Consider the following 72089-nt stretch of genomic DNA (forward strand, 5'->3'; position numbering starts at 1 on the left):
ACCAGTGTGTCTGTTCATGTAGATTGTACTAACAGCCCTAGGGAGCATCATTCCTACCAAATGAACTGGGAATGACGCCCTCTTGAGCTTCACAGTAGACAACCTATCCAACTATACACAGTGCCCCTGGTATTAGCCATCTCTTTCTTTTAGTCTGCTCACCTTTGATAAAGCAAAGATTTTTTTAAAGTCCATTCCCCAGGGGTCCCTGCTGACATGAGGTCAGGTTTTCTGACTTTCCCTCATCTGCTGTTTGCTGAATCCGCAGGCTAGCTCCCGCAGGCTCAGGATCTATGACCCAGAGGATTATAGGGGCCAGATGGTAGAGATCACTGAAGACTGCTCCTGTCTTCACGACCGCTTTCACCTCAGTGAGATCCACTCCTTCAATGTACTGAAGGGCTCCTGGGTCCTCTACTAGCTGCCCAACTACCGGGTGGGCAGCAGTACCTGCTGAGGTCGGGGGACTATAGGCAGTACCTCGACTGGGGGGCCACAGATGCCAGAGTGGGCTCCCTGAGGAGAGCTGTCTGCGGAGCTCTACTGAAATGTTTTTACTCTATCCTTTGCTCCATCTGGAAACTAATAAAATATTTCCTGTCTGTTCCATGCAGTAATGTGTCCTCTGTTCCTTTCAGCCTCCTTGGAAGGGCTCAGCAAAAATCATGCTGGGAATCATGTGGATTTTCTTGCATGTATCAGTGGAAAGGGGCTGTGAGGCAGCAGCTGAGAGCACAGCCTCTGGGGCCAGAATGCCGGGACCCAACTCCACTTACTAGTGATTGCCGCGGGGCAAGTTACTTAGCATCTCTGACCATCAGTTTCCTAATATGTAAAAATGAGGGAAATAATACTCTTCCTCTCATAAGGTTGTGACGAAATTAAACCTTATTAATGAGGTTAAATGGATTACATGAGTTAACACTTTTAAATCACTTCCTATAGCCTTGCATATGCTAATTTCTAGGAAATTGCTCTGTAAGCTTGATTGTGAAACATCTGGTCTCCTCCTTGGTACTCTTTTCTTAGTAGAAAGCCCTTTAGGCAATTGCATTAAGTAGGTTGGCTAAGTGAAATTGCATCAGAGGGAGATAGGGATAGAGATAAATTTGTTAAGATAACTATGTCTGGCCGGGCGCGGTGGCTCAAGCCTGTAATCCCAGCACTTTGGGAGGCCGAGACGGGTGGATCACGAGGTCAGGAGATCGAGACCATCCTGGCTAACACGGTGAAACCCCGTCTCCACTAAAAACATACAAAAAAAAAAAAACTAGCCGGGCGAGGTGGCAGGCGCCTGTAGTCCCAGCTACTCGGGAGGCTGAGCCAGGAGAATGGCGTGAACCCGGGAGGCGGAGCTTGCAGTGAGCTGAGATCCGGCCACTGCACTCCAGCCCGGGTGGCAGAGCGAGACTCCCTCTCAAAAAAAAAAAAAAAAAGATAACTATGTCTGACACATCTGAGTTCTAAAAATATGTGATTGGCTGAATAGATTTATTAATATTTATGTGTCCAGAGCACAAATAAAGAAACAAAGTGCCATCTTAATAAACAGCCTTAAGGAGCTCTTCAAAACATAGTTCCCATTAAGGGAGCTACAGAACACTTAGGCACTGTGCAGTGGTAAAAACAAGCACACAGTACACTAGTAGAGGCAGAAGGTACATGACCAGGAAAATAAAATTCAATAATGAAAAACTCATCATTGGCTGTGAAGATTTGTCCTCAAACTTAAATAAATCTTTATGACATTTAGTTTATGAATCAGCATTTGATAATCATAACAATAAGAAAGAAAAAAGGAAATTTATGGGGACTAATTTCGTAATGGACTTCAATATCTCCGCATTAAGATAGAGTTCATCAAACAAAATCTATTTCAGTATTCTATCATAACAAAAGGTTTTCTTTAAGTCCAAATACTAAATTTTACATGCTTATATGTAATCAAGAAAAATCAAATTTCTTCTCAGCTTAAGAGTTTGCCGTAACTGTGCAAATGGCAACCTCTTCTTGAAATAAGTTTATGATGAATTAAATGGCCATGATTAAGATGGAACCACTAGAAACTATTTTCTACTTGAGTAAAAATATTAATCAGCTAGTAAATACGTTACTTCCGAAACTCCGAACATTAAATGGATAAAGTAGCTAAATTATTTAGGTCTAACATTTTACTTACCTAACACATACGCATGCTCCAAGATATTTGCAGATGCTCTAAGAGCATTTAGAACAGCTCTTCTAGCCACATGTAGCACTGAACGCTAGAAATGGGCCTAGTCCAAATGAAAATGTGTTATAAATGTAAAATACTCACTAGATTGCAAAGACTTTGTATGAAAAAGAGTGCACATATCTTCTTATTATCATAGAATTTAATGTTGAAATAAATTTTGGAATATATTAAGTAAAATTAAATATATTGTTAAAGTTAATTTTACTTGTGCTTTTAATTTTTTTTTTTTTTTTTTTTTTTTGAGGCGGAGTTTCACTCTTGTTGTCCAGGCTGGAGTACAATGGCTCAATCTCTGCTCACTGCAATCTCCACCTCCTGGGTTCAAGAGATTCTCCTGCCTCAGTCTCCCACGTAGCTGGGATTACAGGCACCTGCCACCATGTCTGGCTAATTTTTTGTATTCTTAGTAGAGACGGGGTTTTGCTGTATTGGCCAGGCTGGTCTTGAACTCCTGACCTCAGGTGATCCACCCGCCTCAGCCTCCCAAAGTGCTGGGATTACAGGCGTGAGCCACCGCTCCCAGCCACTTTTAACTTTTTAAATGTAGCTGCCAAGAAACTGAAAATTACATACATGACTCTCTATTTCTATTGGGTAGTGCTGACCAAGATACCTAGATGAGAAAAGTATACCTGGAATTTATATTCAGATATAGCTCAGCCTTCAGCATTTTGGTTCAAGATGTTTTATCTTGAAAATTAAGTTACATAAAATCCTGAAAATTAAAAGATAGTAGATAACATGGTTAAGTTTTATACAGTTATCTACCCTCCTAGGCGATGTTCAATTAAATTATAATTTTCACCTGTCACTGATTGAGGCTATGGGAAAGGAGTGAGGTCAAGCCTTGTCTTATTATGTGGTTGTTCCGTTCGCTACAACAAATTAAAATTTCAACAATACACATGAGTTCTTCAGGCACCAGTCACTTCTTAGCGAATTCTACCCACTCTCCCTCTCACTATCCATTGATGACCCTTCAATTATGAAATGTTTATTCTGGAGACAAACACATTTGCTTCCCGTACTAAATTCTAAACTTCTACAAATAAGGACAATGGTATCTTCTCAAGATGTAGCAGAGTGTGCCTGGCACAAAGCAATCCCAATGGTGTTGAATGAATGCACTCATAAAAGGAGGAATCATTCATGAATCAATGGTTCTGGAGGATTTAGGATAAGATAGTTTCATATAAAACATTAGATTCTGGAAAAAGAGTGCCTTGAACTAACTGGGGCAGGAAGGGGAAACCTAAATGCTTTCAGTGGCCAAAAAGGTAATGGGAATGTGAGGAGTTACTGGTAAGAAATGGTGGGGGGGTCTGTAACTAACTTGAAAGCACATGTTATAACTAAAGGCATTGTGACTTAACAATTTTAAAACACACGAAAAATGTGATTTAGCTGAGCCTAAGGGCTTCTCTTTTGCTATCTCTGAGCAGATAAAATTTCCCCTAAAAATGAACACCTCAGGCAAACAAAAACAAAAGCAAATAAACAAAACAACAAACAAGCAGGTTTATGAGGTTTTCATAAAAGACAATCATTGGGAATCAGTCTTTTATATCCATCACAGCCTGGTGGCTATGGAATGTCCCTTATTATGGATGATTTCTCACATGCCCAGCTCATTATTCATAGAGATGTTATATCAGCACATTCTTCAAGGTGAAAGCAAAACATCTTTTACTAAGCGCTATAGGCAGGCAGGCAGGAAGTGGCTACTTATCAAAGAGTAGCTGGGCCACTATTCTGCCTCAATTACTTACCTGGCCTTGTTCGCCTACAATTTACATCCACACCTGAGGGGAGCAGATACTTCAGATATCTTTTCTGTAAGCACCTTCTGTTTTGTCTCCATCCCATTCTCCTCCTAATCCTTCCTATTTATTCACTTTACCTTTTCAACTATTGAAAAGAGTCAGAAAAGATAGAATCCAGTTTGATAGACCCTGAAACTTGAAGGAGGCATATATGGTCGATAGGATAATTGAACAAGAGAAGCCCCAGATGCTTCCTGACCTATCAGTGGCCCTGATGCATCCATAGGTCTTTATTAGGTCCAAAGAATGGATTTAAATACGAGGTGATGAGACAAAATCGTGCATGTCAGTTACAGAGGAATTAAAAGGGAGCGATTTGTCCTTCAAGATGCAAGCCCTGATATTTCACCGCAACATTTGAAAATATCAAATGGTTGAGTGAGAGTAGCTTTTTACTACATTTGAAAACAAAACCTGGAGAACTGGGAACATGTATGAACTGTGTATTAACAGGTCCAGCAGAAAATCTGAATATTGTATGTTGCTCTTAGTGAACAAAATGCTCATAGACCAAAGGCAAAAAAAAGGCACCTCCAATAAGGGAACATTCTTTTTCTTGTTTCAATCAGGTGCTGGTTTTCAAAACTCAGTTGAAGTAGTTTCTTTAACAAGATGATCCCTGTGGAAAGTTTCCAGGATGCTTGTTCTAAACATGCAATTATTTTTACCCTGACACATTGTAGCCATAGAGATATTTGTTGTCAGGCTTAGTGTCTGAGGGAATTCTCCACAGTCAAGAACCTTTGCAGTGACCTGGATGAGAATGGAGACTATTCTAAGTGAAGTTACTCAGGAATGGAAAACCAAACACTGCATGTTCTCATTGATATGTGGGAGCTAAGCTATGAGGACACAGAGGCATAAAAATAATACAATGGACTTTGGGGACTTCGGGGGAAGGGTGGGAGGGGTTGAGGGATAAAAGACTACAAATAGGGTGCAGTGTATATTGCTCGGGTGATGGGTGCACCAAAATCTCACAAATCACCACTAAATAACTTACTCCACTAAAGAACTTACTCATGTAACCAAACACCACCTGTACCCCAATAACCTATGGAAAAGAAAAAAAAAGAAACCTAGAATTCTTGAATTTTGGTAAGAGACTCTGAAGTAATAAATTGTTTACAGCACTTGAGAGGTAAAAATGTTACTGGATTATAGCTACAGATCTGTTTTATGAAAAACCCTTTGCCCTGGTCAGAAGAGCTGAATGTCTTATTAATGAAATGGAATGAGACCACTGACATACTTGATTTATAAGAAATATACATGCATAGCTCAACCCTACAAATAATGTGCATTTCACACAAGAGGACCCTGTGTGATACATATATATTATGTTCAATCACAAGTTTATGTCAGATATTAGCCAAACAAATTAGAGAAAAAAGTGAAGAATGCAGAAAGCAGAATTTGTCTGCAGGATTACAGTTTATTTACTACCTTGTAGTTTATATGTCTATTTTGTGAAAATGAAAGCAGTGGAGCATTTTCTAAACTGCTTCCTTAGAAACTCAGACTGCACACTGCCCTTGGAACACCCAGTAGAAAAGGATGTCACATGTTCCTCAGTCTATATAAAAAGACATGCCTTCCCCATGTCCTTGTCTTTAATTGGGTTTATGTACTTTGTATTTTTGCAAAATGATATTCTCAATTAGTAATAGCTTAGGTTCTATATATATACCTACCTGATAGTCCAAGCTGTTGCATGGTATGGTAAAGTGAGAATGGTCTTTGTAGTCAGAAGCATCTGTCTTTGGCTTCTTGCTTCTTGGTGCACAGACATGCAAGTATGGCCATACTACCAAACCTCTCAATGTCTTGCTTTCTCTGTGGGTATAATTGGGAGGGTTAGGTATTGCATGTATTTGCCTGGTACAGAGACAGGTAAAGACTGGGCATTAAATAACTGTGGGTGTCTTTTATTTTTCTCACTAAAATTGTTTGCCCTATTTACCTGGTGATTCATGGTAGAACACTTTACTATGCATGGAGGAAACCAAGACCAAGGAAATTGCAGACAAGCTGGAATCCTATTTCACTATGCTTGGAAACTGTACTCTCTAAACTTCCTATTATCTTTAGAGGTTATTATCTTAACATCTATCTGTAGATGTTAATATCTAAGATGATAACCTCTAAAGATGATAGGAAGATAAATAACAAGATAATAACAAAGAAGATAAATAACAAGATAATAAATAAGATATTTAGTGTTGACTAAATATCTTTAGATGTTAAGCTGATTTGAGGTTCAGTTTCTATTACATGTAGCCAAAAGCATTGAAACTGACATAGATAAAGTCTGATTCTATGTCCAGCTTCTGAGAGTGATCTCATGAGCTTAATCCAATCACATTTTTTCAAACCTCAGATACCAGGTGGTTCAGGTTTGGTCACATGATTGGGTCTGACTTGCCATCGCTGAAGAGCTTCAAATCTATATATTGACATTTTTAGGGAACTGAACTTTCTTTTGAGTTCCCACTTGATATAAATGAAGATGCACATAGCTCTGGAGTCTACACTAAACCAATGATTCCCCTTTTCCTCATGCCATTCTGGGTTGAACTTTCTGTTCCTTGTAACTAAAAGCTTATTACATGAGATTTGTCTCTAAAAAAATACTAGTTTGATTATATTTCTGGTTTAATTTTAAATTTTTTGTGTCTGTAATCAACATTCTAATGACTCTAGTTATAGGCAAAATGATTTTCAGGATTTGAAAAGGCCAGAAACCCACCCATTAAAAAAATAATAAATCTACAACCAGGAAATTAAACTAATGTGAAGATAATCCCTCTTAAAGTTTACAGTCCATGGACAATCTGTCTTAGAGTCCCTTTCTTACAAAATTAATGCATAGAGAATATCAGATTGGTCAGCTGCCTACCGAGTTTTCCAAGAGACCACAGGAGACAAGCTACAGAAGTAAGAGATTATCTTAATCACAGCTGCTATCATGTGTTTTTACTTGTCTCAGGGCCAGAAATATACAGTTCATATTAAACATTAGAAAACTAACCAAAGTTACTGCCTGCAAAACTTTTATTTGTATAGTATTATGACTCATATTTTAAACAAATAATTAAACACTAAAATTTGTGTGAGTTTTTTTCAAAGTAATTGTGCTAGGAGGTTATTTGCATTTTTACTGAGATGCTTTTATTGTTTAAAAAAAGTTTTTTATTATTCTCTTTTTAAAATCCCCTAAAGCATTTGACATATTCTTTTCATAATTTATCCATGATGGTAAATTTCCTATGGAATGTAAAACTGGCTTTTTCATCAAAACTAATGATTGGGGGATTAATTAGGTGAGTTGTCAAATTGAGCCTCAGTTTTTAATAAAAAAAAAAAAAGGTAAGCTATGGAAAAACTATGTATGCAAGCCAATTTTGAATATTTTTTTTCTTTTTCTTCTTGGGACTATGAAGAATACCTGCTACCATCTTCGGAAAAAATGTTCAACAAACCAACAAAAATTTCCCTAGAAGAATGCTAACATAGTATGAGAAATGCATTCTCTCGGTTATGAAAGCTTTTTCTTCTTTTATAATGTTATGTAAATATTTCTGAGAGGGTTGAGGAGTAACTTGATAAATGAATACCTGATTAAAAGTACCTGGTGAAGAACATGGGAACTGGAAGAGATAATATCAGACAGGTGACTGTTAAAAGGGAGAGGCTGTATCTAACCCATTCCTCCACCTCCCAAAAATATGAATCTAATCTAAAGTCTTGTCTAGGCCTTACCTACAGTGTAGGAGAAGAATGGATACTACATGATACCGCCACACAACAAAAGGCTCTGGCAGGTAATGGGGAGAGATGCAGCCCTAGGTCACTGTAAATGATGGAAATTACTGTAACTTTCATTAACTCAAAAATTCATTCTATTCTTTACCTTCTTTCATCTAGAAAGACTTTATGACTTCCTTTTTGTTGGTGAAGACAATTGTACCTTTACAATTTGATATACCATATGTAGCCTTAGGCTTTATTCCCAGAGAGACTGATCATTTTCTATCGCATGAAAAGATTAAAAAGTAAATTTTTTGGTAGATAAAAATTTGTAAGTTGTTGGTGAATACAATTGTACCTTTACAATTTGATATACCACATGTAGCCTTAGACTTTATTCCCAGAGACACTGATCATTTTCTATGACATGAAGAGATTAAAAAGTAAATTTTCTGGTAGATAAAAATTTGTCAGTACCATTTTCACATTTTTCCTGTATTTGTTTCCCCAAAGATTTGTTATTCCTGTTTCTGAAAGAAACTGGGATGACACAGAGATTAAAATATATGGAAAAAGAGACAATTTACATAGACAATAAACCAAATCTCATTTGAAACTAACAAAATGCCCTGTAGTTGAATAATTTAAAGCTCTTTGGGGCAGTAAATTAATCATCTCCAAGTTCTCTGGCATCTGCTGAAAATGATGCATAGTTTTTATTTTCTGACAATGTAAAGTGGGTTCATTCATTTCTGGAAAAAAATTTTGCTTAGTCTGAATCCCCAGCTTAAATTTACCATGGAGACCTTTTTTACAAATCAAGGAACTTGTGCTTTAGAATGGATAGCCAAGAGAAGGCTTGCTGGGAACAAGTGGATACTTTGTATAATCAGGTAAAATCAGCCCTGTGCCAGAAGTTATAGGACTTGGAAGCTTGGGAAAAATCAAAGTAACTGTCACAACTCAAAAGTAAAATGGCAAATAACTGAATTTAAATCTGAATGGATATTTCTCCAAATAAGATATACAAATGGCCAATAAAGACATTACAAAATGCTCAACATCATTCATCATTAGGGAAATGTAAACCCAATATGTCATGTGATACCACTTCACACCTACCAGAATGCCTACAGTTAAAAAAAAAAGATAGATAGATAATATCTCTATTGGTTGGAGAGAATGTGCTCTATTGGTTGGAGAGAATGTGCTGAGGGTATAAAATGGTACAGCCACTTTGAAAAACAGTCTGGCAGTTCTTCACATATTTAAACAAATTTACACATTATCTAGAAATTCCACTGCTGGGTATTTGCCCAAGAAAAATTAACACATATATTCACACAAAAGCTTGCAAACCAATGTTCACAGTGGCATTATTCATAATAGCTGAAGGTGGAAACAACCCAAATGTATGACAACTAATGGATGAATAGACAATAAATATTAATAGAATGGAATATTATTCAATGATAAAAAGAAGTAGGTACATGCTAAAGCATGTGTGAACTTTGAAAACATTATGCCATGTAAAATAAGTCAATCACAAGGGACTATATATTGTATTACTTTGTCAGAGGCATTTGAACCAGAGCAACTTCATCTTGAATAGGGGCTGGGTAAAATGAAGCTGAGACCTACTGGTCTGCATTTCCAAACATTTAAGGCATTCTAAGTCACAGGATGAGACAGGAGGTTGGTACAAGATACAGGTCATAAAGACCTCGCTGATAAAACAGGTTGCAGTAAGGAAGTTGGCCAAATCCCACCAAAACCAAGATGGCGATGAGAGTGACCGCTGGTCATCCTCACTGCTTCACTCCCACCAGCACCATGACAGTTTACAAATGCCCTGGCAACATCAGGAAGTTACCCTATACAGTCTAAAAAGGGGAGGCATGAATAATCCACCCCTTGTTTAACATATAATCAAGAAATAACCATAAAAAAATGGGCAACCAGCAGCTCTCGGGGCTGCTCTATGGAGTAGCCATTCTTTTATTCCTTTACTTTCTTAATAAGTTTGCTTTCACTTTACTCTATGAACTCTCCCTGATTTTTTTCTTGCATGAGAACTCTCTCTTGGGGTCTGGATGGGCACCCCTTTCCTGTAACAATTCTAATATGAAATGTCCAAAAGGCAAATCTACAGAGACAGAACATAGATTGTAGTTGCCTAGGGCTAGGGTGTATGGAGAGACTGTGTAATATGTGTGTTATATCTTGACAAGGCTATTAAACAAAAACACAGAGGAAGGCTTTGGGATCTATGGCTCACAGTTCTAATTAAATAAAATAATTTTAAAATTTTCCAAATCAATTTTTTTTCTTTTCTTACTAGTAATTTTCCTTAATTTCATGCTCGACAACAGGTTCTTATATTTGATTCTTTAGCAGTGAAGTTGTTTAAAAAATGATTTTTCTGAACAAATGGATGTGCAGAATTTCTACCAAGTCCTACACGGTCAGTAACAGACATGCAAACAGAAGCCTGGTTTTCTCATTTTTAACCTAGAACTTGATCTCTTAGCAACCTAAAGCAGTGGAATTGGTGTTAAAAAGCAAGGGAATGTAGTAGTAGCGATGCACTATTAGGATTTTTTAAAAGTATTAAATTTTGTCCAAAATTGTTGGAGAATGCAGTACAAACATGTCAGAGTTCATTCAATTCAGAGTTAAATGGAATCACTTCTCACCTCAAACTGTGATTTTTAAAAGGCTTCTTTCAGGTTCTTCATTGTAAAAGTGATTTCTTAGGGAGAAGACACAATCTGTTGGTTGAATCCATTTTTTTCCCTAATCTTGTGTGGCAGGCCAGGTTTCACACAGGCCTCCATAACAACTGTCTCAGTACTGACTAAGTAGTTAAGTTAAATATTAAAAGCTGAAAGCCAGTGCCCTTATGCAAAGGCTGGAATGTAACAAAAGCCCACCAAGCATTTTGCCTAGGCCTTTCCTGGGCCTTAAAGCATGACAAAATAATGAATTAATTCTTAACAGGACCCATCTGGGAGTAAACAAGTTTTATTAGGGATCTGAAGAAACTCCCCAGGCCTCCGTGATTTAGCAGGAGACAAGAGAAAGGTAATCACTCCAGCACCTGAACCCATTAAGTAAATTTACTGAGGCTCCAGAGGAAGGTCTTCAGGACTCAGATCTTAAAGATTAAAAGAAGTTAATCGCTTCTGTCTTTAGATGAACGCAGGCTTACATGTAGTCATATAGCTTGGAAAGTATATAAGCTCTGCAAGACTTTGTAATTGTGAGTTTGTCTGGTGGTATTTTTCAGGCCTTCTCCCTGTAACCGGTTACAGAAATAAAAACTCTTTTCATCTGCATCTTGTTACTGGGCCGTGAGAAACAGCAGTCCGAACCTCAGTTTGGTCCCAGAACACTTGCACTCATCTATTTTAAAATTACTTTTGGTACTTGACTCTTTGGGATAAAGAAATGCTGGTGAGAAATGAGGACAGAAAGAACAGTGTTCTGAAGCAGACTTGGAACAGCCAAAGATCGAAAGGTCTTTCTAGTGACACAATTAAACTCTCGTTTCAATCAACTCTGTCCTTTTCAATAGATCAAATCAAATGAATTCTGCAGAGGAAAAGGAATGTGTTAGGCAGGAATCTAGACCCAACATGGCGGTGTTACCCAGAGTAGCAGGCCTTTTGTTAAAGACTCCCTTCACCCTTGTACACACCCGCAGACTTACATGCCTCAGAGTTCTGGCTGGGCAACCACACTCCCCCATGACCTGCAGCTTACCTGCATTCCACAAGTTCCTAAACAGCAGTTTCGGTTGACAGTTTTCAAAGACCCCTTCCTCATGACCCTTACTCAACTCCTGCCCTAGTAGTTTCAAGACCCCCCAAGGCCCTGTTTGCACAACCAGCTTCCCTACCTCTCGGGCTATAAAAAGCCCCTACCCTCCTCCCTCAGCGCGACTTCCTCCGCCCACACCTTTGGACCCAGCCAGCTTCCCTACCTCTCGGGCTATAAAAAGCCCCTACCCTCCTCCCTCAGCGCGACTTCCTCCGCCCACATCTTTGCACCGAGGAACCTCGCAGCAAGCCCTAATAAAAGGCTATTCTCACTGCCATTTGCCTTGTGTCTTAGTTCCCGGTTCGGCTCCAGCCTCAGTTTACCTTTACAGAATGTTCCCTGGTTGAGAAGAGACAAAGAAAGGCAAATACTTTCCCAAAAGATTTCTCTGTTTGGTGTTTCTTTGTTTGACTTTTTGTTTTCTTGTTCCTATTCACATTTCGCTTGTCTTATCTCCCCATAAAGGCTCAGAGATACATTTTAGATTTTTATATCTGGCGTTGAGAAGAGCTTCCTCTGCATAGTAAGGACTCAAGAATGTTTACTGAAGATGCTGGTCTTTTCTAGTGTGCAGTGAGTTTTTATCTCCCGCTTTTTATACTGTTGGCACTGGAAATTCTTAACTTTCCCAGACTTATATCTTTGTCTTCCACATTGCTCTTCACAAAATGAATTATATTTCTACTAGTGAGCACACACCTCTTTTTGGACCATGGCTTGACTTTTATTAAAATCAACTAAAGAGAAATGCAGATACTGCTTTGTAGTTGTTGACCTCACATGTTTTGACTGATGACTGAAGAGAGAAGACTGCCCATAGGAAGACCAGCCACTCGAGCATCAGAAGAGAATACTGAACTTCTCATTATATTTGCTTACACGTTTCAACTGGCTATGACTTTGTTGTGCACTTACTTCACAATTTAGCTAATTGACAATGTCCAGGTTAAACACTGGTGGCCTCTCGTGACTAGAATTTAAAGGAAGTTATATACATTGCCTTTTCAACCCCAAATCTCTACCATATGGTAAGGGTTAAAATTTGAAACACAAAATGTTTATTAGCAAGAAGGAAAATAAAAGGAGGGACCAATAACTAAGCTGGAGAAGAAAATAAAATGTGTTGATCATAAAGTAACAAAGCTTCTCACCTCAGCAGTCTTTGGAGAGAATAGATATTTTGTGGCAGAAAATTTGGAATTAAAATATCTCCACTCTTAACTCTTTTTTTAAAAAAACTTAATTCTTGTCTTTCTTGTTTTTATAGTGTCTGTAGTTTTTTACTCTTAACAGTTTCACTTCAATTTTGGAAAGAGTATAAATGAATTTACAAACAGATTTTGCAAGAGGTACCATACAGTGACAAATTGCTCCTTAAAAAAAAAAAAAAAGAAAGAAAAAAAACTGCTATATCCATGCCCTTGTCAACATTTTAAGCTATTTCCCTTATTACTGCATCTAAAATATCCTTCACCCTTTAGGCTGCCAAATCTTGTTGCACTTTCCTTCAAAACCTGGTTTTCAACTCATATCCTTCACAAAGCTTTTCCAAACGAATCCTTCTTAATTGTAAAAAAATTCTACTCTTGGCTTCCAAATTCATACTCCTTTTATGTGTATGTGATTCAATTATTACTTTTTCAAGAAAGAGAGTATTTTTTTTAGTTTAAATTTTGAAGAAGTTTTGCTTACAAAAACTCTTCTTGAAGACATTATGTAAAATGTTTAATTTCTTTAACTTCTTTAACATAATATCTGATAATCATCTTCATTTTTGTAGAAAGTTTATTGTCTTCTTACCATTAATCAATTGATACAACACCTCCTTTTTTTCAGAGAAAACAAAGTCCCTATGTCATTATTATTACCTTGAAAACAGTAAAACTAAGAAATGTAATTTGCCCCAAATTACACAGTGAGTAAGTGGTAGAGCTAGGATTTAAATGTAGATCTGTTTTATGGCAAAGGACCTGGTCTTACCCCACATAAGATGCTGTATTCCCAAAGAAACAGAGTAAAATTCTTGTGGAGAAAATGTGTGTTGGGGCTAAATCAAAGGCAAAAGGAAAAAAAAATACATTCAAGAATTTTAACAACAACAAAAAATTGAATAACCTGGAGACACAGGAATAAAAAAGGATCATATTTTAATGAAAGTGAAGGCCAGAAGCCAGAAATCTGCTATCACAAAAGTACTTTGTAATTCCACAGGAGTTTTTGACCTCCCGTTGCAGTTTCTTCATCTTTACGATGAGATAGGTGAATAGATGAACTTGAGAGTCATCTGTAACTTAAGAAAGTTTAAACCATGTAAAAATCAAGTTCACATAGGAGGGAAAACCTTTTCTAAATTTTGGTTCTATATTCCTTTAAATTTAGATCAATTCAAAGTCACATTCAAACTTCAAAACAATACAGACTAAAAAAGAAAAAATTGGTAGCTACTAAATAATCAATATAGCAAATTTATAACCCATGCCACCTCAGAAAATTTTAATTCATTTGACATGTCAATAATATTGCACACCCAGAAGAGACATACTGTATTCAGGTTTAGGAAAAACATATATTTATGCCGTTATATTTGCAGGACAACAACCAAAACAGCAATCTGATTTTAATTATTTAAATTATTATGCCTCCAGTCAGTCTAAGGTAGGGGTGGGAAATGATCAAAGGGTACAAAGTTTTAGATAGACAGGAGAAATAGGTTTTGAGATCTATTGCCTATCAGGGTAATAGATCTCAGGTATAGTCTCAGGTGACTATCGTGAATAATAATGTGTTGTATATTTCAAAATAACTAATAAAGTAAATTTCAAATGTTTTGTTATAAAAAAAGATAAGGTGATGGAAATGTTAATTACTTGGTTTAACCATGCCATATTGTGTACATATATCAAAACCTCACATTTTGCTCCATACATTATGCATATAATTATAACAGTCAATAATAATAATAATAAAAATAATAATAATTTTTAAAACTCTCTTTGACTCTTGACAATTTGTTTATAATGTGGCTTGGTATAGTCTTCTTTGAGTTGATCTTACTTAAATACTTTTGAACTTCATGAATCTTGTATGTTAATTTTCCTCTCATGATTTGGGAAGTTTTCAGCATTAGTTCTTTAAATAAGCTTTCTGCCCCATTTCTGTCTGTTTTCTATTTGAAACACCCACAATGCATGCATTGATTTGCTTGTTGATATTCCATATATCCTGTAGACTTTCTCTGCTCATTTTCATTCTTTTTTTCTCTCCTCTGTCTAGATGTTTTCAAATGATGTATGTCTTCAGATTTGCTTGTTCTTTCTTCTGTTTGATCAAGTCTGCTGTTGAAGCCTTATATTGTATTTTTTTATTTCTGTCACTGTATTCTTCAGCTCCAGAATTTCTGTTTAGTTCTTTTTTATTATTTCTATTTCATTGTAGAACTTATTTTGTTCATGTATTGCTTTCCTGGTTTACTTGATGTCTGTCTGTGTTCTCTCACTGCTCACAGTGTTTCTTTAAAACAATTATTTATACTTATTTGCCCAGCAATTTACAAATATCCATTTATTTGGTTTGGTTACTGGAGTTATTGGGCGACTATGGTGGTACCATGTTTTCCTGGTTTTTCATGTTCCTTATAGCCTTGTGTTGTCTTCACATTTGAAGAAGCAGTTATCCCTTTCAAACTTCACAAATTGGCCTTGGTAGGAAAAAAATTTCTTTTGTGGGCAGGTGGGGTGAAGTGTGTGGTTGTTCTACATCCAGATATATATTCAGTAATGCACAGGGACACAAGTTCTAAAGGCATATGAGGGAGCTGTCTCGGGGGTGGGGCACAGAGGTTAAGTCTGGTGGGTGTGTGTGTGTATACATGCAGCTACAGTGAATGCCTAGTCTACTGAACATGCTGGAGCATGTGCCATGGAGGTGGCAGGCACATAATAATCAGGTCTGGTGGGCACTGGGCAAAGCTACAATGGGCACATGGTCCAATGGGTGCATATGCTTAGCTTCAGCAGGTGTCTGATCCCTTGGTCATATGTGCACAGCTGTAGTGCAGACATGGTCCAGTAGACACCTGAGCATGCAAGTGGTGGCACCATTAAGTGACAGGAACTGTGCAAAGGTACATGCTTTATGGCAGGTTCCCATTCTCAGGCATGGGCATGTGCAGCCTGGCGTTGGCTGCAACTCCAGCAACTCTGAGTCCAGTGTGGGAAGGGGGGGTACTTGGTATCTGTGGCGTCAGTGACGCAGCAGCTGGGGTCCATGTCAGAGAAGACTGCAGAAGTCCTTTGCAATGGTAGTTAGGGCCACTGGAATTCTTGGTGTCAACGGCTGCTGAGGTCCACCCACTCTCCCTGTTCCCCCATGAGGGAACCAGTGGCCAAAGGGATTCCTTGTGGCACTGTGCCAGTCTGGGGGATGGGGCAACACATAAAAAATGCTTCCTACCCCTTTCTATTAGCCATTCTTGGTCTCTGCAATCCTATGGATTGCTGCTGCCCCCTAACTGCCTCAGGGCTTCTCCCAGAGCTATCCTTTTCCACAAATATTTGATTTTATCATTGTTTTTGTTTAGGGATGAGAGTTGGGATCACCCAGTTTGCCATCTTGCTGACATTGCTTCCCAAGCAGTTTTTACTTTGAATCTTTTTCTGTATCTGTATCCTCTGCCTGCTATGGTCTCCAGATAGCTTCTTGTCTAGCAATAATATAACCTTCAAATCTGCTCAGATATCACCTTCTGACCACCCCATTTCATACTGCAATCTATTTCCAATTCCTCCCCTACCCCAGCACTGCTTGGCACCATTATTCAAACCTACTTTTCCTTTCTTTAACCCATAGCAATTCCCTCTTTCTAATATATTCTAAATTATTTATTTACTGTATTTATTGTTTGTAGCCTTTCCTACCCAGTACAAATGAGCTGTATAAGGACAGAAGCTTTTGTTTTGGTCATTGATAATTCACTTGTTTATTGAGCCTAGTGAATGATAATGGAACCAAGGAATGTAGCTATTTGTTAAGGTGCTATGGTACTGAATAGAGACTTGAACTGGGACAGTTCATTAGAGTCAGTTGTGTTAGAATATGTGTTTTTCATGGAACCATATTGATAGTAGGATATTGGCTAGTTGACACATACATCTACCATCTCCTGTATCTCAAATAGACTGTCTGAGACTTATCTATACACCAATAAATTTTAAATAAAAATACCCAACTCATGACAATTGTGTATCACCCACTTTACGAATCCTGATGCAAAGCAAGAGAACTGGGTGATTAAACTACATGAGTCATCTATTCTTATCTTCTTATCTGCAAAGATGTCCCTTTGCACTCTCTGATGTCTTTCTATTCCATGAGTCATTTGACTTTTCATACTTTCCCCATTTCTCCCTTCTTTTGCTTTTAATACAAACTTCACTAAAACTAATAAAATAATTTTAATAAAATGAAGAGATGTTTAAAAAACAAATCAGAAAAAATACAAAAAATGTTTGATGTTATGGTTTAAATTTTATATAAAATAATTTTACATTATTCTTTTTTATTTTAATTTATTAACTTTTTTTAACTTTTAAGCTCAGGGTTATATGTGCAGGTTTGTCACATAGTTCAACTTGTGACATAGGGGTTTGATGTACAGATTATTTCCTTACCCAGTATTAAGCCTAGTACCCAATTATTTGTTTTTCCTGATCCTCTCCCTCCTCCCACCCTCCACTCTCCGACAGGTCCTAGTGTGTGTTGTTCCCCTCTATGTGTCCATGTGTTCTCATTATTTAGCTCTCACTTATAAGTGAGAACAGGCAGTATTTGGTTTTCCATTCCTGCATTAGTTTGCCAAGGATAATGGCCTCCAGCTCCATCCATGTGCCTGCAAAAGACATGATCTGGTTCTTTTTTATGGCTAGTATTTCATGGTGTACATGTACCACGTTTTTCTTTTTCCATTCTATCATTGGTGGGCATTTAGGTTGATTCCATGTCTTTGCTATTGTGAATAGTGTTGCAATGAACATATGCATGCATATGTCCTTAATATGTGTCCTTATATTCCCAAAGGAATATAAATCATTCTACTATAATTCTACATTATTCTTTTTTTGTTTATATCTACAATGTAGGGATGTTTTAAATGTCTGGACTAGTACTTATATGATGGATTTATGTATGTTTGTATATATAACTGTGTGTTTGAAGATAACTTATTTCATTTTAGCATATATTTATTTTGATTTCAAATATATCTGTTATAGAAATTGGGAAAATAAAGAAAAGTATAAATAAAAGTCACAAAATCCCACCACTGAGAGACAATCATTGTTTACATTGTTATTGTATATCTCTCAATTGTTTAAAAATATTTTATTCATTTTATCAAAAAATTATATTTTATATGTTCAAAATTTATATGTACATTCTATTCTATTTATATTTTGTATATTCTTATTTATTGCTGAAATTATACAATATATGTCTTATTTCTATTTTTAGACAGATTTAATGTTTACATCAGTCCTTTACCATGGTTTCCCTGTAACTAATGTGGTAGGCAGAATAACACCTGAAGATATTCACATTCTAATCCCCAGAACCTGTGAATATGTTACATTATGTTCGAGAACTTCCCAGATGTGATTAAGATAAGAATATTGAAATGGGAAAATTATCCTGGATTATCTGGGTGGATCAAATTTAAATCACCAGGGTCTTTATATGTGACAGAGGAAGCTAATAATGTAAAAGTCAGAGACAGATTTGAAAATACTATGGTGTTGGATTTGAAAAGAAAAGAAGTGGCCATGAGTCAAGGAATGTTGTCAGTCTCTAGGGTCTGGAAAAGGCAAGCAAACTGCTTTTTCCCTAGACCCTCCAGAAGTCCCACTGATACCCTGATTTTAGTACAGCGACACTCGTTTTGGACTCCTGAACTCCAAAACTAGATGATTTTTTAAAAAATTGTGCTGTTTTAAGTCTCCAAGTTTATGTAATTTGTTATAGCAGCAATATGAAACTAATATATCTGAGTTCTTTGTTCTGATTTATTTCTTGAATATTTGGATCTGATCAAGTAGGATTTCAAGAGTGCTGTGTCCCTGAATTGGTGTTTCAGAAAGTACATCTTCACCTTTATGGTAAGAGTATATAAAGGCATCATGTTACTCAGATCGTTTATTGCTCCACTATCTTCTGACAATATCTTTTTCACTGGAGAAATTTTTTCTCCTTTGTACATGACTATGTTTTCCTGCCTGGATATTTTAAGATTTTTTCTTCATTATTGAATTTTAATGAGCTTTACAGGATTATCTCTTTGTGTTAATTTTTTGTATCAATATTTTTACTGCAAAACCTAAAGTTCTTTTCATCTACAGAGTCACATATTATTTTGGGAAAGGTTTCTTCCAATACATGTTATGATAATTATTCTTTATGTTTTGGTTATGCACATAAGGAAAATTACTTAGGTTTATGCTGGATACTCTTTATCTTTCAAACCTATAATGTTTATCATTTATATTTTGTACTAGGTCTTTACCTGTTTGGATTGCAAAATTTCCTCCGTTCTTTCTACTATCACCCTGACTGTAATTGCACTATAGTCTAATTTTCCCTATGGCTTGTAACATTGCTTTGCCTCTGGAATACTTTACATTATATTATCCCTCCCCACAGAAATAATCCAGTTTGCTTTTCATTTCTTTTGTTATCTTCTAATCATTTCTTTGAACTTCACTACACCTTTGTTGAGCTTTAATAGATGCTTTGTTTGGTCAACATTTCATGTGGAACTATAGAGAACAGTTCCTCCAACAGTTCATGTGGAACTAATGGTCAAATATCTTCCCTGTCAGTTAATTCTCCTTGTGATGAATTTTCTTCTCTTGACTTTTTCTCAAGTTTATTCAAAAACGTTTTCATGGATTCTATCCACAGGCATACCTCGTTTTATGGTTCTTGCCTTATTGAACTTCACAGATACTATGTTTTTTTTACAAAGTGAAGGTCCATGACAACCTTGCATGAAGCAAGTGTACTGACTCCATTTTTCCAACAGCATGTGCTCGCTTCATGTCTCAGTGTCACATTTTGATAATTCTCATATTTCAAACTTTATTATTATTATTAATTATGTCAGTTACGGTGATCTGTGATCAGTGATCTTTGACGTTACTATTGTACTTTTTATGGGATGCCATGAATCATACCCATATAAAATGGCAAACTTAACTGAGAAATATTGTGCATGTTCTGAGTGCTCCAGTGACCAGCCTCATCTCTCTCCCTCTGCTCAAGCCTCCCTACTTGCTGAGACACAACAATATTGAAATTAGGCCAAAGAATAACTTCACAATATTCTCTAAGTGTTCAAGTGAAAGCAAGAGTCCCATAGCTCTTACTTTAAATCAGAAGCTAGAAATGATTAAGATTAGTGACAAAGGCCTGTCAAAAGCCCTGATAGGTCTAAAACTAGGCCTCTTGCAACAAACAGCCAAGGTGTAAATGCAAAAGAAAAGTTCTGGAAGGAAATTAAAAGTGCTACTCCGGTGAACACACAAGTGATGATAAAGCCATGCAGTCTTCTTGCTGATATGGAGAAAGTTTTAGTAGCCTGCATAGAAGATCAAACGAGCCACAATATCCCCTTAAGCCAAAGCCTAATCCAGACCAAGGTCCTAATTCTCTTCAATTATACAAAGCTGTGAGAGGTGAGGAAGCTGCATAAGAAAAGTTGGAAGTTAGCAGACGTTGGTTCAAAGTGAAGAAGCAAGTGCTGATGTAGAAACAACAAATTATGCAGAAGATCTAGCTAAGATCATTGAAGAAGGTGGCTACACTAAATGACAGATTTTCAATGTAGATGAAACAACCTTTTATTGGAAGAAGATGCCATCTAGGACTTTCATAGCTAAAGAGGGGAAGTCAGTGCCTGGCTTTAAAGCTTCAAAAGACAGGCTGACTCTCATATTAAGGGCTAATGCAGTTGACGACTTTAACATGAAGCCAGAGCTAAATCTACTCTGCCTGTGCTCCCTAAATGAAGAACAAAGTCTGAACGACAGCACGTCTGTTTACAGCATGGTTTACTGAATATTTTAAGCCCACTTTTGAGACCTACTGCTCAGAACAAAAGATTTCTTTCAAAAGATTACTGCTCATTGACAATGCACTTGATCATGCAAGAGCCCTGATCTCAGAGATATACAATGAAAGCAATATTATTTTTATGCCTGCTAACACCACATGCATCCTGTAGCCCATGGATCAAGGAGTAATTTTGGCTTTCAAGTTTTGTTATTTAAGAAATACATTTTGTAATGCCATAGCTGCCATAGATTGCGATTCCTCTGATGGATCTAGACAAAGTAAATTGAAAATCTTCTGAAAGAGATTTACCATTTCTAGATGCCATTTAAGAATATGTGTGATCATGAGAGGAGGTTAAAATACCAACATTATCAGGAATTTGGAAGAAGTTGATTCCAACCCTCATGGATGACTTTGAGGAATTCAGGGTTCCAATGGAAGAAGTCACTGCAGATGTGGTGGAAACAGCAAGAGAACTAGAATTAGAAATGGAGTCTGAAGATGTGACTGAATTGTTGCAATCTCATGATATAACTTTAATGGGTAAAGAGTTACTTCTTATGGATGAGCAAAGAAAATGGTTTTTGGAGATGGAATTTACTCATGATGAAGATTCTAGGAACAATGTTGAAATGATAAAAAAGCATTTTGAATATTACATAAATTCAGTTGATAAAGCAGTGGCAGGGTATGAGTGGATTCACTCCAATTCTGAAAGAAGTTCTACTGTGGGCAAAATGCTAGTAAACAAAATTACGTGTGTCAGAGAAATCTTTTGTGAAAGGAAAAGTCAACCAATGCAAATTTCACTGTTGTATTATTTTAAGAAATTGTCATAGCCACTCCAACCTTCAGCAACCACCACCCTGATTAGTCAGCACCCATCGACATTGAGGCAAAGTTCTCACCAGCAAAAAAGATTATGACTCACCGAAGGCCAGATGATTGTTAGCATTTTTTAGCAATAACTTATTTTTAAATGAAGGTATGTACATTTTTTACATGTAAGGCTATTTGCACACTTAGACTAGTTAGTATAGTATAAACATAACTTTTTTTTGCACTGAGAAACAAACAAACAAAAAAAAATGCCACTCACTTTATTGCAATATTTGCTTTATCGTGTGGCATGTATCTGGGCCTGCAGTATCTCTCAGATATGCATGTGTTTCTTTCTTTTCTTTTTCTTTTTTCTTTTTCTTTTTTTTTTTTTTTTTGAGACAGAGTCTCACTCTTGTTGCCAGGCTGGAGTGCAATGGTGGGATCTTGGCTTACCACAACCTCTGCCTCCCCAGTTCAAGCATTCTCCTGCCTCAGCCTCCCGAGTAGCCGGGATTACAGGCATGCACCACCACGCCCAGCTAATTTTGTATTTTTAGTCGATATGGGGTTTCTCCATGTTGTTCAGGCTGGTCTCGAACTCCCGACCTCAGGTAATCTGCCCGCCTCGGCCTCCCAAAGTGCTGAGATTACAGGTGTGAGCCTCCGCGCCTGGTCAATATGCCTGTATTTCTTACAGATTTCTCTCTTACCTGGGAAGCATATATCCTTTCAGTGTTCAGGGTTCACACTAGTCACAGAGAAAACCTCTGAGGCCACAGGTCCTCAGAAGCTCCATCAGTTAATCACTACCTTCCCCTTTCTTCAGAGGGTTTACCCTGATAATTATCCCACAACCGGATATTGAGTAGGATGCCAGATATGTAAGTAGGATACAACAGAACTTGTGTCCACATAGTTTCCCGGCAAATCTATATTTTTGCAGTTTAGATAAGTCTCTTAAAAAACATTCTGCACTTCTCTTCTGGTAATATCATGCCCTAGTTTTTTTCAGTACACTAGCGAAAATTATTCTTTTTTACTCATATATTATGTCTCAACAAAATGTAAACACCTTGAATTTTACTTGTGGTCAATGCAGTTATGTGTTGTATAATCTTTGAATGTGGGAGATTTAAGTAGCTATCTAGGGGGTAAGGAATTACTTGTTATCAACTCCATTTCTGAACTGGGTGTAAACATATGCCTATATAGGTCAGTTTTGGTTTTGTTTTGTTTTGTTTTGTTTTGTTTTTGAGACGGAATCTCGCTCTGTTGCCCAGGCTGGAGTGCAGTGCCATGATCTCGGCTCACTGCAAGCTCCGCCTCCCGGGTTCATGCCATTCTCCCGCCTCAGCCTCCTGAGTAGCTGGGACTTCAGGTGCCCACCACCACGCCCGGCTAATTTTTTGTATTTTTTTTTTCTTTTTAAATAGAGACAGAGTTTCACAGTGTAAGGCAGGATAGTCTCAATCTCCTGACTTCATGATCCGCCCACCTCCGCCTACCAAAGTGCTGGGATTACAGGCATGAGCCACCGCACCTAGCTCGGTGAGTTTTTAATACGGCAGTCCCTCCTTATTCACAGTTTCTTTCAGTAGTTTATGTTACTTGGGGGTCAACCACAGTCTGGAAACAGGTTAGTCCATTACAATAAGATATTTTGAATAGCTGGGCATGATGGTGGGCACCTGTAATCTCAGCTACTTGGGAGGGGAGGTTGAAGCAGAAGAATCATTTGAACCCAGGAGGTGGAGGCTGCAGTGAGCTAAGATCACGCCTTTGCACTCCAGCCTGGGTGACAAGGCAAGACCCCACCTCAAAAAAAAAAATATTTTTATAACTTTTTTTAAAGTATATTGTTATAATTGTTCTATTTTAGTATTAGTTACTGTTAATGTCTTACTGTGTCAAATTTTTAAATCAAACTTTATCATAGATATGCATGTATAAGCAAAAACATAGTATATATAGGTACTATCCATAGTTTCAAGCATCCACTGGTGGTCCTGAAACATATGCTCTGCAGAAAAAGGAGAACTTCTGTATTTTACCAGGCATTTTACAACCTGTTAATGTGAAAGAACTTAACCAAAGTGGGTCACTGGAGATTAAGTTCTTACTAAATTCCAATACTAATCAGCAGTTACTAACTGGCATGTACTGGGGTTTTAAAAAATTATTATTAAGTATCTAAGATACATTAAGCTAGTATTTAGTAAACATCCACCATATGTCAGACACTATGATGGACATTTTGAAAGTATCAGTTAATAAGTAAGTTAAAATCTTTGCCTTTATGAAAGCAGAGCTGTGACAAGCATGAATACACTTGCATGATCTGAGAGTGACTGTCTCCTTAAATTTTGCAACCTAGATGCCTTGCTGTCCTTACTCTAGGACAGCCATATGACATGAACCTTATGATGTGATGTAGTGGGAAAATTGCAACAAACAAGATTAGTGAGTAAACCATTTTCGATGTTGCTAAATTATTTTGGATAAAATAAAGAAGGAAAATGGGATAGTAACATTTTTAGTGTTTAGGGTAAGGGAAAGGGTTGCACTTTTAGTTAAGGATGTCTAGGGATATTTTCTTCAAGATGGTGGATGTTGAGTATGACTGATGGAAGAGACATAGTGAATTATATGGAGACTTGAGGGAGGAATTCTAGCCAAAGGAACAAGTAAAAGGCCTTGGCTAAAAGCTTACCTATTATTCTAGAACAACAGAAAGGAGGCCAGTATGGTTGGAGTGGAGTGAGCAAAGAAGGAAGTTGTAAGAAATCAGTGATAAGACTGGGCCCAGATCAATAGGAAAATTAAACCACTATGAGGACTTTGGTTTACATTCTGCATGCTAAGGAAAAGCACTAGAAAGTTTTGATTTGAGAACTGTCATGGATTAACATATTTTAGCAACACTACTCTGCTGCTATCTAGAGAAAAGACATTAGTGTTGCAAGGTCCAAGTGGCGAGGTCAAAAGTCTACTGCAAAAACACAGGAAATGAATGCGTGATAGATTTATTTGGTATGTATATACAAAGACTGCAGAATTTGCTGTGGGTTTGAATACAGGGAGAAAGAGAAATTGTGACATTAAGGATGACAAAGTTTTTTGCCTTAGCAACTAGAACATTGTTGTCCCATATTGAAAGGTGAAGACTGTTCTGGTTAGGAAATGGTAGGTTCAAGATGTGTGTTAGACATCTAAATGAAGATGTTAAGTAGTCAATTTTCCCTCTAAGAATCAAGAGTTCAAGAGGGAAGCTCACGTTGGAAATATAACTTTGACAGTCATCAGCATGTAGATAGTATTTAGATTCACAGCATCAAGAAAGTGAGACTAAATAGAAAATAAAAGAAATCTTGGATTTACTTCTTTGGCTTCTCCAATGTATAGAGGCAGGGAGATGAGGGAATGTCAGCAGACGAGACTGAGAATAGATGGAGGGAGGAGGAGGTAAGGAAGAGAGTATTATCTTAGAAGCCAAGTGAAGGAGGCATTTCAAAAGTGTGTCAAATGTTGTTTCACCAGATATGCCCCAGATCATATGAGGATACTATGGACCTTATTAAAACGCAATTCCATTGAAAAAGTAAAGAGGGATATTGCTAAATATTATACTTATTTGTATTTTTACTTTTTGTATTCTGACTTTTGTTCTTCTCGGAATTTTTTTAGCATTTTATTTACTCCTTCATTGGTGCAAACTGAGGGGATACAAATAAGATGATGTGTGCTTCCTGCTATTGAGGAATCTGCAGTCTGAATAATGATCTTATGGTCATTGCATTGATCCATCCTATTACTTTGTAGTGTAGGTGAGAACAGAGTGAGGCAGAAGGAGGAAAAAAAAAGCATTCATGGCAAGGCTACTATATTGTAAGTGCCCCCAATCTTACCCAGAGAACATTCTCTGAGTTTTATTGACCAGTTGAGTCAAGAGCATCCCATCAGAGGTGGATAACATACTAAATCTCTACTTATGAAATTATTTCCAGTATCCTATTCTCACAAAAAGGCAAGCATCCATCATAGTTGAAATTCAGGTCTGTAATGTGGATTAGAAAGAAGCTAAAATACCGAGTACTAATATTGCAAAGAGTAATCTTCTAAAACGATTTTGTGGGATTCAACACTGGGTTTTTGGTTTTTGTTTTTTTAGCTTTTAATTAAACCTTAATTTGGTTGTGACATTTTGATAGATTCAGACAATTTTTCAGCCTTCCCACAGTGATTCGTTATTCTACCCTTTTGACAGTGTGTTCTTCCCACACACAGAATTTCAGGCATGGGGCCTCAGTTGAACAAATATAATTAGTATCACACAACCTTCAATTTTATGTTTAAATACATTTTAAAAATTATTAACTTTGAAATAATAAAAAAGTGAAAAAATTACTTTTCATTATGAAAGACAAGAACTTAAAATATTTCATTTAAGTCTTTGTGAAAAGTAAAACAAAGAAAGAGCGGGGAAAGTGGGTTTTAAAAAAACACTTATTCAAAGAAGTGTTTTTGAATTTCAACTTTTATATTAGACCGGCGGTACATGTGCAGGTTTGTTACATGGGTATATTGCATGACACTGAGACTCGGGGTACAAATGATTCCATCACCCGGGTGGTAACTATAGTACCCAATAAGTAGTTTTTCAACCCTTTTTCCCCCTCCCCGCCCAGTAGTCTGTAGTGGCTATTGTTCCCATCTTTATGTCCATATGTACTCACTGTTTAGCTCCCACTTATAAGTAAGAACAGGAGGTATTTGGTTTTCTGTTTCTGCTTTAGTTCACTTCGGATAATAGCCTCCAGCTGCATCCATGTGGCTGAAAAGAACATGCTTTCATTCTTTTTTATGGCTGTGTAGTATTCCATGGTGTATGTGTACCATATTTTCGTTATCCAATCCACCATTAACAGGTACCTGGGTTGATTTCATGTTTCTGTTATTGTGAATAGTACTGCAGTGAACACACAAGTACATGTGTCTTTTTGAGAGAATGATTTATTATCATTTGGCTACATACCCAGTAATGGGATTGCTGAGTCAAATGGTAGTTCTGTTTTAAGTTCTTTGAGAAATCTCCAAACTGCTTTCCACAGTGGCTGAACTAATTTACATTCCCACCAATAGTGTATAAGTGTCCCCTTTTCTCTACAGCCTGGCCAGTATGTTATTTTTTGACTTTTTATTAACAGCCATTCTGACTGGTATGAGATGGTATCTCACCGTGGTTTTGATTTGCATTTCTCTGATCATTAATGATGTGAAACAATTTTTCATGTTTGCTGGACACTTTCATGCCTTCTTTTGAGAAGTGTCTGTTAATGTCATTTGACCACTTTTTAATGTGGTTATGTGTTTTCTGCTTGTTGAATTGCTTAAGTTCCTTATAGATAATGGATATTAGACCTTTGTCAGATGCATGGTTTGTGAATATTTTCTTTCCTTCTGAAGGGTATCTGTTTAACTCTGTCAATAGTTTATTTTGCTGTGCAGAAGCTTTTTAGTTTAATAAGGTCCTACTTGTCAATTTTTGTTTTTGTTGCAATTGCTTTTTAAGACTTGGTTATAAACTCTCTAAGACCTTTAAATGGTTTTTATATGTCTTTGTTATGGTTTCATCCACTTCTATTCTAGTCTTGTTTTCTAACTAGTTATCTTCAAGCATGTTTAGAATTCTTTAGAAAGGGGAATATAGTTGTCACCCAACTATTTTCCATTCAATTTTATAATGATCCTAGGTCTAGAGAGTGAGAAAAATAGAGTAATTTCTTATCCTCTGCATGTTTCTCAGAGAGCTAGTCCACCAGCCATCATATTTCAAGCTACACCTAAGTTACAGGCATGGTGGAATGTGCAGTCTCAAGAGTGATACATGAAATGTAAGAATAGCATATGCTACAGTCTGAATGTGTCCCCAAAGTTCATGTGTTGGTGGCCAATGTGAAAGCATAAGAGATGTGGCCCTTAGGAGGTAAGTCATAAGGGCATGGCCTTCATGGGAAACACTGGCAAACTTGGAGCGACAGACCTATGCTTTTGAGGGAAGCTACCTGGAAGACATTCAGATGTATGCCAATATTACTCCTGACTGGGATCAGTATCTGACCAACCAAAAAAACTCCTATAGCAAAAATGATAGAAGGAACCAGAAGTTTAAGGAAGCTAAGAGGCTCTTCAGTAAATCCTCAGTTACCTCAGCAGCTGCATTAAGTGCATTGGCAGGAGTTCAGGACTAGCTCATTTAAAAGAAGGAGCCAGCAGTAGGTATTGGAAATCTACAAAGGATGTACAGCCAACGAAGTACCCTTACATACCAAAGAAATAATTATGCTCTGAACACAACAGCTACCTATGCAGAGCCGTACAGGCCCATACAATACCAAGTTCAAGAGTGCAATTATAACAGGCTTCAGCATGCAGTGCCGGTTGATGATGGTACCACAAGATTCCCATCAATAGACAGCATTTAGAAGGACCCCAGGGAGTTTGCCTGGCATGATCCTGAGTTGCCTAAGGTCATTCACATACTTCAGCACCAGTTCCCATCTGTTCAGGCAAATGCAGAAGCCTATCTGCAGCACCTGTGGCTTGGCGACAACAACATGAAGATGAGGGTGTGTAGGTTAGGGGGAATCAAGCATCTGGTTGACCTTTTGGCCACAGAGTTTTGGAATTTCAGAAGAATGACTGTGGTGCCCTTTGAAACATCAGTTTTGGCAAGTCTACAGAGGAAAATAAAATAGCAATGAAGAATGTTGGTGGGATACTTGCCTTGTTGTGACTGTTGAGGAAATCTATTGATGCAGAAGTAAGGGAGCTTTTCACAGGAGGTCTTTGAAATTTATCCTCATGTGATGCTGTAAAAATGACAATTATTCATGATGCTCTCTCAACCTTAACAAACTCTGTGATCATTCCACATTCTGGATGGAATAACTCTTCATGATGGCCATAAAATTAAATTTCAGACTTCACTAGTTCTGTGTAATATGACAGGTTGCCTGAGGAACCTCAGTTGCATGGGGTAAGAAGCTCAGAAGCAAAAGCAGTCCTGAGAGGGGCTAGTGGACTCGCTGTTGTATGTGATCTACACGTGTATGAACACATCTGATTACGACAGCAAGATAGTGAAGAATTGCGTGTGCACCCGGAGGAACCTGTCCTATCGGCTGGAGCTGGAGGTGCCCCAGACCTGGTTACTGGGACTGAACGAATGTGATGACTTACTAGGAAAAGTTTCCCAGCAAAGACTCTGAGCCAAGCTGCTGGGGGAAGAAAAAGTAAAAGAGGACTCCGCAAGAAGATCAATGGGATGGAGTTGGTCCTATCCCAGCACTGTCAAAAAGGGGTTGAGATGCTGTGGCACCCATTGGTGGTGAAGCTATATCTGACTCTTCTAGTAGAAAGTTTCAACCCAGCCACCTTGGAAGGCTCTGCCAGACCTCTCCAGAACCTCTCTGCTGGCAACTGGAAGTTTGCAGGATACATCCGGGTGGCTGTCTGAAAATAAAAGGGGCTCCCCATCCTTGTGGAACTTCTGAGAATGGATAACGATAGAGTTGTTTCTTCCGTGGCAACTGCCTTGAGGAATATGACACTAGATGTTCGCAACAAGGAGCTCATAAGCAAATACGCCATGCAAGACCTGGTCAACCATCTTCCCTGCAGCAATGGTCCCAGTGTCTTGTCTGATGAGTCCAAGGCAGCCATGTGCTGTGTTCTGCATGAGGTCACCAGCAAAAACATGGAGAACACCAAAGCCCTGGCTGACTTGGGAGACATAGAGAAGCTGGTGAACATAACCAAAGGCAGGGGCAACAGATCATCTCTAAAAGTAGTGAAGGCAGCAGCCCAGGTCTTGAATACATTATGGCAATATCAGGACCGCTGGAGCATTTATAAAAATGATGGGTGGAATCAGAACCATTTTATTACACCTGTGTCGACAATGGAGCAAGACTGATTCAAATCACGTCCTTCCTTGTCTACCACCAACCAAAAGATGTCACCCATCGTTCAGTCAGGCTCCAGCAAACCTTCACCAGTTTACATCAGTTCATATTCCTCACCAGCAAGAGAATTAAATAGACAACTACAGCATCAACAGCTGTATTATAGTCAAGATGACTCCAACAAAATAACTTTGAATCATACAGATTGTATTTGCAGTCTCCTCATAGCTATGAAGACCCTTATTTTGATGACCGAGTTCACTTTCCAGCTTCTACTGATTAGTCAACACAGTGTGGACTGAAATCAATCACAAATTATGTAGACTTTTATTCCATTAAATGAACTTCTTATAGAGCAGAACAGTACCCAGGGTCCCCAGAATCACAGGTGCAGTATCAAGACGCCCCACAGAGGAACTCTTTCTAACTTTGTTCGGATTGAGGTGAAAAGTCCATCTTGCTGATTTGATGATTGAAATGTGAAAGTGAGTGGAAGGAATGAGTGAAGTGCATTTCCTTTTCTTTTTTAAGGAATTATCAAGGAAGCGATGAAACATTTGGGACAGGACTTTCTAAGCTCTATTTAGGTGTTACATCTAATTACTTGTAGATTCTGTAGTCTGGTGAAGGTGTGGGTGACATGATGAGAGGTTTAAGAAATGGGTGAGGGGGCGGAGCAAGATGGCCGAATAGGAACAGCTCCAGTCTCCAACTCCCAGCGCGAGCGACACAGAAGACCAGTGATTTCTGCATTTTCAACTGAGTCTCCACCTCTGAGGACAGCGCACAGCTGAAGACCAACAGGGGAAGTAGCTGGAGCCGGTGCAGACGCGAACGACTCTGTCTGACAGCTTTGGGGAGAGCCGTGGATCTCCCAATGTGGAGGTTGAGATCTGAGAACGGACAGACTGCCTGCTCAGGTGTGTCCCTGACCCCTGAGTAGCCTAGCTGGGAGAAATCCCCCACTAGGGGCAGTCTGACACCCCACACCTCACAGGGTGGAGTACACCCCTGAGAGGAAACTTCCAAAGGAAGAATCAGACAGGTACACTCGCTGTTCAGCAATATTCTATCTTCGGCAACCTCTGCTGCTGATACCCAGGCAAACAGGGTCTGGAGTGGACCTCAAGCAATCTCCAACAGACCAACAGACAGTCCTTCTGACTGTCAGAAGGAAAACTATCAAACAGGAAGGACACCTATACCAAAACCCCATCAGTACGTCACCACCATCAAAGACCAGAGACAGATAAAACCACAAAGATGGGGAAGAAGCAGGGCAGAAAAGCTGGAAATTCAAAAAATAAGAGCGCATCTCCCCCTGCAAAGGAGCGCAGCCCATCGCCAGCAACGGATCAAAGCTGGTCAGAGAATGACTTGGACGAGAGGAGAGAAGAAGGCTTCAGTCCATCAAACTTATCAGAGCTAAAGGAGGAATTACGTACCCAGTGCAAAGAAACTAAAAATCTTGAAAAAAGAGTGGAAGAATTGACAGCTAGACTAATTAATGCAGAGAAGATCATAAACGAAATGACAGAGATGAAAACCATGACACGAGAAATACGTGACAAATGCACAAGCTTCAGTAACCGACTCGATCAACTGGAAGAAAGAGTATCAGCGATTGAAGATCAAATGAATGAAATGAAGCGAGAAGAGAAACCAAAAGAAAAAAGAAGAAAAAGAAATGAGCAAAGCCTGCAAGAAGTATGGGATTACGTAAAAAGACCAAATCTACGTCTGATTGGGGTGCCTGAAAGTGAGGGGGAAAATGGAACCAAGTTGGAAAACACTCTTCAGGAAATCATCCAGGAGAACTTCCCCAACCTAGTAGGGCAGGCCAACATTCAAATTCAGGAAATACAGAGAACGCCACAAAGATACTCCTCCAGAAGAGCAACTCCAAGACACATAATTGCCAGATTCACCAAAGTTGAAATGAAGGAAAAAAATCTTAAGGGCAGCCAGAGAGAAAGGTCGGGTTACCCACAAAGGGAAGCCCATCAGACTAACAGCAGATCTCTCGGCAGAAACTCTACAAGCCAGAAGAGAGTGGGGGCCAATATTCAACGTTCTTAAAGAAAAGAATTTTAAACCCAGAATTTCATATCCAGCCAAACTAAGTTTCATAAGTGAAGGAGAAATAAAATCCTTTACAGATAAGCAAATGCTTAGAGATTTTGTCACCACCAGGCCTGCCTTACAAGAGACCCTGAAGGAAGCCCTAAACATGGAAAGGAACAACCGGTACCAGCCATCGCAAAAACATGCCAAAATGTAAAGACCATCGAGGCTAGGAAGAAACTGCATCAACTAACGAGCAAAATAACCAGCTAATATCATAATGGCAGGATCAAGTTCACACATAACAATATTAACCTTAAATGTAAATGGACTAAATGCTCCAATTAAAAGACACAGACTGGCAAACTGGATCAAGAGTCAAGACCCATCAGTCTGCTGTATTCAGGAGACCCATCTCACATGCAGAGACATACATAGGCTCAAAATAAAGGGATGGAGGAAGATCTACCAAGCAAATGGAGAACAAAAAAAAGCAGGGGTTGCAATCCTTGTCTCTGATAAAACAGACTTTAAACCATCAAAGATCAAAAGAGACAAAGAAGGCCATTACATAATGGTAAAGGGATCAATTCAACAGGAAGAACTAACTCTCCTAAATATATATGCACCCAATACAGGAGCACCCAGATTCATAAAGCAAGTCCTTAGAGACTTACAAAGAGACTTAGACTCCCATACAATAATAATGGGAGACTTCAACACTCCACTGTCAACATTAGACAGATCAACGAGACAGAAAGTTAACAAGGATATCCAGGAATTGAACTCATCTCTGCACCAAGCGGACCTAATAGACATCTATAGAACTCTCCACCCCAAATCAACAGAATATACATTCTTCTCAGCACCACATCGCACTTATTCCAAAATTGACCACATAATTGGAAGTAAAGCACTCCTCAGCAAATGTAAAAGAACAGAAATTATAACAAACTGTCTCTCAGACCACAGTGCAATCAAACTAGAACTCAGGACTAAGAAACTCAATCAAAACCGCTCAACTACATGGAAACTGAACAACCTGCTCCTGAATGACTACTGGGTACATAACGAAATGAAGGCAGAAATAAAGATGTTCTTTGAAACCAATGAGAACAAAGATACAACATACCAGAATCTCTGGGACACATTTAAAGCAGTGTGTAGAGGGAAATTTATAGCACTAAATGCCCACAAGAGAAAGCAGGAAAGATCTAAAATTGACACTCTAACATCACAATTAAAAGAACTAGAGAGGCAAGAGCAAACACATTCAAAAGCTAGCAGAAGGCAAGAAATAACTAAGATCAGAGCCGAACTGAAGGAGATAGAGACACAAAAAACCCTCCAAAAAATCAATGAATCTAGGAGTTGGTTTTTTGAAAAGATCAACAAAATTGACAGACCGCTAGCAAGGCTAATAAAGAAGAAAAGAGAGAGGAATCGAATAGATGCAATAAAAAATGATAAAGGGGATATCACCACTGACCCCACAGAAATACAAACTACCATCAGAGAATACTATAAACGCCTCTACGCAAATCAACTAGAAAATCTAGAAGAAATGGATAATTTCCTGGACACTTACACTCTCCCAAGGCTAAACCAGGAAGAACGTGAATCCCTGAATAGACCAATAGCAGGCTCTGAAATTGAGGCAACAATTAATAGCCTACCCACCAAAAAAAGTCCAGGACCAGATGGATTCACAGCTGAATTCTACCAGAAGTACAAGGAGGAGCTGGTACCATTCCTTCTGAAACTATTCCAATCAATAGAAAAAGAGGGAATCCTCCCTAACTCATTTTATGAGGCCAACATCATCCTGATACCAAAACCTGGCAGAGACACAACAAAAAAAGAGAATTTTAGACCAATATCCCTGATGAACATTGATGCAAAAATTCTCAATAAAATACTGGCAAACCGGATTCAGCAGCACATCAAAAAGCTTATCCACCATGATCAAGTGGGCTTCATCCCTGGGATGCAAGGCTGGTTCAACATACGCAAATCAATAAACGTAATCCAGCATATAAACAGAACCAAAGACAAGAACCACATGATTGTCTCAATAGATGCAGAAAAGGCTTTTGACAAAATTCAACAGCCCTTCATGCTAAAAACGCTCAATAAATTCGGTATTGATGGAACGTACCTCAAAATAATAAGAGCTATTTATGACAAACCCACAGCTAATATCATACTGAATGGGCAAAAACTGGAAAAATTCCCTTTGAAAACTGGCACAAGACAGGGATGCCCTCTCTCACCACTCCTCTTCAACATAGTGTTGGAAGTTCTGGCTAGGGCAATCAGGCAAGAGAAAGAAATCAAGGGTATCCAGTTAGGAAAAGAAGAAGTCAAATTGTCCCTGTTTGCAGATGACATGATTGTATATTTAGAAAACCCCATCGTCTCAGCCCAAAATCTCCTTAAGCTGATAAGCAACTTCAGCAAAGTCTCAGGATACAAAATTAATGTGCAAAAATCACAAGCATTCTTATACACCAGTAACAGACAAGCAGAGAGCCAAATCAGGAATGAACTTCCATTCACAATTGCTTCAAAGAGAATAAAATACCTAGGAATCCAGCTTACAAGGGATGTAAAGGACCTCTTCAAGGAGAACTACAAACCACTGCTCAGTGAAATCAAAGAGGACACAAACAAATGGAAGAACATACCATGCTCATGGATAGGAAGAATCAATATCGTGAAAATGGCCATACTCCCCAAGGTTATTTATAGATTCAATGCCATCCCCATCAAGCTACCAATGAGTTTCTTCACAGAATTGGAAAAAACTGCTTTAAAGTTCATATGGAACCAAAAAAGAGCCCGCATTGCCAAGACAATCCTAAGTCAAAAGGACAAAGCTGGAGGCGTCACGCTACCTGACTTCAAACTATACTACAAGGCTACAGTAACCAAAACAGCATGGTACTGGTACCAAAACAGAGATATAGACCAATGGAACAGAACAGAGTCCTCAGAAATAATACCGCACATCTACAGCCATCTGATCTTTGACAAACCTGAGAGAAACAAGAAATGGGGAAAGGAATCCCTATTTAATAAATGGTGCTGGGAAAATTGGCTAGCCATAAGTAGAAAGCTGAAACTGGATCCTTTCCTTACCCCTTATACGAAGATTAATTCAAGATGGATTAGAGACTTAAATGTTAGACCTAATACCATAAAAACCCTAGAAGAAAATCTAGGTAGTACCATTCAGGACATAGGCATGGGCAAGGACTTCATGTCTAAAACACCAAAAGCAACGGCAGCAAAAGCAAAAATTGACAAATGGGATCTAATTAAACTAAAGAGCTTTTGCACAGCAAAAGAAACTACCATCAGAGTGAACAGGCAACCTACAGAATGGGAGAAAATTTTTGCAACCTACTCATCTGACAAAGGGCTAATATCCAGAATCTACAAAGAACTCAAACAAATATACGAGAAAAAAACAAACAACCCCATCAAAAAGTGGGGAAAGGATATGAACAGACATTTCTCAAAAGATGATATTCATACAGCCAACAGACACATGAAAAAATGCTCATTGTCACTCGCCATCAGAGAAATGCAAATCAAAACCACAATGAGATACCATCTCACACCAGTTAGAATGGCAATCATTAAGAAGTCAGGAAACAACAGGTGTTGGAGAGGATGTGGAGAAATAGGAACACTTTTACACTGTTGGTGGGATTGTAAACTAGTTCAACCATTATGGAAAACAGTATGGCAATTCCTCAAGGATCTAGAACTAGATGTACCATATGACCCAGCCATCCCACTACTGGGTATATACCCAAAGGATTATAAATTATTCTACTACAGAGACACATGTACACGTATGTTTATTGCGGCACTATTCACAATAGCAAAGACTTGGAATCAACCCAAATGTCCATCTGTGACAGACTGGATTAAGAAAATGTGGCACATATACACCATGGAATACTATGCAGCCATAAAAAAGGATGAGTTTGCGTCCTTTGTAGGGACATGGATGCAGCTGGAAACCATCATTCTTAGCAAACTATCACAAGAACAGAAAACCAAACACCGCATGTTCTCACTCATAGGTGGGAACTGAACAATGAGATCACTTGGACTCGGGAAGGGGAACATCACGCACTGGGGCCTATCATGGGGAGGGGGGAGGGGGGAGGAGGGAGGGATTGCATTGGGGAGTTATACATGACATAAATGATGAATTGATGGGTGCTGACGAGTTGATGGGTGCAGCACACCAACACGGCATAAGTATACATATGTAACAAACCTGCACGTTATGCACATGTACCCTAGAACTTAAAGTATAATAAAAAAATAAAAAAAAATAAAAAAAAAAGAAATGGGTGAAATGAAATGGGGATGTGTAGGTCAAATCAAATTAAAGATGATTTTTTAATGTGAATAAAGTCATGTTCTGATAGTTTGTACAGAAAAAATAAAATGATGCCCATGTTTTGTTGCTATTACTAAATGTCAAGATTGTATGCTATTATGTCTTGTAAATTTCTTTTGTTGATGTAAATATGGAAATGCCACATTGGGTAACTGCCATCATTTGTAACGCAGTGTGTCGCTTGAAAAGAGATTTGAAGAAACTGACAACTTCAAAAACAACTGGGAAGCCCAAGGAACTGTGAGCAATTTAAAACAAACTGCGACACCCTTTGTCTCCACTATGCATAGTGTACTTTGGAAGCACAACGACCAGGCTGGTACTGCAGCGCCATGTCCATTCCTTGCCTCGTTCATAGGACGCTTCACTGCCATTTCCTAAGCACATGAAAGAAAAATAAATGTGGAAATTTCAAAAAAAAAAAAGAAGGAAGGAAGGAAGGGAGGAAGGAAGAAGGAAGGAAGGAAGGAAGGAAGGAAGGAAGGAAGGAAGGAAGGAAGGAAGGAAGGAAGGAAGGAAGGAAGGAAGGAAGGAAAGAGAGAGAGAGAGAGAGAGCCAAGAAGTGGGATGGAAAGTGACACTTCTCCAGACTTCCACAATCAGGAAAATGAGCCCAGCCAGGAGGACCCTGAGGATCTGGATGGATCTGTGCAGGGAATGAAACCTCACAAGGCTGCTTCCTCTACTTCCTCAGGGAGTCACCACAGCAGCCATAAAAAGTGAAAGAATAAAAAACCAGCATAGGATTGATCTGAGGTTAAACAACAAACCATGAGCTGACTGTTAGAAGATACATTAGTGCAGGAGTTTCCAGGTTGTAGAGCCCTGCTTCCCTTCTCTGACCTCACAAAGATAAACATCCTTCACCTGAGTTCGTGGCCATCCACCTCTGCTCTCCCAGACTCAGTGCCTGTGATTTTGAGTAGTTTGTTCTAAATGTGGTGACAAGTCATTTCCATAATACATTGGATCATTTACTTTATGTCATTTTTAGTAATAGAACTGCAGGAAGATCAAGACATATATAATCCCAGCGAGTTGCCAACTGTACATTTCTCCCTTCTTAGCATGAATGTCTTCCCCTAAACTGGCTGGTACCAGCTTCATCTGTGATACACATCAAGAAATGTTCTCTGGTTTTGTTTTATGTTGAAAATAGAACACAAATTACATTTCAGATGAAGGCTGTAAATATCTGGCATTTTCTTATATTGCTTTGTGTTTTCTTATTTTTCTCTTGTTTTTATCTTATTTTCTTTGGGGTCTTTTTGTAATGCCTTTGTACAGCTCATACCTTCTTGCTGACATATCTGATCATCTCTTTCATGCAGTTCCCAATATTCATAACTGAAAATAATCTGGTTTATCATAAGTAAAATGGGAAACTTGGCTCTTTGTTTTTTACAAGGGAAGTATTTAGTAATTACCTATCTTAAATCTTTCTGAGTTGGAAGCAGATTCATGTTCAAGGAACAGGGAAAATGGAAAAACATGTTTAAATCAATCATTTTTAAATTGCTATTTTTATTCTTTTGTATAAATAAAATTTCACAGGCTTTGAAAAAAAAGAAAGCAAAGACCAAAACTGCACCAAGCACTGAAACTGCTAGCACATTGATCTCGAACTTCTAGCCTTTAGAAGAGTGAGAAACAATTTTTTCGAACTTATTTATGTATTTCATCTATTTATTTAAATAGATAATTATACAAAATGATGATTTGAAGTATATATACATAGTGAAATACCCAAATCTAGCTAATTAAAGATGCATTATCTCACATAATCATTTTGTAGTAAGTACACTTAGTATCTACTCTGATATGATGATGTATTTTAAGAATACACCATATCATAATTAACTCTAGTCCCTATGCTGTTTAATAGATCCCTTGAACTTATTCCTTTTATTGAACTATAATTTTGTATCCTTTGACTAACATCTCCCCAACTGCCCCTTCTCCCCACCAACACACAAGAGCTCAGCCTCTGGTAATCACTATTCGACTCTCTATTTCTATGAGATCAACTTTTCAAGATTCCACACATGAGTGAATTGTGAGGTATTTGTCTTCCTATTTCTGACTTATTTCACCTAATATAATGTACCCTAGGTTCACCCATGTTATTTTAAATAGCAGGATTTCCTTCTTATTCATGGCTTAATCGTATTCAATTGTGTATACATATCATACTTTCTTTATCTATTTATGTGCTGGTGGACAATTTAGGCTGATTCCATATCCTTTTGTGTGAATAGTGCTGCAATAAACACTGAAGTGCAGATATCACTTCAACATCTGATTTCATTTCCTTTGGATACATACCCAGTAGTGAGAGAACTGGATTATACAGTAGTTTTATTTTAATTTTTTGAGGAACTCACACACTGCTTTCCATAATGGTGAATAATGTTCCCTTAATTCCACAGTTTCATCAACATTTGTTATTTTTTGTCTTTTTTTAATGCCCATCCTAACAGGTCTCAGATGATATCTCATGGTTTTGATTTGTTTTCCCTGATGATTAGTGATGCTGAATATTTTTGCATATATCTGTTGGTCATTTATATGTATTCTTCTGAGAAATGTCTACTCAGGTTTTTTGCCCATTTTAAAATCAGGTGATTTTTTTTTTCTTGCTATTAAGTTGAGCTCCTTACACACTTTAGACATTAACTTTTATCAGATGTACAGTTTGCAAACATTTTCTTCTGTTCTATAGATTGTCTCTTCACTCTGTTGGCTGCTTCCTTTGCTTTGCAGAATTTTAGTTTGCTATAATCCCATTTGTGTATTTTTGTTTGGGCTGCCTATGCTTTGGAGAACATATCCAAAAAGTCATTTCCCAGACAAATATCCTGGAGCATTTCCCCTACACTTGCTTACATAAAAGCCTTACATTTAAGGCTTTAATTAATTTTGAGTTAATTTTTTAATATGGTGTGAGATAAGGGTCTAATTTCTTTCTTCTGCATATGGATACCCCATTTTCCCAACACCATTTATTAAAGAGACTCAATCTATGAAGGTTGTATTCAGGAAGTAGTATAGATCCCAAAACAAGTTCATTTTATTTTATTCCATTGGAAAGATGTCAGAAATGGCCCTCAAGATGTTTCACAGAGAGAGCTGCAGATTAACATTTCCCTGTTTGTATACTAAGGTATAAAGTCAGCAAAATGCTTCATGAAAAAGAAATCCATGACAAATACTAGGAAAGATTCTATTGCTGTAAACCAGTCTCAGTTGGATAACTCTTTAAAGGGCAATGATAAAGTAACTTCTTTCCATGCTGCTGTTAAATCTCAATTCAGATTTTGTTAAATTTCAATCAAGTTCATTCTTTTTTATTCCTGCTGACTTTCTTATTTGTCTAGTGCTATTTTATTAATGCTATTTTTTCTTGGGAAAGATACAAATTGAAGATGTCATGCTTCTGTTGCCTATTTTGAAAGTATATAACCATATCTGCTATCATTATATTTACACAAAAACCAAAGAAATAAACAAACCACTTGTAAGAATTTCTAATTCAACTCAATCCAATTCAATGACAATAATATTGTGAGATTCACAGTCCCATTTGTTCTGTCTTTTCCCTTTAAAATAGTTTTTGCATTGGACAGAAACATTATAGGGAAAATAGCCAAAAAGAAAACCAAAACATTAGCCCAAAATTAAAATAAAATAAAAAAGATAGTATAAGAAAATGTATAGGCCAGGAGCAGTGGCTCATGCCTGTAATCCCAGCACTTTGGGAGGCCTAGGCAGGTGGGTCACTTGAGGTCAGGAATTCAAGACCAGCCTGACCAATATGGTGAAACCCCGTCTCTACCAATAACACAAAAATTAGCTGGGTGTGGTGGTGCATACCTGTAATCTCAGTTACTTGGGAGGATGAGGCAGGAGAATTACTTGAACCCAGGAGGTGGAGGTTGCAGTGAGTCGAGATCATGCCACTGCACCCCAGCCTGGTCGACAGAGCAAGACTCTGTATCAAAAAAAAAAAAAAAAGGAAAAGAAAAAATATACAAAGATAATATGCATATATATGAATATATATGGCATATGGAATCTACAAATTACATATATATGAATATATATGGAATATGGAATCTAGAAAATACAGAAGAACTTACAAATAAGTAAGGGGAAATCATCTCATAAAGAAATGGGCAAAGGCTTTGAAGAAGTACAATACAGAACTGAAAGACCAAACAAACAAATGGCTAATAAAGGAAATGAGATGCTTGTATTCATTAGTACCCAGGAAAATAAAATTACAATCAGATATCATTATACAGCAAGTAGGTTAAAATTTTAAAAGTCTTGTTTTACCAAGTGTTTGTACAAAATGGGAGGCAACAGAGCCTTGATACAATGATAAGTGGAGTGTAAATTGTTACAATTGCTCTGTTAGCATTAGTAACATTAGCTATCTATCAGTTTTAATACTACTAACATAAGCACCCAGGGAGATATGTACAGAAATGTTGACTATACCCCTAACTGAAAATAACTCTAGTAACATGAAGAATTCATCTTGTAATTCAGTGACTTCCAAATTTTTCAAACAGGGCCCATATGTAAGCAATACATTTTGGAGATACTGTCAGTACTCACCCTCACTCTTGGAGTGGTTTAAGAAAGGCAAATGAGATGTGGAAAAATTTTCTGGCCACTTCTTGGAAAGTTTTCCTTCATGTGCAAGAAAGAGCCACAAGTAGGGCTGGACAATATAATGCCTTTGGACCCTGTTATGTCAGGCTATGATGCCTGGAGCTGCTGCAGCCATCCTCCAATCCATGTGAGGAAAAAATTTACATTACGCATGGCATAGCCTAGGGATAGAAAGAATCTGGGTTCTTGATATCCTTCTTGGTCCATTTTTATCAATAAATCCCTAAGTCTGCCCTACCTTTGGGCTTGTTTATTTCTTCAACCACATTTGATCTGGGTTTCATTCTCAGCAAACTAACATGGGAACAGAAAATCATATACCGCATGTTCTCACTCATAAGTGGGAGTTGAACAATGAGAACACATGGACATGAGGAGGGGAACATCACACAACGGGACCTGTTGGAGGGGGCCGGGGGCTAGGGGAGGGATAGCATTAGGAGAAATACCTAATGTGGATGACAGGTTGATGGGTGCAGGAAACCACCATGGCGCATGTATACCTCTGTAACAAACTTGCACATTCTGTACATGTATCCCAGAACTTAAAGTATAATTTTTTTAAATGTAAAAAAAACCAGTTTATTTTTCTTGAAATGAAACTATCCAAACTGCTACAAACTGAACAAATGGTCAGCCCTAGTTTTGTTCATGTACATAATGTCCTTCTAGACAATAATTTGTTACTATATCTGATCAGAATATCAGGGTAAATTCTTTAAGACAGATACCTCCACTTCCCATACAAGGAAATAATGCATTTAAATATATAGTTTCTCTTATTTTTAGTCTTAAGAAATCACAGAAGTCTCTATTGTTATTCTTGAAGGCATATATCACAAAACCTTTTAGCTATGCTTTCCTATATATACAAAAATGCTAGACTAATACAGGTCTTGCCTTTTATTTTCTAAAAAGAAATATATTTTTACATAAATAATCTAGGTTTCACTACAGAAAATATTACAAATTACATATAATCCAAAAAAATCAGATATAACCATTCTTAGTATTTTGTTTTATATACTTCCAAAAATTTTAAGAACCTGTAAGTACATATTTTTACCCCCAAAATGGAACTATATGATGCACATCGCTCAGGAATTTGCTTTTTAAACTTACCAGTATATTGGAGAATCTTTCCAATCACATTATACTTCTTTAACTGTCTGACTGATCTGGAACTATATAAATAATGTCTTTGGATAATTTTAACTAATGTGCATTGCAGAAAAAAGTAAGTCACTCACCCAGAAACATAGGAAATCATCAGGATTTCTCCATTTACACTAGACAACTCAAAAATCAGTGCGAAAAGAGAACATATGAATGAAGCTACTGATTAGACAACCTTTAAAAAAATAATTCTAGAATTATTATTCATTACTCAAACCAGAAAGACATAAGCCATGTTCTGATTTTATCTTTATAATTAATTTGTAACACAAGTTATGTTTATGTTTATATTTTTCTCTTCAATTCTGTTAGTTTTTGGCCAGGCTATACAAAATGAGGATAAATTTTTTCTTATGTATAATACATTAGAGGATATTAGTTTTGCCTGTATTCTTTTCTCTTCCATGCAACAGTGAAAACCTACTTACTGAGTTCTTCTGTTAAATGCTACCAAAAAGTATCAGTAATCTTACTGGTTTTATGCCAGATCTAGAAAAAAGTAATCTAGTTGGAATATTTACTATTGAGACCAGCAGATACTGCCTTGCAATATTACCAAAGACCTGCTAAACACTGCTCTCACTCACGTACTTAGAGAAGCCCTAGAAATTAGTATACTAAGAGGGCTATTGAAACTGAGGGAATGGAAAATACCCATATATATATGAATTAGTTTGGGCTTGATACAGTTTGTTACTTGGAAAATTATTATATTGTATGCCTCAGGACTGATTGTGTTTTACATTGCTTTCAAATTCATTCCCTCTCTCTCACTCAGTCTCTCTCATTGCACAGTTCACTTCCATCCTCAGTTCATGGCTCATTTACATCATCAGCCTATGCAAAGTTTCCTTACTTTACTTGTTTATTCCCTTTTATTTCTATTTCTTAATCTCATCCAATCTCACCCATCCACTATAAGTATCTAAAATGTCTAGGTTTTAGGATATAATTATTTTCAATGTGACAGAAATTTTAATTGAATGTGACTTAAGCATTAGCCAGAATACGAAATTTTCTGTTTTCTTTCTATGTATCAGTATGCTCTAGCAAATTATTTTTTATTCTGATCAAAAAACACATAACATAAATTTACCCTCAAGTTATAGTACAGTATTGTTAACTATATGCACATTGTTGTACAACAGATATCTAGAACTTTCCCATATTGTATGACTGAAACTCTATAGCTATTGTACAAGCCTCCAATACCCCTTGCCCCAAGCCCTAGCAGCCAGCATCCTACTTTCTATTTCTGTGCATTTGATTACATTAGATAACTCATATATGTGAAATCACGCATTATTTGTCTTTTGTGGTTGGCTTTTTAAATTTAGCATAATGTTATCTGAGAAAAATATTCTCCTGCTGTTGAGTGGAATGTTCTCTACGTGTCTGATAGGTCCATTTGGTCTATACTATACTTTAGCATTTCTATTTCCTTACTGATCATCTCACTAGTTATTCTATCCATTATTGAAAAAAAAGAGTATTGAAATCTACTATTATCATGTTACTGTCTTTTTTACCCTTCAATTTTGCCAATATTTACATCATATATTTGGGTGCTCTAAAGTTAGTTGCATACATTTTATAATTGCTATATTTTCTTAGTGAATTGACTCTTTTATTATATAATGTCCTTTTGTTGTCTCTTGTGATAGTTTTTGTCTTCAAGTCTGTTTGGTTTGATGTAAGTATTGCTAACACTGATTTCTTTTGGTTATGATCTGCACTGAATATCCTTGTCCATTTTTTCACTTTCAGCCTATGTGTGTCTTTACATCAAAAGTGAGTCTCCTGTTGACAACATATAACTGCATCTGGCATTGTTATCCATTCAACTACTGTATGTCTTTTGATCAGGAAGTGCTATGGTCTATATGAGTCATATGATGTGACTCATAATAATCACAGATGTACAAGTGTGTAATAAATAATCACAGATTATTGAAATAATAATCTGAAATAATCACAGATGTGCAAGTGTGGAGCAAATTTGGTTCAATGTCAAATACTGGATATGATGGCTTGTTCTGCCAAGCTCTTGAATATATGCATTGATTATTGTCTGTCCATTCATTACAACAAATCTTCCTACTGACATCATCATTTGGCTCTCCTGGGCACTGACTTAGTTGGTATACATCTGGTCACCCTTTCACATCATTTACACAACCACCCACATCTTTGTACCCAGCTCTGAAAAGGCACAGCTGCCTAATGAGATGACTCAGCAGGGCACTGAGTGAAAGTAGCCCTCTGGGTTCAACTGAAAACATGGAGGTTGCTCTGTCACTGTGGGCAAAGCCAGGAAGGTTGTTCTGTCACTGTGGGCAAAGCCAGGAAAGCAAAGAATGCAAAGGATTTTATCCCCAGATATAATTCAGAAAAGTAATACTTCAACGCAGTCTTTTAACTTCAGGTCTTTCCACATTTGCACTTGTTTAACCAATAATACTGTGAATCTCTCCTTAGGCTGTTCCATTGAAATGTTTTGACCTGGAAAATTACAAGGCTCAATTTTGCTCAGAAATCATCACTCCTATAAAACCTCTTTTTCACTTCTCATGAGGTGAATTAGTCTTTCCTTCCACATTCCCATAACACTTTGTGCATGCATCTTTCCTGGCACATACCTCATTTACTCTAATGTTCTCAGTAGTCCTCTGTCTCTTCTGATAGATTGTGGGATCTTTAAAAGACATGAATAAGAACATGTCTTATTCACCTTTTACCTTTTCCTCTTGAGTATCTAGAACAGTATGTGTCACAATGAAGGTTCTCAATTAGTAAATCTGCTGCCCATTGAGCACAGGTACTAGACATTGTACTTTAGCTTTTACAGCCTTTGTCTCGTTTCATCCAGACAACAACTATGTGAAGATTCCATTTCAGATGAGGAAAGTGGCTGAAAGACGGTAATTACTTGTCCAAAGTCAAAAAGTAAGTGATAGACTCAGCTTTAAAATTTGCTCATTGTTACAATATTATATAATAAAGGATGATTTTATACCAAATACATAAATAGTCATGCTTTCTCATTGAATACTTCCTTGACACCTGAGTAAACTGAAAAAATCATCAAGTTTTCTTTTTTTTTTTTTTTTTTTTTGAGACGGAGTTTCACTCTTGTTGCCCAGGCTGGAGTGCAATGGCATGATCTCAGCTCACTGCAACCTCCCGCTCCCAGGTTCAAGAGATTCTCCTGCCTCAGCCTCCCGAGTAGCTGAGATTACAGGCACGTGCTACCACACCTGGTTAATTTTTGTATTTTTAGTAGAGAAGGGGTTTCACCATGTGGTCAGGCTGCTCTTGAACTCCTGACCTCAGGTGATCCACCCACCTCGGCCTCCCAAAGTGCTGGGATTATAGGTGTGAGCCACCACGCCCAGCCAACAAGTTTTCTTTTCTGTTAGATTTTGCATCTTCTTTCACATATTCATCCACTCCTGCTAATTACCATTGCCTTGCCTCAGAAAGACACTGACTTTTGAGATTTAAAAGAAGTGTTAAGTCTAATTTGTCTGATTCATTTCTTAACTTCTTCACATCTGTCTTGCTTAAAAATAAACTACTTGAATTAATTCATCATACTAGCATCAATTAAACCACTATATTAATGAAAGGAGTTATAATTGTCCTGCAGTAGTGGTTATGGCAAGAGAGGAAGCAGAAGAAAGAAGTAGAGGAAGCCGGACTCTTTTTACCAACCCACTCTCCTGGGAACTAATCCATTCCCAAGGGTGAGAACTCAGTCACTGCCCTGGCAGAAAGGCATGAATCTGTTCATGAGGGTTCTGCCCCCATGACTCAATCACCTCCCAGTAGGCCTTGCCTCCTGACACTACCTCTTGGCGATTAAATCTCCATGTGAGTTTTGGCAGGGACAAATCAGACCCAAACTATAGCAGATGTAGTTCTATTTGTCTATTTTTGCTTTTAATCGAGCTTTTGCTGTCATATCCAAGAAATCATTGCCAAGCCCAGTATCATGAAGCTTTTCCCATATGTTTTCTTCTAGTAGTTTTATGGTTTCACTTCAGAATTATCATATAATCCAACAATCACAGAAGGAAATCACTGCATGATTCCACTTATATAAGTTATATAAAATAGTCAACCTCATAAACAGAGAGCAGAATGGTGGTTGCCACGGGCTGGGTGGAAGGAAAAATGGAAAATTGCTGTTTAACAGGTATAAAGTTTTAGTTATATCAGACAAATAAGTTCCAGAAATCTGCTATACAACATAGTGCCGATAGTTAACAATATGGTATTGTGCACTTCAAAAAATGTTGAGGTTAGATCTCAATTTTAAATGTTCTCCTCACACTAGAAAGAAAAAATAGAATTCTACTGGGGGAAAAAAAAAAGCTAGAAAAAAGCCACAAAAGAGCCAAAATCATGCCTGCTTTAGATTCTTAACACTAAATTTTAAAAGACAAAGGATTCATCAGTTCAGAGTTCGATGACAAAGAAATATGAGTCAATACTTCTATGCCAATCAGGTTGTCATTCATGAATAAACACAAGAGCAATACATCTACAGTATCCAAACATCTGATTCATTCTTTTTTAAAACAATTGTTTACTATGTAAACAAACTTCAAATAAATAAAAATAAAATTCTTCATAAACATGTGTGCTACAAGATTATCATTAGCATTAAATCCAGTTAAACATAAAATGAATTCCATTAAATACATTTTGAAGATAATCCAAATGTGCTTTAATATCAGTGATGCCTGTTCAGGGATATAGTTGGATGTCAGGGGATGTGATACTATTTTTCAATTTTCAAATTGAAAAATAAAAATATGTTATCATTTATACCTTTATCCAGAATCTATTTTTGAGCCCTAACTATGGATCTGTTCTAGTTTGATATGAGAGTACTTCAGCAAATATGCAAGCTAGTTTCTCTAAAATTGTTCCATCTTTTATTTCTCATTGTTAAGAATGGAAGCCAATTATCTTCTAAAATGAGAACTACTTCAGTGTACTTTGTTTTTCTCTTAGATTGTTTTAAGAAATAACTTAAGATAGATTTTTCTCTAGTCTTCAGATTAATCCTACAGGCATTTCAACAGCTGCCCTTCCTTCTGGATCCTGCAAGCCTAAATCCTTAGTAATTAAAACCAGATGCCACTGTAATCTAAGAAAAGAACAGAAGAACAAAAAAAAAAAAAAAAAAAAAAAAAAATCAAGAGATTACCAAATAATCTAATTTAAGAAGTAAATGTGCAAGTATATTGAACAATATATTATTTAATAGTATGAAATGTCTTGTTCTCAAAATGTTGATAATATTTTAAGAGACATGACTACACAAAAATTGGCATTTTTTTTATTCAAACAATAGAGAATGATCAAGGACGATCAAGTGAAAATATTTTGAGAATCAGGTAACAGAAAATGTATGTAGTTTTTATATTCCTTTGAATTGCAGACACAATTTGTGATTTAAAAATACAAGCAAATGGCCGGGCGCGGTGGCTCACGCCTGTAATCCCAGCACTTTGGGAGGCCAAGACGGGCGGATCACAAGCTCAGCAGATTGAGACCATCCTGGCTAACATGGTGAAACCCCGTCTCTACTAAAAATACAAAAAATTAGCCGGGTGTGGTGGCGGGCGCCTGTAGTCCCCGCTACTCGGGAGGCTGAGTTAGGAGAATGGCGTGAACCCAGGAGGCGGAGCTTGTAGTGAGCTGAGATCGCGCCACTGCACTCCAGCCTGGGCGACAGAGCGAGACTCCGTCTCAAAAACAAAAACAAAAAACAAGGAAATAAGGTCCAATGCAGCAAATATAAGTCACTCTTGTCTTTTTTTTTTTTATTGTTATAACCACACATGTATTAGAGTGATTCTGCAGAATATCTCTTGGTGACAGTTCCATTTAGCCCTTTAATAAAAATATATCAAATGGAATCCTGAGCAACGCTTTACACTGAATCTTATTATCAGTCTTCATTTTCATATATTCTGTTATTTCTCTGTATGTTATCCTTCCAAACCCCTCCCTATTGGGTGCTTAGCATGTTGCAGTATGTAACAGACATACAGTATGAGAAAGAGGAGGAAAAGAAAGAGAAAGAGAAAGAGAAAAGAAAGAAAAAAAAAGGAGGGGAGAGTTTTAGAAGCTTTCTCTTTTATTGACATGAAAATGCAGCAAAACAACTAAAATAAATCATATTAATTGCTTTATGGGGTGGATTTATTTGAAGCTAGAGATAACTAATATTATCTGTCTAGTATATTCTTCCCCCAAATATCAATTTGGCTATTTCTTTCATTTCCTTTAAGTTTTTCCTCAAATATCATTTTCTCAATGAGGTCTACACTGGCCAACATATTTAAAAATCTAATCAACCTCTCGCCCCCACACTCACACTGACTGGCACTCTGAATAATTTTACTTAAACTCTGATACTATTTTTTCATTTTCCTCTGAGACTTACTTAATATTAACACTGTATAATTGACTTATTTATTGTTTTTCTTGCTAGCCGTCTCACCCTCACACACAACCAAAGTATAAGATTCATAAGGTCAACTATTTCAGTAGAATATATCCATGGGAACATACTACATGCTAAATAAACATTTGTTTAGATTAAATAGAAATGAATTCAAAATAAGTTTGACTCATTGCCATCCAATATGGCCTTAGCTTTTAAGCTAAAACAAATGTACAAAGTAAACACTAACTATATCTAAAACATTAATTTGCCCTTTTGAGAAATTTAGACAAATAAATAAGAGTCTTTATTTTCTTTTCTTTCAATAAGCCACTCCAGTGATAACAATGGCAAAAATAAAGAAACCTTATAAGACAATTATCAGGGATAAATTACAGTGGACTTTGGTTTATTCTAGATGAAAATTTTAAAGCAAGTCACATGGGATTAATGAAACATTTAAGAACAATAAAATGCTTTTTATTGTTGTACTGCGCTAGTTAACACACCCAAAAGGCACTGGATACTCTTTTTTAAGTTAAGATTTGTAATAGGTAATATTTCAAAAATCAGAATATATAAATGTATATGTAAATTTAGAATGCTTTATTCCATTTGCATTCCTGTCTACCTCTTTAGCTCGGTCTCAGGTAACTTATTAGTTTTAAAAAATGTATTCATTTATTGTCTTTTAGTTGTACACATTCACATGAAAATACATATTCTTAATTTCTATTACCTTTATTTAAAAAGATAAAATATATTATTATCAGTAAAGTGCACTTTTTTATTTAACATTTTATTCTTTATTTTTTTCCCTCACATCCATACATAAAGAACTGAGCTTCCCAGGATCCCATTAGGTGGATTAACCATAGTTTAATTAATGAATCCTTCATAACAAAGTACCTTGTCAGCACAAATTTAAATTTATATTTTTGAGTGATCGATTTTGGCTGCCATAAATTTGAGAGGTGAAAACATGAGAAATTGCATTATTTAATATTTTTTAGAGTCACCTATAGATACCTATTTTTAACCCAACACAAGTACAAAAATAAAACTTTAAAAGATACTGATTGTCCTTGCAGAAACTGTAATATTCTTTGTTAGAAGGGCTCTCTGCTGTAAGGAAGGTAACACATTGACACATACTGAGTGAATATAAACTGGACAATGATTCACAGGCTATAAATCTATTAGGTTCCACATTTCCTTCTCAGTTTTTGAGGTTTGGGGATCATCTCAGCAATCTTCTTCCTTATGAGAAATACAGTGTATCTCTCTACACTGTCTCTAAAAATACTGAGATCCCATTATACAATTCTATTAATAACATTGTAACACGGTTGTGTTTAGAAGTAGATCAAACCCAGTTCTATCTTAAAACATGAAATTTGTCTATTTGGTTATACATGAAAATATTTGATATTAGAGGAGCAACTGATATTCAGATATTATTCCAGGCAATGCTATCAATCCTTGTTTTTCATTAGTGCTTCAGTTGTCCTAGCTTTTCTCTCAATACCAGACTTACCACAGCCCAGTAACTGCCCTCTCCCTAGGATCCTAACTTTGGGACAGTTTTAAGATTTCTTTCTGGCTTTATATACCTGAAGATAAGGGCAGAAAATCAAAACCATTTAATCTAATAAACCCTCAGCAGCTTTACTGCTGAACACTATTATTTCTATTTTCAGATTAAGAAAGTGAGATCCAGAAATACCATTCAACCCAGCAATCCCATTACTGATTATATACCCAAAGGAATAGAAATCATTCTATTATAAAGATACACGCATTCATATATTCGTTGCAGCACTATTCACAATAGCAAAGACATGGAATCAACCCAAATGCCCATCAATGATAGACTGAATAAAGAAAATGTGGTACATATACACCATGGAATACTATGCAACCATAAAAAGGAACAAGATCATGTCCTTTGCAGGGACATGGATGGAGCTGGAAGCTATTATCCTCAGCAGACTAACATGGGAACAGAAAACCAAACATCACATGGCATGTTCTCACTTATAAGTGGGAGCTGAACAATGAGAACACATGGACACAGGGAGGGGAACAACACACACTGGGGCCTGCGGAGGAGGGCAGGAGGGAAGGGAGAGCATCAGTATAAACAGCTAATGCATGCAGGGCTTAATACCTAGGTGATAGGTTGATAGGTGCAGCAAACCATTATGGCACACATTTACCTATGTAACAAACCCACAAGACATACTAATAAAAAGTTAAATACAACAAAGATATACAGATTAGAAATATCTATGCTCCTAATAACAGACCATCAAAATATATGAAGTAAAAATGGACAAAATTGAGAGAAGAAGTGGAAAGGTCTACAATAACAGAAGTTTTAATACCTCACTCTCAATAAAGGATAAAATAACCACACAGAAGATAAGGAAATAGAGGGCTTGAACAACACAACAGACCAACTATTGGGCAGACTGTACAGATATATACAGTACACTCTACCCCCCAAAAAAGAATATAACATTCTCCTCAAATGCATATGGGACATTTTCCAGGACAGGCCATATGTTAGGCCATAAGTTGTCTTTATATATTTTTGAAAATAAATGTCATACAAAGAATCTTCTCTGGCCGGGCGCGGTGGCTGAAGCCTGTAATCCCAGCACTTTGGGAGGCCGAGACGGGCAGATCACGAGGTCAGGAGATCGAGACCATCCTGGCTAACACGGTGAAACCCCGTCTCTACTAAAAAATCCAAAAAAAAAAAAAAAAAAAACTAGCCTGGCGAGGTGGCGGGCGCCTGTAGTCCCAGCTACTCGGGAGGCTGAGGCAGGAGAATGGCATGAACCCAAGAGGAGGAGCTTTCAGTGAGCTGAGATCCGGCCACTGCACTCCAGCCTGGGTGACAGAGCAAGACTCCGTCAAAAAAAAAAAAAAAAAAAAAAAAAAAAAAGAATCTTCTCTGACCACAAGGAGACGAGGTTGGATATTGCTAACAGAAGGAAAAATAGAACATTCTCTCTTTTTTTTTTTCTTTTTGTTTGAGACGGAGTCTCCCTCTGTCACCCAGGCTGGAGTGCTGTGGCCGGATCTCAGCTCACTGCAAGCTCCGCCTCCCGGGTTCACGCCATTCTCCTGTCTCAGCCTCCTGGGTAGCTGGGACTACAGGCGCAGCCACCTCGCCCGGCTAGTTTTTTTTTTTTTTTTTTTTTTGAGACGGAGTCTTGCTCTGTGGCCCGGGCTGGAGTGCAGTGGCCGGATCTCAGCTCACTGCAAGCTCCGCCTCCCAGGTTTATGCCATTCTCCTGCCTCAGCCTCCCGAGTAGCTGGGACTACAAGCGCCCGCCACCTCGCCCGGCTAGTTTTTTGTATTTTTTAGTAGAGACGGGGTTTCACCGTGTTAGCCAGGATGGTCTCGATCTCCTGACCTCGCGATCCGCCCGTCTAGGCCTCCCAAAGTGCTGGGATCACAGGCTTGAGCCACCGCGCCCGGCCGAACATTCTCATTTTTTAAACTAAAAAATGCCCTATCAATCACCAATAAATTAGCAAACAAAACATAACATAAATTCTGTGGTTTGAATGTATCCCCCCAAGTTGATACATTGAAAACGTAATCCAATGCAACAGTGTTGAGAGGTGGGACTTTTAAGAAGTGGTTATTGCTATTATTACAGGAGTGGTTTCTTTATTGTGAGAGTGGGTTATTTTAAAAAGAAAGAATCTGGCCCACCTTTCTCTCTGTCTTGCCCATGTGATGCCTTCAACCATGTTATGACACAAGAACCTCACCAGATGTCAGCTCCTCAATCTTGGAATTCCCAGTCCCTAGAATTTTAAGCCAACAAATTTTTGTTCATTATAAATTACTCGTCTGTGGCTTTCTGTTATAGCAACGCAAAACAAACTAAGACAGTATATTGTAAAATACTCCAAGGTGAATGAAAAGGAAAACACAATGTACCAAAACCTATGAGATAAGTGAAAGCAGTGCTACAAGGAAAATCTATAGCTAAAACTGCTTACATTTTAAAAACAGAAATATCTCAAATCAGCAACCTAATTTTACAAATTAAGGATCTAGGGGAAAAAAGAACAAACTAAACTCAAAGCTAGCAGAAGAAAAGAAATAATCAAGACTAAAACAGAGACAAACAGAGAAATAAAAACAATAGAGAACATAAAGAAAAATAAAAGTTGGATCTTTGAAGATCAACAAAACTGACAAATGTTTAGCTAGATTGACTAATAAAACAAAGACTCAAATTACAAAAATCAGAAATAAAAGTGGAGATGTTACTTCTGATTCTAAAGAAAGAGAGACTATAAAAGTACCATGAACAACCATATACCAACAAAGTAGATAGCCTAAATAAAATGGACAAATTCCTAGAAATAAAAAAACCTACAAAGGCTAAATCATGATGAAATAAGAAAATAGAATAGACCTGTTATATTGGTTATCAAAATATCCCAAAAAAGAAAATTCCTGAACCTGATGGCTTCACTAGCGAATTCAATCAAACATATAAAGAGGTACAAACACCATCCTTTTCCAACTTTTCCAAAACATTGAAGAGAACACTTCCTAAGCCATTCTATGAGTCTATCCTTGCCCTAACACCAAAGCCAGACAAAAACACTACAAGAAAATAAAACTGCAGACAAATATGCATTGTGAATATTGATGCAAAAATCCTCAACAAAATATTAGCAATCTGAATCCATCAGTAATTAAAAAAATTATACATCATGACCAAAAAGAGTCCATTCCTGATATGCAAGGATGATTTACCATACAAAAATCCATCAGTATAATACACCACAGTAAGAGAATGGAGGAAGAAAACAAGTCATCATCTCAACTACTGCAGAAACAACATTTGATAAAATCCCACACCTTGTCATGATAAAGACACACAACAAACTACATCAACCTAATAAAAACCATATTTGAAAAACTCACAGAGAACATCATACTCAGTGGTGAAAGAATGAAAGCTTTTCCAGTAAGATCAAGAAGGCAAGGATGCCTGTTTACACCACTTCTATTTAAAATAGTACTAGAAGTCCTAGCCAAAACAATTAGGCAACAAAAGGAAATAAAACACATCTAAATTAGAATGGAATAATTAAAATTATGTATGTTCACAAATTATATAATCTTATACATAGAAAACCCTAAAGACTCTACAAAAAACTATTAGAACTACTAAGGAAATTTAGCAAAGTAGCAGGATACAAAGTGAACACAAGAATTAGTTTCATTTCTGTTTACTAACAATGAGCAATCTAAAAAGGAAATTGTTAAAACAATTCCATTTATAATAGCATCAAAAGGAATAAAAAGTCAGGAATTAACCAAAGAAGTAAAGACGTGGACAATAAAAACTACAAAACATTGCTGAAAAAAGCTGAAGAAGACATAAATAAAAGGACACCTCATGTTCATGGGATGGAGGAGTTAATATTGTTAGAATGTCAATACTAGCCCCCCAAAACCTACAAATTCAATGCAATTCCTATGAAAATCCCAATGATGTTTTTCACAGAAATAAAAAATCCATCCTTAAATTGATATGTAATCTGAAAGATCTATGAACAGTCAAAACAACTATGAAAAAAAAGAACAAATTTGGAAAACCCACACTTCCTGATTTCAAAACTTACTACAAAGTTCCAGTAATCAAAACAATGTAGTACTGGCATAAAGACAGATATACAGAACACTGCAATATAATAATGAGCTCAGAAATAAACCCTTGAATTGAATATATTGTCAAGAAGAGTGTCGAGACCTTCCAATGAGAAAAGGACGGTCTGATGGTGCTGGGAAAACTGGATATCTACATGCAAAAAAATTAAGGTGGATGTTTACCTAACACCATATACAAAATTTAACTGAAAATGAATTAAAGACTTAAATCTAAGAGTGAAAACTACAAAACACTCAGAAAGAAACTACAAAACACTCAGGGCAAAAGTTTTATGACATTGGATTCAGCAATGATTTCTTCAATATGACACTAAAGGCACAGGCTACAGAAGAAAAAAATAAGACAAATTGGACTTTGTGAAAATTAAAGACTTTTATGCATCAAAGAGCATCATTAACAGAGTGAAAAGGCAACCGAAAGAATGGGGTCAACTATTTGCAAATCATGTATATGACAAGGAATTAATAGCCATATATATAAAGAACTTCTAAAACTCAATGACTACAAAAGCCACCTGATGCAAAAGATATACACGTACCCAATGAGCACATGTAAAGGTGATTCACATCACCAATCATTATGGTAATGCAAACAAAAACCGCAATGAAACACTACCTCACACTCATTAGGCTATCAAAAAACAGAAGATAACTTGGCAAAATGTAAAGGCCTTGAAACCCTGGTGTACCATAGTGGGAATGTAAATGGTGCAGCTGCTGTCAAAAACAGTATGGCAGTTCCTCAATAAACTGTAAATAGAACCACCACTTGATCTAGCAATTCCACTTAAGGGTATATACTCAAAAGAATTGAAAGCAGGGTCTCAAGGAGACATTTGCATACTCATGTTCACGTTTAGCATTACTCACAGTAACTAAAATGTGGAAACAACCCAAGTATTCAGGGTAGATGGAAGGATAAGCAAAATACAGTATGGATATGAAACGGAATACTATCCAGCCTTAAAAAGGAAGAATACTCTGACATATTCTACAATGTATTATTGTATTATGCTAAGTATTACGGTATTATGGTATTATGCTAAGTGAAACAAGCTAGTCACAAAAAGACAAATACTGTATGATTCTACTTACTTAATACTTAGAATAGTAAAAATCATAGAACCAGAAAGTAGAATGGTGGCTTCCAGGGTCTGGAGGAAGAGGAGAATGAGGAGTTATTATGTAATGGGCATAACATCTCAATTTTGGAAGAAGAAAAATATTCTGGAGATGAATAACGGTGATAGTTGCACAGCAATATGTATGTTCTTATCCCACTGATCTATACTCTTGAAAATGGTTAAAATGTTAAATATTATGGTAGGCAAATTTTATCACAATTTTTTAAATTTCATGGGTTATAAAAATGGCAATTATAATAGCAATAATAACCTCAAATAAGACTATACATATTTTTTAGTGTTTATAATTATGAACTCAGGATCTGAAGGCAGATTGAGTTCAAATGCTGGCTCTATTACATATTGGTGTAGAGAATTTTGGCAAATTCAGTAACCTCTTAGCTTCAGATTCTTCCTCCGTAAAATGTAGATGATAATACTACTTACCTCATAGCGCTGTTACGAGGCATAAGTGAATTATTATTTGCAAACCTTTTTTAATAGTGCCTGGAGCATAGTCTACCCTCAATAAACTTGGCTCCAGTTCATATTATTGCCTTCTGACCATTTATACTCCATATACTGGAAGAACATTTTTGGATATGCACATTTGCTCCCCTCACCTCCTTTGCTTAAAACACTCCAAAGTCTTCTTGTTGCTTTCAGATTAAAAATCAAACATCTTTACGTGGCCTACAGGGCCTCAAAGTCCTGATCCCATACCCTTCTCTTCAGTCTCGTTTTGCATCAGGTTCCCTATAGCTCCTAAGGCTTCTACAATGCTCACCTTACAGATCTTTTTATCTCTATTCTTGCTACTGCCATAGGACATTTGTACATGCTTCTGCCTGAAGTGTTCTACTTCCCTCTCTTCCAGCTCATTCTTATGCTTCCCTAGCTTATTACCACTTCTGGGAAGCAGCCCCTTCTGGCCCTTATTATTATGTTAATACCCTATTATTTTAAAGCTTCAATATTACCATGTTTTTTCAAAATGAAAATTCCAGGAAGAGTGATTCTGAGTGGCTTACCTTGAGTCATATTCTCATTTTCAGGGAAGGAAAAGAGAAGGCACTTTGTTTGACAGATCCGCCAAGACCCTATCCATGGACTCAGAGGAGATGCCCAACACTGAATCAGGGGGACGTCCTAGGGTAATAACGGCTGGACAGGAAAAACACAGATTCTCAGTACAGGTAACATTTGGTTAAGGTCAGTCTCACTCACTAGCCTAAAACTCCAGGAGAAGAGAGGCTATGTCTTTTTTGACTAACCACTTAATCCTCAGTACCCAGAACAATGCTTGAAATGTAGTTACTCTAATAAGTATTAACATTTGTGGAAGGCTGTTATACTAGGCATTGGAGATATAATCGGAAAAAAAAAAAACAGATTTGGTCCCAACCTTCTTGGAGCTCAAAATAAGAAGGCAGACAAGATGACCTTTAGAATATCTTCTTCAAAATGATATTTTATCAACCTATTTTTCACTGAAAATGTGTTATACATGCATTTTGAAGATGGTCTTGAACTTTGGAAGGTAATGTGTAAATTCTCAAGGCTTTACCCCTTTTAAACTTACCACTTATTTTGAAGAAAGCAAATTTCCATTCAAATTTTTAATAATATTCAAACATTATTTTTTATGATGCCCAGGAATTTTGAAAATAACTGGTATTTTAAATTTACAATATTTTCTTTGTTGAAATTCAGAAGACTGATTTTAAAATGCTCTGGTTTAGGCTTTCATTTTAGATCAAAGTACCCCATCAACCAGCAATTTTTGGAGGAAGGGAATCCTCATAAACCAGCATTCATGAAAGGAAAGGTACTGATTTTATGGGACAGCAAATATAAACGCTTACTTTTATTTGAAGGTAACTTTAAGCATAAACTAATAATAAAAACAGTAGTCTAAAACTATTATAAGTATTTTAATATTAGTTAATAGATATCTGTTGTTTTGAGAATTGGAAGACATAGGTCAAAAAGAACTTTACGTGAAGAAAATCCTTTAGCCAGTTGTTTACCTACATCCTAGACCAAATTATACTGCTGCATCAGCAAGGACAATTGAGTTCATTCATTCCACACACGCATAGCAAAGCACTCTCTATGGGCACAATGGCAGAAGGTAGATGGATAAAGCCAAGGTTATAGCTATCAGGTAACTTAAGAGATACAATACATTTTCAAGGATTTGTGACACAAGTAGTTATGTGACAACTTCCGTGTGTGGTACCAAAGGCAACAGGCCTGTAAACTTAATTCCTTTACTAATATTACCAATCTGCTGCATAATGGTGCTGTACAACGTACTTGGGGTTGATTTGTTAGACATTTTTTTTATCTTGCAGGAAAAGTACCAGAGAATTCTGTGAACATTCTTTCTATTTAAGATTCCTTCAGGTTTGCAGATATCTGTAGGCCATATTAGTCAATATAAAAAATGAACTGAAGTTTTGTGTACATGATGACCACAGCCTATTAAAACCTTATTTGTCTTGCAGATTTTACTCATCCAGGAAATGAACTGCCAGAGTATGTGATGAGACTAGAAGTTACATTTAGGAACTCATTATATGTGTGAGCATCTTCGTGAAACTGTAGAAACTACATTCTTTAAACTGTAGGCAGAAAAATATGCAAGCTCACGTATATCTCATGCCCACTCAATTGGTTCAAATATGAACCAAATAAAAGTGACCCAAAAACTCTAATAGAAAATAGAGCTAACCTAACCACTTAAGTAAGGCAAGTGAGAAGTATAGTGATAAGTAATGCAAGTGACAATTATTAGGAAATTTTCATTAGTTCAGTAATTTACTGTAAATCAGGGGTGTCCAAACTTCTGGCTTCCCTGAACCACATTGGAAAAAAATTGTCTTGGGCCACTCATACTAACACTAACAAAACCTAATGAGCTAAAAAAAATTGCCAAAAAGATGCATAATGTTTTAAGAAATATTACGGATTTGTATTGGGCCATATTCAAAGCCATCCTGGGCCACACGTGGCCCACAAGCTGTGGGTTGCTTAAGTTTGCTGTGAGGCAACAGGTTCTCATGAGAGACATTTTACACATAAGATCTATACCTATTTTACCAGCTATTAACTCAAAAAGTATTTAAAGTTGTTTGTTGATTTGTTTTCTGTATTTTAATTTTCTACTGATCTGTATCTTATCATTACCAAGATTTCATACCCATTTGCTAATGCTATGGATTGAATGTTTGTGTCCCCTCAAAATGTATATGTTGAAACCACAATGTGGGTGTATTTGTAGACCAGGACTGTGAGATGACAAGGGTTAAATGAGGTTATAAGGGTGGGGTGCTAACCAGATAGGGCTGGTGCCTTCATAGTAAGATGAAGAGACACCAGAGCTTTCCTTTTCTCCACCATATGAAAACACAGATAAAAAGCAGCCATTTGCAACTCAGAAATAGAGCCTTCACCAGAAATGAATTTACTAGCAATTGATCTTGAACTTTGTAGCCTCCAGAACCATGAGAAAATTAATTTCTGTTTAAACCATTCAGTTTGTGGTATTATATTATGGCAGCCTGAGCTTCCTAAAAAATATAGTCAACAACTGTCAATCTGAAGGCTTTAGAGCTGTAGTCACACAGACCTCATCTAATATTTGATGAGCATCTAGAAGATGCCAATCACAGTGAACAAATTATTAGAAATCAACTCTTGCCCTTAGCTCAAAATCTGGAGTAGAGCACAATATCATTTACATAAGTAATACAAATACTTTATGTTCAAAATTTGATGCATTTTTGTAATTCCAACTTAAATTTTATAAATTTTAAATTCAAAATTGTATGTCTTATAGCAATTCACAACTTCTCTTACATTTAGCCAAATAAGGTATAAAAATGATATTATGGCTACCAAAAAAGTATGCAAAAGTATTTAAAAGATATGTAATGGTATAATTTTAGAAATCCTACCACTAAAGTAAAAAAGATCAAGATGTCTGTGGTAACCACTACATTTCAACATTGTACTGTAGTGCTACCAAAGCAATAAGACTAGAAAAAATATAAATAAGCAATATACATACTAAATACATAAGGAAGAAAATCTTTTTTCTTCTTTTTATAGACCAGTGCTGGGTGTTAGATCAATATTAATAAAATAATACAGAGAATTCTTTCATACTGGTTAAAACCAATTAGTATATAAAAGAGAAATGATGATGATAGTGATTAATGATGCCTAATACTTTCTATATGATTACCACCTAGCAGGCACAGACTAAATACTTTTCAGGGGCATTTCATGTAATCCTCACAGCATTCCAGTGAAATTTTCTCTTGTCATTAGCACCTCACAAAAGAAGAACTTTGTTTTTGGAGGGGTAAGTAACATAGAGATTCACCGCTAGCACGTGGCACAACTACACTCAAATTCAACTGTCTAACATTGTAGCCCATAGTCTGAGCCATTGTGTTTATCATATTTCTTTTCTTGAAATCTTTGATTTTCTTTGTTTGGTCCGGTAAAACCTCATCAGTTTGCTCTGCATGTGAGTTTAAAGACAAGAGTAGCATTTTAAAATGTGAAGAGAGACCAGGCGCGGTGGCTGAAGCCTGTAATCCCAGCACTTTGGGAGGCCGAGACGGGCGGATCACAAGGTCAGGAGATCAAGACCATCCTGGCTAACATGGTGAAACCCCGTCTCTACTAAAAATACAAAAAACTAGCCGGGCGAGGTGGCGGACGCCTGTAGTCCCAGCTGCTCGGGAGGCTGAGGCAGGAGAATGGCGTAAACCCAGGAGGCGGAGCTTGCAGTGAGCTGAGATCCGGCCACTGCACTCCAGCCTGGGCAACAGAGCCAGACTCCGTCTCAAAAAAAAAAAAAAAAAAAAATGTGAAGAGATGTTGTTCCAGAGGCACACAACTATTACTGTTTGTGTGTCTTCATGCTATAAATGCTGGTCCAGCTCCATCATCTATACTTAGCTTTAGCTGTTCATTTCTCTTGGGACATAAATACCTGATTAAAATAAAGACTGCAAATGATTAGAGACTTAATTTTAAATGAGATTGAGGAGGAGAAATTTTCTCTACATAGAAAAAGTACAAGTTTAATCTTTCAAAAATTTACTGAGCATCAATTACCCAAAATGTAGTCTGCTAATTGCCACAGGGGATGCAAATTTGTTTCTAATCTATCAGCAATTATACAGAATTTAAGTCTGCGTGCTTCTGCAAAACAACTTAGCTAACCAAACGTCCCCTACTCAAACTCTTCTTGAACAATCTCATTCACATATGTGGTTTCAGCTACTTCCACTGAATTTAAAACTTAAATCCATGCTTTGAATCCAGTTTTATTTATGAAATTATTTATCAGGATATCCAACTACACTTAGATTTCTTCAACTAGGCTACTCAAACATCTTATCTAAAAGTGAATGCCCTATTTTTCCTTTCATCCATCCTCACCTCAGTCTTTCTTAATTTACTGTATCTTGTGAGACTATTTACCATTTATTGTATATTAAACTTTTGTTCTGTACAAATTCATATCTTATGGATGACTCTTTTGGAATTTAAAATAATGTGTTCAATCAACTTTGAGGTAACTTTATTGGCAGCATTAATTATCCATTGTAATAAGCTAAGTTTTTTTAAACAAAAAATACTACCATACTTGTGCTAATAAAAATAGAAAGTAAACCTGGAATATAAGACATACTCCTGTACTATTCAAATGGTATATTACCTCCAGATAAATAAATGAAATTTCAGAACAGGGAATAAACATAACTTGAAATTGTAGCCAGATAATTTTAGAGTTGAGTAACGACTAATACAATAATAAAGACTAATACAATAATAATACAAAAATGAAGGCACTGAAGATTAGAAAAAGTGTTAGTGGGAGAAAATTTTTGCAAGCTACCCATCTGACAAAGGTCTAATATCCAGAATCACAAGGAACTTAAACAAATTTACAAGAAAAATAATCCACCAAAAAGTGGGCAAAGGATATGAACAGACACTTCTCAAAAGAAGATATTTATGTGGCCAAAAAACATATGAAAAAGAGCTCATTATCACTGGTCGTTAGAGAAAGGCAAATTAAACCCACAATGAGATACCATCTCATGCCAGTTAGAATGGCGATCATTAAAAAGTCAGAAAACAACAGATGCTGACAAGGATGTGGAGAAATAGGAATGCTTTTATACTGTTGGTGGGAGTGTAAATTAGTTCAACCATTGTGGAAAACAGTGTGGTGATTCCTCAAGGATCTAGACTCAGAAATACCATTTGACCCATCAATCCCATTACTGAGTATATACCCAAAGGATTATAAATCATTCTACTGTAAAGACACATGCACACACATGTTTATTGCAGCACTATTCACAATAGCAAAGACTTTGAACTAACACAAATGCCCTTCAGTGATAGACTGGAAAAAGAAAATGTGGACACATACACACCATAGAATACTATGCCACCATAAAAAATAATGAGTTCATGTCCTTTGCAAGGACTTGGATGAAGCAGGAAGCCATCATCCTAGGTAAACTAACACAGGAACAGAAAACCAAACACCACATGTTCTCACTCATAAGTGGGAGCTGAATAGTGAGAACACATGGACACAGAGAGGGAAACATCACACACTGAGACCTCTCGGGGAGTGGCGGTCAAGGGGAGGGAAAGCGTCAGGACAAATACCTAATGCATGTGGGCTTAAAACCTAGATGATGGGTTGATAGGTGCAGCAAACCACCATGGCACATGTATACCTATGTAACAACCTGCACATTCTGCACATGTATCCCAGGACTTAAAATAAAAAATATAAAAAATTTCTTTTCAAAAAAAAAGAAACATCAATTTAATTTAGCAGTTAGATTTTTTGAATCGCCAAACACTTGGTCACATTTCATATATCAACATAAATTATCATTCTATATGACAAGTTGCAATCATAAAGACACATCAGTTTGAAGTTACTCTGGAAAAACGTTCACACTATATTTGAAGACAAAAGCAAACTGTGTTTTTTAATATAAAATAGTTTACATAGAATCCTGTAATAATTTTTCTTTTTCAACAAAATAGCAACTGCCCATTATCTTAGAAAAAGTAAGTTGGGACACTTTTGATAGAGAACGTACATTGTTATAATTCATTTGTGCCATGCATAGCCAGAAAATGTTTTTAAGCATTTAGAGATAAAGTTGTTTCAGCTGTTTTCTACCAGTGTCATTTATCTATCAAATTCTTGATAGATGGACGGATTTCCTGCACTCACAGTCTTCAAACTAACTCCTTGGAAAAATTCAGGGTAAACTGATGATCAGCTCACTTTACATTCAAGAGTTGGTTGCTCATATAATTGGCCAACGCATGCAAAACAAGCTTTACAAGCACTCTGTTTTAAACCTTTCGACCATATTGGGTTGTCAAAGCACTTAAAGATGCTTTTCTTTAGTAGAAGTAACTAAGTTATGGCTGACAGGTAATTTTAAATGAAATTGTATTGTTAGACTAAATGAATGTTTAGTGATCCGACAGCACGGTATACAGTATTATTACAGATTTCACTAGTAGATGATCAATAACATGCGCTCAAAACTTTCATTGGACGGTCTTAGCGCGCCCCCTATGGCACTAGGGAGAAAATTAAAATTAAACCGAAACTTAATAGTTTACTTTGTGAGCACACAACAGTCCTTATCACACACTAAACTTCCTTTTCACTCACCCAAAAAGCTGAGGGTAAAATTTACACTTTGTTTCAACAGATCTGTGGATAAACAGTTATTACCATACTGGAGACGCTCAACTGTGAAACATGCCCACACACAGTGACTAAATTGGCATTTACTATGGAATAAACAATCTTAACTATCATCGTTTACACTTAACATTTACAGTCAGTAACCACAATGTTTTCCATCTTTGTGCCTCTTCACTTTAATGATATGTAATTGCCTTTTCCCTTAAAATAATGATCATAATGGCTCCACAAGTTTCAGCTCGAAACTAAGGGTTAATTTCCAGCAGGCAAGACTAAGATCTACTAAATGGGACGAAGTAGTCAAAGAGGAAAAAAATTTTTAAACAGTTCCTTCACCTCCCTGCCTCGCACTCAATCCTCCGCCCGGTTGTTTATAAACAATCCCCTCGAGGGTAGATGCCAAATGTCCCTTTGGGCTGTGCCAGCCCCAGGACCTCACTCACCTAAATACCGTTGCAGCTCCACCAAACGTCTGTGAAACTGGGCCTTACGCCTCTCTCCTGGCCCCCGTGTGTGCGTGCGTGTGTGTGGTCAGGGCGTGTGTGTTCGTGTGCGCGCCGCTTCGCTAACGCGGAGTCCCTGCCCGACGCTCTGGGAAACAGGTGTTGCATGGGGCTCAAGATTCAGCGACACCTACAGACGGGGTGACGCCCCCGACTTGGCCGTGCAGGGAACAGTCGGAGCGGAAGCAGGGCTCTTCCCGGAGCCCAAGAGAAGCTTCCAGACTCGCCAATTTGGCGGGCATGGAGCAAGCTTGTAGCCGGGAGTGAGGGGAAGGGGGAGGGGGAGGGGAAGGGGAAAGGGGAAGGGGGAGGGGGAAGGGGGAGGGGAGGGGGAGGGGAGGGGGAGGGAGGAGGGGGAGGGAGGAGGGGGGAGGGGGAGGGAGGAGGGGGGAGGGGGCGGGGAGGGGGAGGGGGAGGGGGAGGGGGAGGGATAGCATTAGGAGATATACCTAATGTAAATGACGAGTTAATGTGTGCAGCACGCCAACATGGCACATGTATACATATGTAACAGACCTGCACATTGTGCACATGTACCCTAGAACTTAAAGTATAATAAAAAAAATAAAATAAGAATCACCAAAAAAAAAAAAAAAAAACTTGCTGTTTATCACCACTAGCCTGCCCTCGAAATCTTTCCTGAGCAAAGCCAAGAACCCTCCCTGGCTAAGCCTCAATTTAGGGGCTTGACTATCCTGCATCATTGATAATTTTTAATCTCTTACAATTATCAAAGAAGAATTTTAGCTACATATGAAAAAGTGAGTTTTATCCCAGCAGATAATGTTCCAGCTACTTAATGAAATTTGGAACAAAACACTGATGTCTCCCTTAATGCTGTATTTCACAATGTGATCCATATTCAAAATATTCTCAGTTTTTTGAAACAACCTATGCAAAATGTCTTAAATATACTTGTTAAAATCGTTCATTATACACGTGCAAATGATATGAATCATCTCCAGTTTATGAAACTATTGAAAGAAATAGAAGATGATTTAATGGTCTTGTATTCTTTGCCATGCTCATTAATTATCAAAAGAGCTTTACAAAATTTGCCTGAAAGTAAACAGATGCTTGACAAATATTCAATATTCAAAGGCCCCAAAATTGGTGATATAATTTGTCTTTGCCCTGCTATCACATTGCAGATGAATTAAGCTAACTTTGAAACTCCTTGAAAAGGGACATCTTATTTTTGACTTATTAGGTTCAGGAATTTATGTTGACATCAAAACTTTCCATAAAAAAAATTTTTAAACCTTTTCTAACATCAGCCTGCAAAATATATTAATTTTGATCAGCAATATTATTTAAATTTGCTGTGAAAATCTACAAGAAAAATTTGAACACTTCATTGATATGTATAAATGTAGCATTGCTTTTTCATTAATAGAATACTGTTTTGAATTCAATATTAATACTGTGTGACTCAAGAGTTAGGGAATTTACTTAATTTGCACAGACAAAAATTTATTTCTGATACAAATGTAGTATCTGAGATATGCTGTAAGTATAAAATACACACTGAATTGCAAAGATGATATGAATATAAAAGTATAAAATATCATTAATACAATTTATATTGTTAAAGTTTTGATATATTGAGTTAAATGAAAAGTATTAAAATTAACTTCACTTGTTTCTTTTTACATTTTAAATTACATATATGGCTCAAATTATGTTTCTATTTGACAGAATTTGAGTAAATTTTAGTTATACTCTAATCTTCCCAAAGCTTATGTCTAAAATAGGAATATCTGTCTTCTCTACTTTACAAAAGTTTTTGAAAAATCATATAAAATGCTGTGTGTGAAATGGTTTGGACAGGAAAAAGTGTTCTCTACACAAGCACAGATTGTAAATGTTGACCATGAAAAATCACAGTTAAAATAAAAACATGCAGACTTCAGGAGGCAGAAAACATGTAGCCCGGTTGTTGCCCTACCTATTGGGCAATCAAGAATTGTGTAGTAAAAAATTTAAAGGCATGTATATAGAAATTATCGCTGAAAATTAAAACTCTGCAACATAGTAAAGATCTGTCATGCACAGAATATAAAGCCCTGAGATTTTCACACCTCTACAAATAAAATATCTTGCCCATTACCTTCAGCACACTCTCACTTCTCTCCCTATCCCTCAACATACTATTAATTATTAATTATAACATGTCATTCAGCTAAGAACATTCCATATTATCACAACACTTCAGTAATGTGTATTATATCTCAATTTTTTTTCCCAAGAGATGAAGTCCCATTCTGTCACCCAGGCTGGTGTGCAGTGGTGCAATCATAGCTCACTTCAACCTCAGGCTGGATTTCCCACTTCAGCCTCACAAGTAGCTGGGCCTACAGGCAAGGGCCACCACTCCTGGCTAAATTTCTTTAGTTTTTGTAGAGCTGGCATCTTGAACTCCTGGCCTCAAGCAATCCTCCTGTCTCAGCTTCCCAAAGTGCTGAGATTACAGGCATGAATCATTGCACCTGGCCTATGTTCCCTTTTTTTAACATGAGAATGTGCTGTCCTGGATGTATATTGTGATTTTTCAAAAAATGACTTGGAATATGTAGCTGGAAATGGGGATATAATTATTAAAAAGGAGTAAAGCCTGGGATGGAAGTGTAATATTTTCCTGACCTTAAATTGTTCAGATGCCTCAAGGCAGTTTCATGATTCTTGCAGTGATAACATGGATTTATTCCTTCCTAACATCCTGGATGAACCTGGCAATGGAAAGAGGGGAGTAATGTGGACATGTGGATTTAATGGGATTTCTTTTTTTTTTTCTTTCTGTTGAATAAAGTATGGAACAGCCATGGACTTTCAACAGTGTATTGTGTACAATGTTACAGCACCAGCCATCGGAAGCCTGCTGAAAGTGTGGTCCTCATTTTTGGCCTGGTAGCTCCCTGTGTGATTTGAGAGTCCCAAAGAGAAAGAGAAGGGGAGAAAGAGTGTAGACCTCAGTATAGAAGTGCCTTAAGGAATAAACTAAATTGTTATGTTGGCAAATGTTACCTTGAAAATCAACAATATCTATTATTTTACTTCTGGCCTTCATAATTATAGCTTTTAATACTTATATAAGTGTACTTCAGCTACAGCATCATGATTTTTAACATTTTAATGTGTGTCTTCATAAACATGCCATAAATAGGTTATCAGCATTGAGGGCATTGTTTTACTTAGCAGAACTACCCAGTAATCTTATTTTGCTGATAGCTCTGAGTTTCTGAAAAATATCATTTAAAACTCATTAGCAAAATCTCTTAATGTATATAATGCTTCATGGTCTATTTACTTATTGTTTATATCATTATCTGTCTTATTTCTCTTACTAAGACAATTTTATCAGGACATTTAAGCACTGTACTTTTCTAGTTACTCCAATTTCTCCTGTGTGTTTTATCAGACACAGTCCCAATAATGTGTTGTCAGTTAAATCATTATAATTTTTAATATTTGATTTTTTATTGAAAAATATTAATTGTGTATATTTATAGGACATATATTTATATATAGTTTTGATATCTATATACATTGTAGAATGATTAAATCAGCTAATTAAGGTACCTATCACTTCACCTACTTATTTTTTGTGGTGAGAGTATTTAAAATCTATTCTTTTTTTTTTTTTTTTTTTTTTGAGGCGGAGTCTCGCTCTGTCGCCCGGGCTGGAGTGCAGTGGCCGGATCTCAGCTCACTGCAAGCTCCGCCTCCCGGATTTAACGCCATTCTCCTGCCTCAGCCTCCCGAGTAGCTGGGACTACAGGCGCCCGCCACCTTGCCCAGCTGGTTTTTGTATTTTTAAGTAGAGACGGGGTTTCACCGTGTTAGCCAGGATGGTCTCGATCTCCTGACCTCGTGATCCTGCCCGTCTCGGCCTCCCAAAGTGCTGGGATTACAGGCTTGAGCCACCGCGCCCAGCCTAAAATCTATTCTTATAGCAATTTTAGAGTATACATTACTTTGAACTATAGTTATCGTGCTGGGCAGTAGATTTTCAGAACCAATTGTCTAACTGAAACTTTGTACTCTTTAATCAATATCTATCCTTTCTCCATTCCCTCACTGCCCCTCATCTGCCAGACTCTAGTAAACACCCTTCTACTCTTGAAGTCTGTGAGTTCAAATTTCCAAAATTTCGCATGTAGAGATCATGCAGTATTTGTCTTGCTGTGCCATGCTTATTTCACTTAGCATAATGCCCTCCAGCTTCATCCTGGTGAGAATATGGAAAAAAGAGAACCGTTTTACACTGTTGGTGGGATTGTAAATTGGTACAGCCACTATGGAAAACTGAAAATAGAATTACTATATGATCCAGCAATCTCACTTCTGGGTATATATATCCACAGGAATTAAAATCAGTATGTTGAAGAGATAAATCATTACAATTTTATTGAAGGTTTTAATTATTTATTGGAAGTTGACAATGTCTAAAAAATATTGATGAAAGTTTTATTACCAAAAGTCAATTTGGTTTTCTAAAAACACTGTTTATATTAATTCATTTTGTTTATGATGTAATTCTTTGAAAAATGAATTGAAATAGTAAGTGTACTATTGCAAAATTGCAGGGTGAAAGAAGGATGAATTTTAACCACACGGTTCCGACATGAATGGTGACTGGTGACAACAGTGAAAATAAAATATAATACAGTCAGACAGAGTAATATAAAGCTTAACAGCCCTAGGAGATAGTAAGTTTTCATCCAAGACTTACTTCTAATTAACTGTTGCCTTCAGACAGGTTATTTAACAAGACTAGGCCTCAGTTTCTCTTTTTGATAAAAAGATGGTGTTGAAAATATTGTTTTTCTGATTCTTTGCACATCTGTAATTGTAAGTAAGGATAAATACACACAGCTAAAATATCTATGTTGGTCTTGGGAGACATTTATTGCTTAGAGGAAGTTTCTCTAAACTATTGGCATTGTGGCAATAGAAGGCTGGTCATATCTGACATATAATTTTATTGCTGATATGATCTCATTGTCATCAATGAGATGGTTTTATTTATTTATTTATTTATTTTTGGCAAGTTAGTACATACACTGATTTGTGTTCCAGATCTTAATCATACCCATCCCCTGCTGAAATGGGTGCATACCTTGAATTGTTTAAACACCCTTGCAATATCTAGGGAAATGATGAGGATTGAATTTGGCTCAAACTGACGATTGTTAATTCTAAAGCTAAGAAAGAGTTTAAAATTCTTCATGTATTAATATAATCAAGTTTGTGCAGAAAGAAGTTGAAGATTGGTTTGTTAATCTATTACTTAAATTATTTTAATTAAAGTTTTTAATAATTTAAAAATAATTTAACTTGAATTTATTTAAACACCATTTTTTGGTTGTGAGTTATAAGAAAAACTTAGAATTTAAGAAGGAAGGTATGTTTGATTTTTGCTCTGACAATCTATCACAAAAGTAATCCTATCTATATTTCAGTGTCTCTCAAAATGTTATGATAATTATTCTGATTTAAAAAAATCAAACTTTCTAAAACATGTTGGTGTATAAGGTTGATGAAATTAGATGTTCTCTTGGAGCTCTGCATGACAAGCCAAGATTTATATTGGTTAATAAATCATGATTTACTAATGGAAAAATTTCACTAGGGACACCTGAAGACCAAACTTCATGTAAAATAGGAAGATTCAGAGTGCTCACAGGTATTGATGGTACAATGGTCACCATGCAGTTTTCTCAATATGAATGGGCTAGGACAGCAGAAGAGGGACCTATTTATCTAGAGAATATTAATCTTATAGGAATGAATAAGAAATATTATTGGATAAAATTTGCCAGAATTTGGAAGAGCTAACATCTATTACAATACAGGCAAACTGAAGCAATGGGAGTTACATTGACTTAAATGAGAAAGAACCAGAAAAATGATTCTGATAATATGACAAAACAAGGTTCTTTAACACCCCGAAAAGATTATACTAGTTCACCAGCAATGGATCCAGACCAAGATGAAATTTCTAAATTGCCAGAAAAATAAATCAGACTCTCAACTATTAAGCTAATCAAGAAAGCACCAGAGAAAGGTGAAGGCCAACTTAAAGAAATTTTTTAAAAAGATACAGGATGTAAATAGAAAAATTTCTGGAGAAATAAATAAAAAGCACAAATTTAAGAAAATCGCAACTTCTGGAAATGAAGGATACACTTAGAGAATTGCAAAATGCACTGGAAAGTCTCAGCAATAGACTCAAATAAGTATAAGAAAGAAATTCAGAGCTTGAAGACAAAGCTTTTGAATTAACCCAATTCAACGAGCACACACAAAAAATTTTTTTTAAATGAACAAAGCCTCCAAGAAGTTTGGGATTATATTAAATGTCCAAATCTAAGAATAATTGGTGCTCCCAAGGAATAAGTTTGAAAAACACATTTTAGGGAACAATTGAGAAAAACTTCCTTGGACTTGATATCGATCTAGACATCGAAATACAAGAAGCTCAAAGAACACCTGGGAAATATATTGCAAAAAGATCTCCTAGGCACAAGGTCATCAGGTTATCTAAAGTTAAGACAAAGGAAAGACTCTTAAGAGCTATGAGGCAAAGCATCAGGTAACATATAAAGCAACCTATCAGAGTAACAGCAGATTTCTCAGCAGAAACCCTACAAGCTAGAAGGGATTGGGATCCTATCTTTAGCCTCCTTAAACAAAACAGCCAAGAATTCTGCATTCAGTGAAACTGAGCTTCACAAATGAAAGAAAGATACAGTGTTTTTCAGAAAACAAATGTTGAGAGAATTTGCAACTACCAAGCACTACAAGAACTGCTCAAAGGAGCTCTAAATCTGACACAAATTCTCAAAATACACAAAAATAGAATATCCTTAAGCATAAATCTCATAGGACCTATAAAACAACAACATGATGAAAAAAATCCCACAATATTCAAGCATCAGAGACCATGATGAATAGAATAGTACCTCACATCTCAACACTAATGTTGAATGTAAATGGCCTAAATGCTCCATTTAAAAGGTACAGAATGGCAGAATGGATAAGAATTCACCAATGAACTATTTGCTCAAGAGACTAACCTGACACATAAGGACTCACATAAACTTAAGGTAAAGGCATGAGAAAAGATATCCCATGAAAATGAACACCAACAGTGAGCAGGAGCAGCTATTCTTATATCAGACAAAACAAGCTTTAAAGCAACAGCAGTTAAAAAAGACAAAGAGGGACATTATATAACAATAAAAGGACTAGTCCAAGAGGAGAATATCACAATCTTAAATATTTATGCATCTAACACTGGAGCTCCCAAATTTATATAAAAAAAATTATTACTAGACCTAAGAAATGAGATAGCAACACAATAATAGTGGGAGATCTCAATACTCCACTGACAGCCCTAGACAGGTAATCAGCACAGAAAGTCAACAAAGAAAAAATAGACTTAAGCTATACCCTACAACAAATGGACTTAACAGATACTTACAGAATATTCTACCCAACAAATGCAGAATATACATTCTATTCACCAGCAAATGGAACATTTTCCAAGATAGACCATATAATAGGCCCCAAAACAAGTCTGAACAAATTTAAGAAAATCGAAATTATAGCAAGCACTCTCTCAGATCACAGTGGAATAAAATTGGAAATCAACTCCAAAAGGAACCCTCAAACCCATGCAAATACATGGAAATTAAGTAACTTGCTCCTGAATGATCATTGGGTCAACAATGAAATCAATATGGAAATTAAAAATCTCCTTGAATTGAACAACAATAGTGACACAACATATCAAAACCTCTGCGATATGGCAAAGGTGGTGCTAACAGGAAAGTTCATAGTATTAAATGCCTACATTTAAAAGTCTGAAAGAGCACAAATACACAATCTAAGGTCACATCTCAGGGAGCTAGAGAAACAAGAATAAACCAAATACAAACCCAGCAAAAGAAAAAAATAATAATAACCAAGATGAGAACAGAACTAAATAAAAATAAAATTAAAAAATACAAAGCAATACCACAGAAATACAAAAGATCATTCAAGGCTACTATGAACACATTTATGCACGTAAACTAAAAACCTAGAGGAGATGGATAAATCCCTGAAAATATACAACCCTCCCAGTTTAAACCAGGAAAAAACAGAAACTCTGAACAGACCAATAACAGTGAGACTGAAATGGTAATAAAAATATTGCCAACAAGGCCGGGCGTGGTGGCTCAAGCCTGTAATCCCAGCACTGTGGGAGGCCGAGACTGGGCGGATCACGAGGTCAGGAGATCAAGACCATCCTGGCTAACATGGTGAAACCCCGTCTCTACTAAAAATACAAAAATCTAGCCGGGCGAGGTGGCGGACGCCTGTAGTCCCAGCTACTCGGGAGGCTGAGGCAGGAGAATGGCGTGAACCCGGGAGGCGGAGCTTGCAGTGAGCTGAGATCCGGCCACTGTGCTCCAGCCTGGGAGACAGAGCGAGACTCCGTCTCAAAAAAGAAAAAAAAAAAAGAAAATATTGCCAACGACAACAAAAAAGTCCAGGATTCTATCAGACATCCAAAGAATTGGTACTAATCCTATTCACACTATTTCAAAAGATGGAGAAAGCGGGAATCCTCCCCAGATTGTTCTATGAA

The 72089-nt window shown here is 36.9% G+C and overlaps 4 pseudogenes across 1 annotated transcript; all 4 read left to right on the forward strand.

Moving 5' to 3' along the window:
* LOC104682328 overlaps positions 1-718 on the forward strand; it is a 2568-nt pseudogene extending 1850 nt beyond the window's left edge.
* A 7889-nt stretch (positions 719-8607) lies between these two features.
* On the forward strand, positions 8608-37119 carry LOC104682329 (annotated as a pseudogene).
* On the forward strand, positions 27825-28776 carry LOC115893247 (annotated as a pseudogene).
* On the forward strand, positions 29016-30124 carry LOC115893237 (annotated as a pseudogene). The gene has a single exon (XR_004053222.1). The product of XR_004053222.1 is annotated as a plakophilin-4 pseudogene (transcript).
* Positions 37120-72089: the final 34970 nt, after the last annotated feature.

Source organism: Rhinopithecus roxellana, chromosome 14 (assembly GCF_007565055.1).
Source record: "Rhinopithecus roxellana isolate Shanxi Qingling chromosome 14, ASM756505v1, whole genome shotgun sequence".
NCBI lineage: Eukaryota > Metazoa > Chordata > Mammalia > Primates > Cercopithecidae > Rhinopithecus > Rhinopithecus roxellana.